Raw genomic sequence first — 72,089 nt, 5'->3', positions numbered from 1 at the left:
GGTTCCAGCAATAGTGCCTATGGTGTCGAGGTCGCCTATGCCAATGAGAGAGGCCCCTAAGCCAAAGAAGGATAAGAAAAAGAAGATGATGTCGGTGCATGAATCACCGAGGAAACATGCAGCTACACAGGCGCAGAGGAAAGAAAAGTTTAGCGTGAAGGAGAAGGGTAAGGTAGTAGATTTGGAGGTAGGGTAGGGCAGAGAGGATATTGACATTGAGGGAGTGGACCCTATTTCAAAACTGTTGGAGTATATCCCTCCGCAAAAGGGCAAGGTGAATGTCTCGAAGGACCCAAATGCCGAACAATTCTCCCTCAACACTCCCCTGTTGCCAAAGAATATTACCTTTGAAGGTCCGTGCTTGGCATGGGTCCCGCATTTGAAACTTGAGGACTAGGATTTGGTAGACCTTGAGCAATTCCCCCACCTTGCTACTGACACCTTCATGCAGAGAGTTTTCTACAATGAGTTTGGAATCACCACATTGGAGCTGGTGGAATGGATTCACGGAGTCAACAAGTCAGGGTTGTTGAAGTTGTTATGGGTGCCGCACTAGCATCGGTCAAACATAAACCTAATAGTCATTAGATAGTTGTTGTGCCTAGTACATGACGGGTACCTATGGATGAATGAGCCGATCCCCATAACTGACATGTTGATCCACAGGATCACATTATTATCGTACTCTGGGCTGAATATGGCCAAGGTGTTTGGTGGAAATACGAGCGAGCATGACCTCACTGAGAAGATGAAGGACAAGCTTAAGCTTGTCAAAAGGCCACGTGGGTATTCAATTACCAGCATTACGGACCTCGCGGTCAAGATTTCCATGCAAATTCTAGCTTGCAAAGTGATGAGAAAGTGTCACATGGACGAGTTGTCAGCACAAGTAGTTTCGTTGGTGGTTCAATGCACGGAAGGCGTACAACTCATCTGGGTGTGCTACCTATGTAGAAATTTCCTAGTGAATTGCAGAGAGGCACATAACAAGAGTAAGACTTTTCACTATTCATGGTTGTTGCTCTCACTAGTGCTTGTCATGTGGGACTTTCTAGAGGATCACCAATTTCCTCCTATGGAGAAGGATTTACCAGAAGTAGCAAAGTTCGTGTCTCTTTGGGCCACGAAAGATGCTATGCAGGTGACAGAAAGCAAAGTCTTCTGGGTGTTGATGGAGGTCAGTATTTGCATGGCTATCAACCAAAAGCTGCGGTTTTCACTAACTGTGTTCGAGAAGTTGTCGAGGTACGCAGAGTTTAAGGCGGACTTCCACCATGTTTACATCTGGGCATGTAAGGACCCCAACCAGAAATGGTTTGATTTACCCTTCTTGGCCACAGTTGACGTGATTACAGAAGTCATCAAGCGTTGGCCAACAAACTGTCATGTTCCATCCGATGAGGCTGACGGGCAATCAAGTCTACGAAGAAAAAGAAAAAGGAAGCAGACAGACAGAGGGTACAATTGTTGGTTGAAAAGAGGAATAAAGATGTCAAGGAGAAGTCCCGAGCAGAAGTGGAGCACGCCGCAAAAGAACAGGCAGAACAGGAGGAGCATGGCTCCGACAAAAGTTAGAAATCTCCTTCACCCCAAACAGAGGAAGAAGAGCGGTCAGATCAGGGCAGTGGAGATCAACAAGAAAGTCCTCCCTTTCGGGTCAAGCAGTATAGGGAGTAGGAGAAGGAAGGATTGTGCAAGAAGACAAAGGCCTCCAAGTCATCGCTAGATCCCATTACCTTGACAGAGGGCGACTTAGACAATATTGTTGATAAGGTAAGGGATACGACCACAGAACTGTTGTAGCAGTTTGAAGAGCAGTAGAAGCATGCACTGGTCATGATATAGATGGGTTTGTGCAAGCTGCAGATCCAAACAGCTAGACTCCATGCCAGTGTAGGGCAGAGCAACAAGGTATCAACTATTTTGGCACCGGGGACCACTCAAGCTGAAGAGTTGGTTCGAGCCTTGGACCTCTAGGTAGTTGTGCTACCTGATGGAGCTCTGAGCGTAGAGGCAGACACTGACAAGGATACTGACAGCACTTTGAGGAATATTGGTCTCAACTTGGCCACGATTGCAAGAAGGTGTGATTGCAGAGATTCAGGCCTGAGAGCAGCACGTGCTGAGCATGATCAATGAGTGCAATGTTAAGAATGAACAGATGTTCATTGAGAAGACAATAGTGCTAGAAGCATGGAAGAAGGTTTAGGAGAAGAACAAGTGAACTGCAACTGTGGTAGCTGAAGCATGAAGAACAATTCCAGAACAACATATACCAGAAGAATCATCATTGGAGGCCAAGATTAGGAAGTTGGATCCAGCAGTGCACGATGCAAAGATAGAATTGGCCAAGGTCCAGTTTGAACTGAACCTCCAAAATCACAAAGCTTGAGTTGAATTCACAACCTTCAACTCCACCGGAGGTTAGATAACAATGCGAGGCAACTGTAAAGGATGAAGTTGGAGCTGTAGATGTTGAGGTGGTGGATTGCACCACACTCTTTGAGCAGTCCATGGAGGTGGTAAAAAAACTCTAGGAGGATCCTAACCTACAAAGGTTGAATACGGAAGCAAATGAATTACAGTAGTAGTATGATGAAGCAAGAGCGACGACGCGCATCATCACTATATCACAATAATTGGCTATGATACATGAGGCAAACCATTTTCTTGAACAGGTGGAGGCAGCACAATGGAAAGAGGCGATCCTCAAGGCTAGATTGGGGCCTTGACTGGACGATGCCTATGTTATCTCTGCCACCACTGAAGGGAAGTTGGTGGCGTACAAAGGAAACAATAGAAGATAAAGGAAGATAATGCAGGACCAGCAATAAAGCAGTTGGTGGAGCAGATCAAGTAGTCTACCACGCAGAGCGCATATGGGGTAGCAGTGGCATAGGTTGAACTCAGAGGTCTTCGTAGTAAGATCTCCGCACCAACAGAGTGACTCGGGGGCAAGCCATGATATTTTTGTTGGGGGCCTGTGGGACAGGGTCCCCTGCGATCAACTTTGGGGCAAAAGCCCAAGTTTTGGGGCTAAAATCCCAAGTTTTATTGTAAAAAGTCTAAAGTCTCCCCGAGATGTAGTCGTGGAGTGCGTAGATAGTAAAGTGTCATAAAGGGTTTTACCCTTCTTTTATGCAAGTTGTGTCCGCTTGTATAAACCTACACATGGTCCGCAGACCATGGGATTGTGTAAAAAGGAGAGATTAGAGAGTCTAAGGCATATAGATAGAAATGAAGAATGAATGTAATGGGTCATTAGTAGTAAGAGAGAATAACTCTTAGAGTAGAAGAGAGGCTCTGCAGCTGTGTGTGTAGAGGCCTAGATTAGAGTCCACAATTGAGTGCGCACACCCCTGTAGCTGAGTGCGCAAGTAAGTCTTGAGTCTGTAAGAAGAACTGAAGTATCAATAAACAGATTATTCTAGAAATATATGTGTTTTGTCTATCTATTTCTGTTATGAATGAATGTGTTATTATCTTATGACGAATGATGGATTTATGAATGAATACTGTATTGATTTGCGATTTTACATGAATTACATTTTCATATAAATGCAAGTAATAATAACTATTTACGTGAAGAATATAAGGCTACATGTTAATGTTATCAAATACTTAAGCCAATCTGGGTAAATACAAAGCTAAGGGTAATTATAGAGGCAAGTAAGTGGTTGATTCACCTGTTTAGGGTTCGTGAAAGACAGTCATAGACCTTTGCAGAGGTATAAAATTTGATTAAGAGAAGTTATATCAATAATCCCTCGGGGTTTATCGATCTACATGAATACAAAGTTAGGGCATAAAACGACATTACACTAATCTCTAGGTGTGGAAACTTGGTTCCAACTGTTGGGTTGTGTCATATTCTTTCCGCTACTAGCACACATAGTTAACTGGGGGGTTAGACGGGGGATGGAGCCCCCCCTTTGTTGCATCGACTGCATAGCAGGGGGTTTGAGGGTGAAGGGTAGCCCCCCTCTACATGGTCTGGGGAAGCACCCCAGGGAAATGTTTTTTGGACCCTATATTAGGTTGGCCAGACCTACCTATGGTTTTGTGCATGTTTTTCACACATGGTTTTGGACGCAATGGTTTTCAGTCCTGTTGATGCCTTGAAAATCATTGCAACAACATGGGGGAAAACCACGTGGTCAGGGACATGAATACCGTCCCTTATCCATTTGGATTAATGGCTCCAACTGGTTTAACTAGGTCCAGTTACCTTCTCTTAATCTCCGATGACTTAAAATGACTTTCATTCATCAATGGAGAAGAGACATCAGATCAACCCTCTTGATGATTAGGCAAGAAAGTGATCCTTAAGCTGATCTGGGGTTCAACCAAGCCACGATTAAGTTATGACTTACAATTAGCCTAACTTATTCTAACCTAACTAGCTTTATGGCATTAAGTTAATATTAATTGTTAATCTTACATGACACTATGATAATGTTATCACTATGAAACTTGTTAGTTTAATACTATTTATTAATCCTAGAGTAATGCTATATTAATACTACACTATCATTAAAGCCATGTTAGGTACTAAAGTATTTCATATTTATCTCATATGTCAAATCTAAACTAATATATCCTACGATATTATACTAATTAACTAATTATACTATATAAAGAAATCTACCTTATACTATACTAATACTATTCTATAATAAAATCACTTATACTATAATATATTCCTAAATATCACTAATATAGTTCTAACAATAATACTAAATATTTAATCTAGTTTATTATAAGATTATAATATATCTATGATAAACTGTAAAATGAATGTTAATTAAACTAAATAATGTTATTATCATTCTAGGGAAACATTTAATTAAAATAACATCTAGTTAAATACACTACCTAATTAAAATTAAAATTATTCTAATTCCCTTTTAAGTTATTATTATTTATTGAAAGTTCATGTTAGAAAACTAATTAGTAATTAATATGCTAAAGCTAACTCTAAAAAAGAGATAAGAAAATTAATTTCAAATGTTAAGCATTATTGATTAAAAATAAATAAATTAATATACAATATATTACATTAATCCTCATGTTTGATTTTTTAGTGTTTTGAATAAATATTAAAATCAATCAAGAAGGTTGACTAATATAAGGACTCAATCTTGCCACTGAGAACCAAGATGTTTCCCTCTAACGAAAGAGGACTTTATGCAGAATTAATTTACAAATGCAAAACTAATTTAAAACCAAAATCGTATCTCGAACTAGAATGGGATAGCCCTCTCCTAATCCAAGAGAAAATGAAATAAAACAGGAGGAATGACTTGTTTATGAGAAAATTCACCATGTGATTTTCATTAACTAAAAGAAATAGTTCATATTAATTAATGGAATAAAAATCAAAATACGTTTGTGATTAAATGATAAATAGTTATCATTTATCTCATATATACTTCAATGAATTCATTATAGATTCGATCTCGTTCTTCCTCTTGGAGATAGCTCCTGTAAAGCTTCAATAACATATCAAAATTGAACCAACAATAGAGTTAGATATCAACATGAAATACTAGTTAAAGTAAAGATCGCAATGAACTACAAAACTTGGACAAAATTAAAAATTCAGTATTCCGGTAATAGTATACATGAATGGAAATTCATTTAAACAATGCCAAAGCATTTTAAAAAATACCCAGTCCTTGAAAATTTGCCAGCTGACCTATGATCTTACTGCATGCAATACTGCTAAGCAATAAAACAAGGCCAAAAACCCTCTTTCAATCTCTACAATCACTTTCTCTGTACAAAACAGAAGTGCATAAGCACAAATTGAATCATAGTAGAGAATCCCCTATGCTGGATCCCCCAATAGAATGCCTATCCTAGAATGGCTATCTTTCTGGTCCTGTAGAGTCTCCTTTCCTGCCTCCTCCTTAATGTTTATTCATCCTTCTTATATAGCTAGACAAATTAATTTGTTTTCTTCTCCTTGAGCTAAGGCTTCAAATCCTCCATTATTCCTCATCTTTAGATTCCAAGATTTTTTGTTTCCAGAACTTTATGTAAAATTTCAACCAAAAACTTATTAATAAAATTTATATAAATATGATTAAAAAAAAAAATAAATAAATAAATAAAATCTAAAAACTCAAATAAAATATTAAACCTAACTTAAAACCTATTATTCTAACGTATAAGACTTCCTTTTTTCCATATGTTTTTTACTATGGTAATTCTTGAAGTCGTTTTTTTTTTTTTAAACTAGGTAGTGAATTCATTTTCTTTTTATTGGCTCTCCGCATTTAGGAAATGTTTATTAATTCGCCATGAGGTTTTGGAATTCATTTGATCTTATTGTAAAAAATAAAATCTTATTGCAGCAGGGATGTGACTTCCACGTATTAATGGACTACCAGGGCATGGATTAATAGCATATTGATTGTAATGGAAACTAATATTTACTCTACTATTAACGAATATATGAACATATACAGCTCTTGCATATTAACAGGGTTATTAACGCATTAGTGAGCAGAGGATATCCAACAATAAACTTATACAACTGCCGCACGTTAATGGGTTAATAACATAACAGTGTGGAACCGAAAGATGGAGGCAATCCACATGTAATCTGCGCTGGTTTAATCCGCGTATAATCTGCTAATTGGGAGTGAACCGATGTACCATGCTTACATGTTAAGGCATCCAAGAAAAATGGCATAATATCTTATAACTCTTGGACTTCTTCGTGGTGCTGAAACGTGGCCATGACAGGCAGATGCATGAATTTGCATAAATAATTTCTTACTCAGAAATTAATAAATTAGGCACCTAACAAACAAACAAACTGTTTGCTATTTGCAATCTGTTGCCTGATCTGAGCACTTAGAGCATGCTGGAAGATAAGATAATGGAGATTCGAAGACAAACGGATGAGGAGGGTCGGGCAGTTTTCGATGAAAAAAAGGGCGGTGGACTGGCGGTGCCTTAAAAATGGTTATAGTTAGCCTGACATGACATTCCAGCCAACCAGTCCAGGCCGTAAAAAATGTGAGCTGATTTAAAATTTAATACGTCAAAGCCTTTACGAAATTGCTGATTTCCCTGCAAACATGGAAGAATCGATTATTAATAATTGATTTGGATCCCATGCTAAAAATAAATCTGAAATATATTTCAAATCTCCCATCCACTACATAAACAGTTGAGCAGATATTTGAGCCCTTCTTTTGTTTTAGAATTCAATATGTCAAAGCTTTTTACAAAATTGTTGATTTCTGATGTAAAAAATGTTTTTTGGGATTTTATTTTGTTTTTAAAAGAATTTAATATATTTACCGTTTTTATTTACAATATTCAAAATAAAATGTTTTATTTTTTGGATTTTGATGTTTTAAATAAAGAAAACAAATATAGTTTTAAATTAATCTAATGATTTTATAAATTATTAAAATAATGAAGTTATATTCATTTATGTACAAGGTATAAAAATGGATAATATGGTAAATTAATGATTCACTCTTTTATTAATGGATATGTCAAACCAAGTGAAAGAGATAAACAATCAATATACCTAAACGTGGAATGTGAAATGATGTGCCAAGTCATGTGGAGGAAATGCCAACCAATAAAATCAAATACCAAATGCGAGGTGATGTGCCAAGTCATGTGGAGGAAATGCCAACCAATAAAATCAAATACCAAATGCGAGGTGATGTGGCAATCGAAGGTGCCATTTTGTCTTCAATTGATTATTTATGAAAATATTTCTATGAATGCACAAGGCAACAAACAGGTGAAAAATATGATCAAAACCAACATGACCATACAATCATGAGGCAAGTGGTAAAGGTGAAAAATATGATCAAAACCAACATGACCATACAATCATGAGGCAAGTGGTAAAGATTCAAAAAGTCGAGACCTTTTTTTTTAAATGCCAATAAAGAAGGGAGTTGGAAAATGAAGGGTTTTTGTGATAAATATTCACAAAAATCTAAAATCAAACAAATGGGGTAATATACAAAATAAAAGACCAAAGTGGCTAAAACACATCCAATCTTCAAACAAGTGTGTTTCACAACAACTAATCCAAAATTAGGTCAAAACAAATTAATATAGAAAGATAAGGAGAAATCAAACTCATTTAGAACTTTCCTCTTTTTCAAATTCCAAAAATAGTACTATCAAGTGATTGGTTAAAAGGGTCACCATTTTTCATTTATAAGTGAAAAAAGGGGGGGTTGTGTTTCACCACAACATCGGCGACATACTCGAAGAGCCAGTTATCTCCGATTGAAGATAATGAACTTTGATTTACCCAATGGTTACAAATAATGGAGTTCATGAAACCATCTAACAGTAAAACATCTCCATAGGTCCCACATAAATAGATTAAGTAATATGAGTTTGTAAAGATAAGTACTCAAAACAGATTCGAGTAAAAGTCTTGAATCCAAATTTAGGAAAATTTGTTTTAAATCTACCTCATATTAAAAATAGAAAATGGTAGAGATAGGAGTTTTTGAGAAAGCATGTATCCATTTTATGATTGTCTCTAACATCGCTTCGCTACTAGCGAGCCTGAACAGTACCCTCGTGAAGTTGTCTTTTATGCCATACAAGCTTAGTCCTGTTGCGAGCGAGCGTCCATAGCCCCGATGGGTTTACCTGCTTTTCCCACACTTCCTATTTAATCACTCTTTTGATAAGCACATTTTCAAGCTTTTATTTTATGATGTATTTGAGTAAAAGAGGTGGGATGGTAATAGAGATTTATGTTTAATGGACATAATACTTTCATAATGTTCACTCCCAATTATTTCCCTAGAACTATCAATTTGAGGCTTTTATGAGGAGGGGTGGGAGGGATTCATTGTGTTAAACTCAAATCAATTTTTTCCTTCTAAAAAGAAACTCAATCATTTAGTAAGGATGTGTGTTCTCTCATGAAAAATATTTGAAGCAAGATAGTCTTATGGTTCCATAAGGATATGCCTTTAATGATAAATGAAATTCATTGGAATAGAAAGAGTTTAGAGATTTCCGATGTCTAAAACCAGAGTTGGATTGAAAAGTCCTTTAACTGAAAGTTAATAATATCATTGAAAGAATATGCACAATGATTTCCAAAGGGATCGAAAAAGATATATCATGAAATTAACTCCATGAAAAGGGGAAAAAATGACAATAAACCAAATGAGAATCAAAACAAACAAGTTGATAAAATCAAAAGCATGGAATCAAAATGACCCAAACACGATGATGATGACTTGACATAAAAGCATTAAAAATTGTGTTTATAAATATTTGTCAAGTTGAATTATTGTCTTGTTTAAATAGTTGTCGTGTTCCTGAGTTTATTAAAAATGAACTAATGACGAGTTGTGATTAACAATTGCTTTTGTGGGTTTTAACAAGGATAATTTTCCTTAATCATGACTTACTTTAAAAACATATCATAACAATGATAAGGGAAATATCAGATTAAGAAAAACTCTTTGAACAAGTCTCTAAATAATTGTCCTTTAAGAATTTTGTTTTCATCACAGCTGTCTTATTCACAAAAGTTTAACTAATACAAACCTGCAAAAAGGACACCAAATATAAGAAAGAAAAACAAAATGGGAACATAAACAAACTGAAATAAAAACAAACAGATGATAATAATGATACATACCTGAGATAATTCGAGAAATAATTTACCTCATAGGTGTTTATTCTCTTCCATGTACCTATTACGAATCATCTTTTATTCATGCTATAAAATAAAAAGAAATTTAAACTATTCCTAAAGTAATCGAAAAAAGAATTATGGCTATGTAAGATCAAACTTCCAATGTAACCAAGCGAACTCCTTACTATCTGCAAAAATATACATTATGTACATTAGTAACAAAAATTCAACAAATATTGAAATATTAAAAGAAGACATATGTGCATATATTGTTAATATATTTACAAAAAGAATTTTATTTGCAATCATCCTTTCTTGAAAAATGTCCTCCAACCAAATTTCTAATGGATTGTAAAAGTATGGATGAATATTCATTAGAGAGTGAAGGAGATTAAAAGGAAGAATGGATGAAAAACCATTAATGTTATGTACATAGGTGAAATTATGAACTGAGTTATCCAAATGACCTTGAAATGAATTTTTAAGGGGATCATTGGATGAGTGAGGTGATTGGCAGAATGATGAATTTATATTATCAAGTGTTTGAAAAAATAAGTGTTGATTAATTGGATTCTAAATTCTATGTGCTTTTAATGATACACTCGATAAGTATTTAATGTTCATTTCTTGAGACTCCCAACCATTAGTATTTTCCCTATGGTTAAATGAAAATTGAGACCGATTCACAAAAATTTCCTTCCCACGAGTTTCGATTTGAATGATATAATCATTAACAGTGTAAACATCAACTTGTGAAAATGATAAAGGTTGAAAATCAAGATCAAAGATAGGAAGTTTAGAATCGAAAATGGGATGCGAAAGGTCATTACAATTTGATGCAGTTTCAAAATGAAATTCTTCATTGGTGACATTGTTAAAAGGAAAATATTCATTTTGAAATGTACATGAGTTATGAGAGATATGAAAAATTGATTTAATTATTTCATCTTCTACATAACTATGACGAATAAATTGACTGACATTCTCCTTTGGAAAACATTTAGATCCATCAAAATGATTAAATTCAAATTTAAGAGAATTCTCAAAATCATGAAAATTGTAGTCTATTGATAATTCATTACCCCGATTAAATTTGTGTGACAGTTCATTACTAATGATTTCTAAAGTAATTCCTTTGTCTTCTTTAAAATCGTATGCATCAAAAGGAATCAATAATGATTTAGCAAAATAAATGTCTTTGCAAAATAAATCTGGGTAAGGTAGAAATAATTGTTTGAGGAGATGAACTTGAAATATTCTCTATCTGAACATGTTTCAAAACAACTTCGAGATTTATGTTTTTGTAAAACATTTTCATTTTTCTAAGAATGAATTTGTAATTGAGTCTAGTCAATAGCATGAAATAAATCAAAAGTATCATTTGTAAAATGCACATCATTTTCATTAATAATTTCCACTTGTTGATTTCCTCGATTAAGAGTAATAGTGGATTCATTTAAATCGTTAGCAATAATATCAAGAGGAATATTAAGATCAACAGTAGGATGTAGATCTATGCATTGCTGAGATTTATCGTTTATAGATTGTGCATTATTAATTTGATTTAATTCGGACATGATATTTAAAATGGATGGATCTTCAATTACCAATACCTTTTCCTCACAAGGAGAAGGAAGAGAAAGGGTTTCTTCTAACCATTCTATAAATTCGTCATTCGCAAGTTGATCCTCATAATCAAATTTTAAACATACCAATCTAAATCTAAGAATGAAATCAACTAAGTCTTGGTTTTCTAACTTTCTCAAATTTTCAATTTCTTCGCATACCTGATCATGATTACAATTTGCAAATGTATGAAGGAATATTGATGCGTACTCATCCCAACTATGGATCGAGGCAACTGAAAGCAATTCACACCAATGTTTAGCAACTCCTATAAGGCTCATGGTAAAAATCCTACATAAGACAAGTTCATCAAGATCAATATTTCAATCAGAGAAATCTAAAGAAAATTGAAGAATATGTTCAAATGCAAAGGTATTACCTTCACCGTCGAATTTTACCTTCATCAAGCACTTTGTGATTTCAATCGGAATGTTAGAATTCAAGGGTTGAGGGATACAAATCCAAACAAAATGCTTAGTATGAGTCATCTAGAAAAATTAGACTTTATTATTCAAGACTCAACAAATACACTTTTCAGAGGCCCTCCTTCTAGCGCCAAAAATGTTGATGCCTCGAAAATCACTGCAACAACATGGGGGAAAACCACCCAGTCAGGGACTTGAATACCGTCCCTTATCTGTTTGGATTAGTGGCTCTGACTGGTTTAACTAGGTCCAGTTACCTTCTCTCAATCTCCGATGACTTAAAATATGACTTTCATTCATCAATGGAGAAGAGACATCAGATCAACCCTCTTGTTGATTAGGCAAGAAAGTGATCCTTAAGCTGATCTGGGGCTCAACCAAGCCACGACTAAGTTATGACTTACAATTAGCCTAACTTATTCTAACCTAACTAACTTTATGGTATTAAGTTAATATTAATTGTTAATCTTATATGATACTATGATAATGTTATCACTATGAAACTTGTTAGTTTAATACTATTTATTAATCCTAGAGTAATGCTATATTAATACTACACTATCATTAAAGTCATGTTAGGTACTAAAGTATTTCATATTTATCTCATATGTCAAATCTAAACTAATATATCCTATGATATTATACTAATTAACTAATTATACTATATAAAGAAATATACCTTATACTATACTAATACTATTCTATAATAAAATCACTTATACTATAATATATTCTTAAATATCACTAATATAGTTCTAACAATAATACTAAATATTTAATCTAGTTTATTATAAGATTAATATATCTATGATAAACTCTAAAATGAATGTTAATTAAACTAAATAATGTTATTATCATTCTAAGGAAACATTTAATTAAAATAACATCTACTTAAATACACTACCTAATTAAAATTAAAATTATTCTAATCCCCTTAAGTTATTATTATTTATTGAAAGTTCATGTTAGAAAACTAATTAGTAATTAGTATGCTAAAGTTAACTCTAAAAAAGAGATAAGAAAAGTAATTTCAAATGTTAAGTGTTATTGATTAAGAATAAATAAATTAATATAAAATATATTACATTAATCCTCATGATTGATTTTTTAGTGTTTTGAATAAAGATTAAAATCAATCAAGAAGGTTGACTAATATAAAGACTCAATCTTGCCACTGAGAACCAAGATGTTTACCTCTAACAAAAGAGGACTTTACGCCAATTTAATTTACAAATGGAAAACTAATTTAAGACCAAAATCCTATCTCAAACTAGAATGGGATAGCCCTCTCCTAATCCAAGAGCAAATCAAATAAAACAAGAGGAACGACTGGTTTATGAGAAACTTCACCATATGATTTTCATTAACTGAAAGAAATAGTTCATATTAATTAATGGAATAAAAATCGAAATACATTTGCGATTAAATGATAAATAGCTATCATTTATCTCATATATACTTCAATGAATTCATTATAGATTCGATCTCGTTCTACCTCTTGGAGATAGCTCCTGTAAAGCTTCAATAACATATCAAAATTGAACCAACAATAGTGTTAGATATCGACAAGAAATACTATTTAGAATAAAGATCGTAATCAATTACAAAACTTGGACAAAAATAAAAATTTAGCATTCTGGTAATAATGCACATGAATTGAAATTCATTTAAACAATGCCAAAGCTTTTTACAAAATACCCAGTCCTTGAGAATTTGAGACCTATGATCTTAGATATCATTTTGGGATTCAACTGCGTTAAGTAAGTCATTCACGTATGACCATTTCCATGAGAGGTAGTCGTAACTCACTAATTTCTCATGATTTTTGAATAGTTCACTTAGCACTCATTGCATCGGGTGATGCTCACACGGGTGAAGAATTGGGATTGAAACTAGTGAAATGAATCACATAGCATCAATCATCACTTCCGGGGCTTGCACCCGGTAACCAGGACTTCCGAGGAGGTCACCCATCCCAGAACTCCTCTGGCTCAAGCGCGCTTAACTGTGGAGTTTTCCCCACAATCAAGCCCACTTAGCTTGCTACCCCATTTGCAAAAACTTAGCAAGTATTGTGCCTCATGAATAGTGCTCAGCAATAAAACAAGGCCAAAAACTATCTTTCAATCTCTGCAATCACTTTCTCTGTGCAAAATAGAAGCGCATAAGCACAAATTGAATCATAGTAGAGAATCCCCTATGCTAGATCGCCCCAATAGAATGCCTATCCTAGAATGGCTATCTTTTTGGTCCTGTAGAGCCTCCTTTCTTGCCTCCTTCTTAATGTTTATTCATCCTTCTTGTATAGCTAAAAAAAAATAATTTGTTTTCTTCTCCTTGAGCTAAGGCTTCAAATCCTCCATTATTCCTCATCTTTAGATTCCAAGATTTTTTGTTTCCATAACTTTCTGTAAAATTTTAACCAAAAACTTATTAATAAAATTTATATAAATATGATTAATAATAAAATGGAAATATAAAAAAACATAAAAGATTTTTTAAAATAAAATATAAAAACTCAAATAAAATATTAAACCTAACTTAAAACCTATTATTCTAATGTATAAGACTTCCTTTTTTCCGTAAGTTTTTTACTGTGGTAATTCTTGAATCGTTTTTTTTTTTTTTAACTCGACAGTGAATTCAGGAAATGTTTATTAGCTCGCCATGAGGTTTTGGAATTCGTTTGATCCTATGGTAAAAAATAAAATCTTATTGCACAATGAGCAGAGGATATCTAACAATAAACTTATACAGCTGCCGCACGTTAAGGGGTTAATAACATAACGGTGTGGAACCGAAAGATGGAGGAAATCCACATGTAATCTGCGTTGGTTTAATCCGCGTATAATATGCTAATTGTGAGTGAACCGATGTACCATGCTTACATGTTAACGCATCCAAGAAAAATGGCATAATATCTTATAGCTCTTGGACTTCTTCATGGTGCTGAAATGTGGCCATGACAGGCAGATGTATGAATTTGCATAAATAATTTCTTACTCAGAAATTAATAAATTAGGCACTTAACAAACAAACAAACTGTTTTCTATTTGCAATCTGTTTCCTAATCTGAGCACTTAGAGCATGTTGGAAGATAAGGTAATGGAGATTTGAAGACAAATGGATAAGGAGGCCAGGTAGTTTTCGATGAAAAAATGGGCATGCACTGGCGGTGCCTTAAAAATGGTTATAGTTAACCTGACGTGACATTCCAGCCCAACTAGTCCAGGCCGTCAAAAATGTGAGCTGATTTAAAATTTAATACGTCACAGCCTTTACGAAATTCTTGATTTCCCTACAAACATGGAAGAATCGATTATTAATAATTGATTTGGATCCCATGCTAAAAATAAATCTGAAATATATTTCAAATCTCCCATCCACTACATAAACAGTTGAGCGGATCTTTGAGCCTTTTTTCTTTTAGAATTCGATATGTGAAAGCTTTTTACAAAATTGTTGATTTCCGCTCTAAAAAATGTTTTTTGGGATTTTATTTTGTTTTTAAAAGAATTTAATATATTTACAGTTTATATTTACAATATTCAAAATAAAATGTTTTATTTTTTGGATTTTGATGTTTTAAATAAAGAAAACAAATATAGTTTTAAATTAATGTAATGATTTTATAAATTATTAAAATAATGAAGTTATATTCATTTATGTACAAGGTATAAAAATGGATAATATGATAAATTAATTTTTCACTCCTTTATTAATGGATATGTCAAACCAGGTGAAGGAGATAATCAATCAATATACCTAAATGTGTAATGCGAAATGATGTGCGAAGTGAGGTGAAGGAGATAATCAATCAATATACCTAAATGTGTAATGCGAAATGATGTGCGAAGTGATGTGGAGGAAATGCCAACCAGTAAAATCAAATACCAAATGCGAGGTGATGTGGCAACCAAAGGTGTCGGTGCCACTTTGTCTTCAATTGATCATTTATGAAAATATTTCTATGAATGCACAAGGCAACAAGGAGGTGCAAAATATGATCAAAACCAACATGATCATACAACCGTGAGGCAAGTGGTAAAGATTCAAAAAGTCGAGATTTTTTTTTTTAATGCCAATAAAGAAGGGAGTTGGAAAATGAAGGGTTCCTGTGATAAATATTCACAAAAATATAAAATCAAACAAATGGGGTAATATACAAAATAAAAGACCAAAGCAGCTAAAACACATCCAATCTTCAAACAAGTGTATTTCACAACAACTAATCCAAAATGAGGTCAAAACAAATTAATATAGACAAATAAGGAGAAATCAAACTCATTTAGGCCTTTCCTAATTTTCAAATTCCAAAAATAGTACTATTAAGTAATTGGTTGAAAGGGTCCCCATTTTTCATTTATAAGTGAAAAATGGGGGGTTGTGTTTCACCACAACAGGTCCATGGTTTTGGTCGCGATGGTTTTCAGTCTATGGTATTGGATGCTTTGGTATGTATAAATATGTATTGTAACATTGAAAGAAAATAATGAAAAATAAATCTGGTAGTCCCGGTTTTGGGATCCAAGGGAAAATCTTTGTGTATATGTGTTTTAGGTGTTATGCTCTCACATTGTTTATTTTCTGTGTTCTAGAATTCATGTTCAGGTAATTTCTATACAGGGTTAAAGCCTACATTTGTATCATAGTTGTTTTGGCTTCAAGGGGACGCCTTTATTGTTGAGGGATTTCGCTCAAGCTTATGGTAGACCCTGTTAAGTGGGAAGATAGAGATCGAGAAATTTAATGGTCAAAGTTTTGAGTTGTGGAAACTCAATATGGAGGATATGTTGGTGGATAAAGATTAGTGGATCACGGTAGATCCAGGCACTAAACCAACATGAGTGTCCGATGAAGAATGGAAGAAGTTGGATCGGAAGGCAAAGAGCACAATATGATTGTGTGTCTCAGATCCAGTATTGTTGAATGTATCAGTGGAAGCTACGGCTAAGGCTTTTTGGGACAAGTTAGGGACTTTGTACGAATCTAAGTCTCTGGGGAATAAACTGTTCTTACTGAAAAAGCTATATAACCTGATGATGAAAGATGGAGACTTGGTAACAGAGCATCTGAATGCATTTAATATTGTGGTAAGTCAGTTATTATCTGTTGATATTAAAATTTCAGATGAAGATAAGTGCATCAATTTGTTGTGTTCTCTACCATATTCATGGGATAGTCTAGTTATTGCAATAGGTAGCAATGCAATTGCCTTGCAATTTGATGAAATAGTCTCATCCTTGCTGACAGAGTACATGAAACAGAAAAATATGGAGAGCCAGAATGGTGATGCCTTGTTTGTATGACGACGGTCCCAGAACAGAAAAAGAAAATATGTCATCAAGTGGGAGATCTAAATCTCCAGGAAAAGCTATAAAGGTGGTGTGCTACAAATGCGAAAAGGAAGGGCACTACAAAAGGGATTGTAAATCTAAAGCTCCTAATAAAGGAAAGCGATCTGATGATGCTCCTTCTGCAGAGGTAAAAACCACCTCAGATGAAGGTGGGGATGTGTATTTGGCCTCTTCAAGTACACATGTAGATCATGAGGCATGGTTGATTGACTCAGGTGCATCCTTTCACTTCACTCCCATTAGAGAGTGGTTCTATGAGTATGAAAAATATGATGGTGGTGATGTCTTCTTGGGGGATGATAGGAAGGCTAGAATCATTGGTCGTGGAAAAGTAAAGTTGAAGTTGCAAGGTGGAAGGGTTAGGACACTTCCAAGTGTTCTACATATTCCTGCATTGGCCAAAAATCTGATTTCTGTAAGTACGCTAGATGATGCAGGTGTAAAATCATTGTTCAAGAAGGATACTTGCAAGATAGTTTAGGGAGTACTGGTATTGATGCGGGGAGGTCAGATCAGAGCTCTGTACAAGCTGCAAGGTAGCACTATTGTTGATGGGTGCAATAGTTCTATGGTTCCTGAAAGTGGAGCAGAAAATCTAGTGGTCTGTCGAGAGAAGACCATGTTGTGGCATCAAAAGCTTGGACATATTGGAGAGAAGGGCCTTCGAATACTTCATGGTAAAGGTATGGTAGAAGGTATGAGTAATAATAGCTCTCTGGATTTTGATTTCTGTGAAAATTGTGTATATGGTAAGTAGAATCGGGTGAGTTTCCCCTCTGGTGGTAAGAGGGTGAAACAGATATTAGAACTTGTGCACAGTGATGTGTTTGGACCTGTGAAGGTTCTACCATTGGGTAAGTCTATGTACTATGTATCATTTATAGATGACTTCTCAAGGAATACATGGATATATTTCCTTAAGAAGAAATCTGAAGTTTTTGATAGGTTTAAAGAATTTAAGGCTCTGGTGGAAAACTAGACGGAGAAGAAGATAAAGGTGTTGAGGACAGATAATAGTGGAGAGTTTTCCAGTAAGGAATTTGAAGAATTCTTTAAGAGGTGTGGTATAGCATGACAAAAGACTACTCCATACAAACTTGAGAAAAATGGAGTTGCAGAAAGAATGAATAAGACGTTGATGGAAAGGACAAGAAGCATGTTCAGTGGTGCTGGGTTAGGACAAGAATTCTGCACAGAGGTGGTGGAGATGCCATGTTACCTGGTCAATAGATCACCTTCATTAGGGTTGGAGGATAAGACTCCACAAGAGGTATGTACTGGTAAGAAACCCTCTCTTTCACATCTAAGGGTATTTATATGTGATGCATATATACATGTTCCAAAGCAAAAAACAACAAAGTTGGATAGTAAATCTAAAAAGTGCATCTTTATTGGGTATAAGGATGGTTTAAAGGGTTATAAGCTTTGGAACCCAGTAACAAGAAAGGTTGTGTACAGCTGAGATGTGGTGTTCACAGAGGTGAAAGATGTTATTAAACATGAAGTCCAACCAAAGAAACCTGAGAAGATAGAGTTTGAGCTTAAGGATGAAGAATCAAACTCTATAGCAGAAGAGGAATTAGAAGATGAAGAGCCACAAACTCTGGGTGTGAGAAGATCAGTTCGAGAAAGAAGGCAGTCAGAAAGGTATCGTCCACATGCTTTCTGTTCAAATTTTGCTTTATCTATTACTAATGATGATCCCAGAACTATGAAGGAAGTAGTAGATTCAGAGGAAGGAAAACTCTAGAAAGAGGCCATGGTTTATGAAATGACATCTTTGCAGAAAAATGAAGTTGGGGATCTGGTGGAGTTGTCGGCTGGAAGGAAACCCATTGGTAGCAAATGGGTGTTCAAGAAGAAGATAAATGTAGAAGGAAAGGTGGAGAAATACAAAGCTCGGTTGGTAGCAAAAGGTTATTCCCAAGCACCAAGAATTGATTTTGGTGATATTTTTTCTCTTGTTGCCAAGGTAGCTTCTATTAGATTACTTTTATCTGTTGTTGTTGCTTTTTATTTTGAGGTAGAAGAGACGGATGTGAAGACAACATTTCTTCATGGGGATCTTGTTATAGACATATTTGGGCACTGCAACCCCAATCACATATGTCCATAAACCAAGGGCTTCTAAGTCCCTAAAAGTGTTCTTTCGTACCCTAACGGAGCAAGGTCAGCTGATTACATCATCTCCCAAAAGTTTTCCATGAAAAACCACTCAGAACTAGTCGAAGCAGGACCATACAGACTACCCAGTTCAAAGGGTGCGATGCATCTCACCTGCCACATGCAAAAAGTGCGATGCATACTAGAAATCCCTTCTAGGTGGAGACCTTGAGAATCTTCTAGAAGCTGCTCATTTGACACTTGCCTCCCTGAATTCGTCCAAGGATGAGTAAGAGATCATGAAATCTCCAAGTGGAATCAAAAACTATCAGAGAGATGACACTAATCAAAATCCTAGAAGTTGACTCACCCCCCTGCAAATATATATATATATATATATAGATCCCTCATCCCGGAGATCCAGAGGTTGTAATTTGGTAATTTGCAAAGAAGTGTTGTTGGTTTCTCTTTGAAGACATTGTTGGGTGATCTTGCTTTGTATGAGGTGAGGAGGGCTTTCAAGCTGGGAGGATGGAGCTAGATCAGACCAAGTGGTTGTAATCCTGTCTTCTACTACTTTTATCAATAAAGATATTCGAGTTTTCCTCCATATTCTTGTGTATCTCTGAATATTGTGTTGATATATGCATGTGTATGGTCAATATATATCTGATCCTATATTGTTTACAGTGATAGATCTCTATGCTTTGATGGTATTATGCTGCTGTGATTCTACAGGTGCTCTTTGAAGCGGGACAAGTAAGGAAGCAGTGGCGAGATTTTATCGAAGGGGAAAGGAAACAAGCAAGGAGCCAAGCGCAAGACTGAGGTTGTTACTCTCTGCTTCTTTCTCATCTATTTCTCGTAAAGGAAAATACAGATAACTTTAGTTTGTTTGTTTCTAAGATAGCTACCCGTCTTAGTGGGACTAGCAATTCTGAATAGACACTAGTTTTCCCGATAAAAAAATGGCAACTCCACGCGGGACCGATTAGTTCGATTGTTTGTTACCATTTGTTTGATTCATAAACCACAGACGAAGCCTAAAGTCAAGCCAACTAACCTTCGAACTACATTTGCTATGCGAATGCAAAGTAGATCAACGTCGTTTCAGTCAATCTCCAGGTTTGTTTATGAATTGAAAAATTGACTTGCGAACATCCTAGGTGCCCTAGAGGTAGCTCAAGTAACCTCATTAGATCAGCCCCTATACTTTGTATTTACTGACTATCAATAGCTCGGCCTAAATCCCTGAACTAAGCTGCAAAATGTGACCAAAAACCAAGTTGAAGTCTCGTCCCTAGACCATCACACCTTCTCCTCTTGGCAACCTAGATGCATCGCACCTCCCATGTGTAGTAGGTGAGATGCATCCCTGTTTCCCTGTGTTACAGGTGCGATGATCCAATAAGACTAGTTCTGCCTCCAGATTTTGTTTTTTTCTTCACTTCTTCAGCTTTATTCAGGAGTTTTGTTGTCTGTGATCAGTAGACCATTGTTGAAACCCCCTTCCTTTGCATCGTCCAACCTCCATTGTGTAAAGATTCGTGAATGTTTTTATGTATTTTTCGCCATTCACAGTTCTTATTTACAAAATAGTAGCTTAATCAAACTATCGTCTTTTCATTTGAATGTGTCGCAAGTGTCATTTTCAATCAAGGAAAAGACTACTACTATTCTTGATGGTCGATTACACTATTACTCTTGTATTTTATTTGAATTAATAGTTTTTCAAGTGTCGAAAGCCGTTTTCAGTTCAAAATCGCAAAGTTTCGTCATTGTCTTCCTTTCGTCTTTTGAAGAGAAAATTGTTAGTACTGTCACTTTGAAAAGATAATTTAGATTTGTACTCAGCATTCTTTTTGTCATTCACACATTAAGAAAGCAGAAAACAAATACATGCATGTGCATTTGCATTTAGACTGCTTGTTGATTTTGGTTTAGGACAATGCATCTAGTGTGTGCTCTCTACTCTATGTTGAAAGAATCTCACTTCTCTTTCCTTAGTAGCTAGGATTTTCATTGCAAAAAGAAGATTAAACAATTGTTTATCATCTTATATTGCATTTTAGGAATTGTATATCTACATCATGGGGTGAACCTTAAAGGAAAACTTCTTAAGAAATATCAACTGTAAAATAAATTCAATGAACATAAAAATGCTTTGGAACCTAACGCACAACATTTAGAAGTCTAGGCTAGAGATGTATTCCGGCATTGTAAAGCCTGGTAACTATCGCTTTCATCGTAGGTTGAGTGATTCCTCCTCTTTGAGACGACAAGTGCCAGTACAAACTTGTGCTCCCATGTACCATCAAGTATATATTGGGAGACCACAATAGGCTATATCCTTTATCCTTAGGAAGTCGTGTCTACTGCCCTATCGATCGCAATGCACTGAACACAACATTCGGGAAGATTGACTACCGTACCGTAAAAAGTATTCTACAGTTTTGTGATTGGTTTGGTAATCCCTCTGTCTAGATTTCCAAAGTAGTCTCTTTTGTTCCTTTTCAGACTCCTTAAAGGAAAAGGTCCATCTGAGCACTTGTCACTTCAGGCTCATTAAAAATCGAAGGCGACTAGAGTCATCTTTAGCTTTTTTTGGACTCTTAAAAATTGAGAAAGCAAGTTGTGTCAAAGCATCTAAAATTTATTTTAATAGGAATCACGTCACTTTTCCCTCGTTGATCTTAGGTTGAGAAAATGGAGTCTAGTAACCAAGGATTTCCCCTTGGGGGAAATCTTGGGCCTTTCTCCTCTTGGGGGGATGTTGGTGCACCTCATATGGCCACATTGTCCCTTCCAGGACTGGCGATTGGCCTACCAGTATGGCTTTTCTCGACCTCTGTCGTTCAAAGCACTGCGATTCATGAGCAATCAAATCAGCAACTAGATGATACTAGAGTTCCCCCCCAACCTTCCACTTTTTTTGTTTCTCCCTCTCCTTCTTCATCTTCTCTTGGTGAAGATAGTAAAACTAAAAACCAAGTAACTGAGAAGAAGAAGAAAGGGAAGGAGAAGAAGAAGAAGGAGCCAACGACGAAAATGGGCAACCGTACATCATCTAGTGAAAATCCACACACTGCACCATCCAAACCTAAATATCCATGTGTCATCTGCAAAGGGGACCACTATCATCGAGATTGTCCTTGCATCCCACGGATCTTAAGGGACTCGTGTCCCTGCTTGCACAATATGGTGTCATCAACCTCTGACGATCATGTTGAGAGTACACCGTGAACTAGTGAAAACGAAGTCACCAGACAGAAAGGAAAATCTAAATTTCCTTGCAGACTGTGTGAAGGCGATCATGCCCTCCACCATTGTCCCTTCCTAGACGAAGCTAAAAGAGTCTTGGATAACTGTCCTGCATCTCCGCAGCGACTCCCTTCTGGATACAAGAAACTCTTGCCAAGTCCATTGCTAGTTGAAAATCCAACTGACGTGCCTTTGTTGTCGGTTGAAGCACCTATCGTTGAAGATAAACCCTCTGAGTCCACATCGGACCAAAGTCAACAGGTCGAGATGGCAGTCGACCCCATCTTATCTTCAGAAGATTTACCTTCAGATGATACAGTCACCGAAGAGAATGAGAATGACACCATTCAAATTCTTTTCATAAACATAGACTTCGATGAACATGGGGGCAATTTACCCATTCCTTTACCACAGGAAGGAAGTTCGTCAGAGTTGTACCCAGCCGTTTATTCGGTCCCACCTCCAGTCAACCTAGTCGTTCCTTCGATTGGAATCTACTAGGCAGACCCCATCTACCATCTAATGTACCATTCCAAATGATAGTGCAAACTTATAGAATGGTCATGGTTGGTACCATCATAGATGAGGGGGCTTCTATGAGTATTCTTTCCTCAACTGCTTGGAAAGCGCTTGGCTCACCAACACTTTTGCCTGAGATGTGAAATCTGACAGGCTTCGACAAAGGAACCAGTCGACCATTAGGGATCCTTCCAACTTTGCCTATAACTTTGAGAAGGAAAATCGTTTATCTAAACGTAATGGTAGTCCAAGGACCTTTTTATTACAATCTACTCCTTGGGCATGACTACATTTATAGCGTGGGAGCTATTGTTTCCTCACTCTTTCGAGTGATGTGTTTTCTGCATGAAGGGAGAGTGGTCCAGCTCGTAGACTAGCTTTCATTCCCCGATTCACATGTAGCTAATAGTCAAATGCCATCCCTAATAGGTCTTTTTGCACAAGGAATGTCTCATCAATCTCCAGTCTGTCCACCTGATGAACGCGAGTGATTCGATGGTAGTGATTGAAACCTAGGGGGCATGCACCCTGGTCTACTTCGGCAGAAAAGCTTCAGGTATAGGGTAGGCTTCTGCGGAGGATATATGACTAGTCTTACACACTCGTCCATTTAGGAAAATGGGATTAGACCAAAATAAGATACCTCTGTCAAAAGGTATGCCTTTCCCGATAGAACAAATGTTTTGTCTGCAAATTGAAGGGTAACCTTGGAAACTCTACTTCGCTATAACTGGGGGCATGCAAACCTTTTTCTGTGAAAGTGAAATTTGACCATTTATTTTCTTAGTTTGTAGGTTCTTAACCCTTTAAGCTCGTAGGATTGGTCGTTCCTAGCTTACATAATAAAAGGAGTTGGAGCATAATTTCGAATGGTGCGAGCTCCCTAAAAAATGAACCTGTCGATGAGACATCCTTATTATACGACTAGCACGAGCAGTTTTACGCAAAGTTCAAGCTCGTTAAAAATTAAACCTAGCAATGAGCATATGTTCCACTAGAGTTTAAGCTCATTAAAAAATTAACCCACCTCCAGTAAATAACCATTGCGAACACATTATCATCAGCTTTTGATCCTTGGTCGTGTTCTTACCCTCACCTCCACTTTGATTTAGCCGATCATTCGCCTCAATTTGGTTGTTTACCCCTTTTGAGGAACAACTACGATGAGTGATTCTATTAGGCATCTTTTAACACTGCCATGATTGGAAAGTTCCAACCCTCATCTGGAACCAGCTGCTACTCGAAATATCACTCATTCCTCAAAAACGAATCTCCTTTAAGCTCTTTTCATTTGATTCGTAAAATATGAAAAAATTTCCGAGCAATTGGCCTCTCCAGCTCATTAAAGTGATTGGAAGTGCCATCCCTCCTCTAGATTTTAATATTTTTGGACCTGAGGGATTATTACACAAAAAGATAGAGCGTTTGTCTTGTTTATCTCATTAAAACTATCGAAAAGTCATCCCTTTCGCATTGTTTTATACTTTTTCATACTTAAGGGATTATACTATGAAAAAGGAATATTGGAGTCTCCTTTCCATCTCATTTCAGACTCTCTAAAATTGAAAAGAACCGAGTTATCCTTGTCGTTAAACTCGTTAAAACAATAGCGACAAACTTGTCCATTCAGACAGGAGTGAGTTTCACTGTCGCTAGGCTCGTTAAAACATAGTGACAGGTTTGCCCGAAGGGAAAATTATAGAACAAGCATATGTTATCCTCCTTAAGCTTGACAAAAATAAAGAGGTACTAGTCAGAAATGACTGGGGAAAATTGGGAAGAAAACTTGAACTTTATTGGTAGCAGGTCGCTCTTGAACATGACACTTTCACTCCATCACCATGATTGAGTCAGGTTGGGTTATTCCATTCACCAGTCATATCACCATTGGTCCACCGTACCATCCACTTTTTGGGTTAATGCTACCAATCCATTTTAGTGTCGCCGATATGTTCAAGAGAAGTCGCTCAGAAAGTTCACCTACCCAGCTTATGTCCCATCCGCTGCAATACCTTCACGCTTCATTCATTCATGACCGCCACACTGAACCTTGTATCATCAGATCGTTTTCACCTCTACAAAATCATTTGCTCCATTGTGTGTCGTAGATGTGGAATCCATCAATTTTCCTTCCTACGACGGGTCACTTCTTGTCGACGTCAACTCATTATCCAAGAATTCGACCTAGGAACAACCCTTTCAGTACATTGAAGCTTGCATGCCTCAATGGCGAGTTTCTCACTTCCAGCGACAGGTTTACATTAATGGCCTTCGACCGAAAGATTTTGCGTGGTGTTCGACATAGAATCATGTATTCAAACCATGTAAATTGTACTGCAGTACCTTGAGGGCCATCATCATCATTGGTGGTTCCTCTCATGCCTGTTACTAGCTTACATCATTAGCTGCTAATCAGGCGATGTCCTTCCATGTTCGACATCAGAACATATTTTCACATGGATCGAATTGTACTTTCGGGCGAAGATTGAACAAGTTTTGAAGACCCTGAATCTAGTTTCATCCATCCAGGCTGCGATATATTCAGGAAAATAAAGACATCAAATGTACATCATTGCTGCACAGATAATCATCCAAACTAAGGGATGATGGCTCTACCAGAATCATTAGTCTGCACACAGACAATTGTCTGTCCTATGTACATGAAAATGAATTTATCAAAGCCGAGCATGGGAATGCCCGCCTCAGCTAGATCATGAAAATATTATGAAGATAATGTATTGTATTGTATCTTATTACAGGTCACCGTCCAGTTCAAAAAACTTCGGATCCTCATTAGAAAGAATTTCACCCGACATTAAAAGATTTACGACCTCATGCTTTAGGGGAAACTGTTATAAGCGTATTTGGGCACTGCAACCCCAATGACATATGTCCATAAACCAAGGGCTTCTAAGTCCCTAAAAGTGTTGTTTCATACCCTCAAGGAGCAAGCTCAGCTCATTACATCATCTCCCAGAAGTTTTCCATGAAAAACCACTCAGAGCTGGTCGAAGCAGGACCATACAGACTGCCCAGTGCAAAGGGTGCGATGCATCTCACCTGCCACATGTAAAAAGTGCAATGCATACTGGAAATCCCTTCTGTAGGGTGCGATGAGCGAGAACAGACAAATGGCACAAGCAGTTTGCTAGGTGGAGACCTTGAGAATCTTCTAGAAGCTGCTCATTTGACACTTGCCTCCCTGAATTCGCCCAAGGATGAGTAAGAGATCATGAAATCTCCAAGTGGAACCAAGAACTATCAGAGAGATGACACTAATCAAAATCCTAGAAGCTGACTCACCCCCTGCAAATATCTATATATGGATCCCTCATCCCAGAGATGTAGAGGTTGGAATTTGGTAATTTGCAAAGAAGTGTTGTTGGTTTCTCTTTGAAGACATTTTTGGGTGATCTTGCTTTGTATGAGGTGAAGAGGGCTTTAAAGCTGGGAGGATGGCGCTGGATTAGACCAAGTGGCTGTAATCCTCTATTCTACTACTTTTATCAATAAAGCTATTCAAGTTTCCATCCATATTCTTGTTTATCTCTGAATATTGTGTTGATATATGCGTGTGTATGGTCAATATATATATGATCCTATATTGTTTACAGTGATAGATCTCTATGCTTTGATGGTATTATGATGTTGTGATTCTACAAGTGCTCTTTGAAGCGGGACAAGTAAGGAAGCAGTGGCGAGATTCTATCGGAGGGGAAAGGAAACAAGCAAGGAGCCAAGCGCAAGACTGAGGTTGGTACTCTTTGCTTCTTTCTCATCTATTTCTCGTAAAGGAAAATACAAATAACTTTAGTTTGTTTGTTTCTAGGATAGCTACCCATCTTAGTGGGACTAGCAGTTCTAAATAGACACTAGCTTTCCCGGTAACAGATCTGGAAGAGGAGATCTACATGAAGCAACCTGAAGGCTTTGAAGTGAAGGGTAAGAAGGAACTGGTATGCAAGTTAAATAATTTTCTGTATGGGTTAAAAGAGTCACCAAGGATGTGCTATCATAAATTTGATACATTTATACGGGTACTTGGCTTCACCAAAAGCAAAGCAGATCACTGTGTGTATTTTAAATTAATTGGTGACTATGTTATTTATCTAGTCTTGTACATGGATGATATGTTGCTGGTTGGAAATGACAAAGAAAATTTTCAGGATTTGAGGACCCAATTGTCCTCCAAATTTGACATGAAAGATCTTGGTGCTGCAAACTATATTTTGGGCATGGAAATTAAAAGAGATAGGGCAAAGACGAAGCTCTGGTTAAACCAGAGGAAGTATGTTGAGACAATACTGCAAAGGTTTAATATGCAGGAAAGTAAATCGGTGAAGGTTCCTATTCCTATAGGTGTGACGTTATCTATTGAACAGTGTCCCAAGACACAAGAAGAGGAAGAGGACATGTCTCGTGTTCCATATGCAAGTGCAGTCAGTAGCCTGATGTATGAAATGGTGTATACTAGACTAAACATTGCACATGCAATGGGAGTATTGAGCAGGTTTATGTCAAAACTAGGGAACGAGCACTGGACAACAGTGAAGCAAGTTTTTAGGTATTTGTGTGGCACTAGTGATTATGGTTTGTGCTACCAAGGAAGACCAGGATTGGACAGAGTGTTGGATATTCATGGCTTTGTTGATGCAGACTGCGCTGGACATTTGGATCAGAGAAGATCTACAAGTGGGTATGTGTTTAACCTATTTGGAGGTGTATTCATTTGGATGAATAAGAAACAATCTGTAGTGGCACTATCAACTACAAAGGCAGAATACACGGCAGCCACTCATGCAAGCAAGGAAGCAGTTTTGTTGTAGAGATTGTGTTAAAGTATGGGGTTAGTACAAGGAGCTATAAGGATAGGCTGTGATATCCAAAGTGAAATTTTATTGGCAAAGAACCCAGCTTATCATTCAAAGATGAAACACATTTATGTTCAGTATCACTTTGTGAGGGATATTATAGAAGACAAAAAGGTGTTGCTGGTAAGGGTGGACACTTTGAAGAATACTAAAGATGCATTGACAAAATCTGTGAGCTCTGAGAAGTTCTCTTGGTGTAGAGAAACAATGGGTGTTGTAGGGATGCATAAATGACTAAGCTTTCCTATGGCCCCCTGTGGAAAGAAAACAACAAGTGGGAGAATCTTGGGCTGTGTTATATTCTTTCCACGACTCGCTGATGTACTTAATTGGGGGGTTAGAAGGGGGGTGGATCCCCCATTTCACTACACTGATTGCGTAGTGGGGGGGTCACAGGGGGGTGGTAGCTCCCCCTGTCCAGGGGGTTTGAGGGGGGCAGGTAGCCCCCCTCTATGGGGTTCAGGCAGCACCTTGGGGAAAATTTTTTTGGACCCTATATTAGGTTGGGCGGACCTACCTATGGTTTTGTGCATGGTTTTTGCACATGATTTTGGACGCAATGGTTTTCGGTCTACGGTTTTGGACGCTATGATTTTTGGTCCATGGTATTTGATGCTTCGGCATGTATAAATATGTATTGTAACATTGAAAGAAAATAATGAAAAATCAATCTAGTAGTCCTGGTTTTGGGATCCAGGTTTATTTTCTGTGTTTTAGAATTCATATGCAGGTAATTTTTCAGTGATCGACCGAAATAAAGCATTTATGCGCCTGCTGAATAGAGGAGGTCGAGCGAGGTAGATAGCAAGCATTCACTCTCTCTCCCAACCAACAAAGAATTCATAGTTTCTCTAGGAATGGCCATTCAGTCAGTGTGTGTAGGGTGTACCCCTTGCATGCGTAATGGTGCCTAACCTATCAAGAATGACGAAAAGACAAAACCTTAATTGGGGTTTGATAAATATCTAACAAGCTTACCGGGGGTGAGATGGCCTAAGCCAAACACCCTAAACCACTCTAAGTTTCTGTATAGGGTTAAAACCTACACCAGAATCCCTCCATATTGCTTCGGGTGATACTTCAGTACGCACTCCGCAGGTTGATGCCAAAAGGGCTAGTAGTGCTGGGATTTGTTTGGTAAACTTAACTCTGAACCTGGGTCATGACCCACTAAACCAACAAACTATTTTTCATGGCACAATAAACGCAACAGTAAATCAACTAGTTCATAAAAGACAACATTTTATAATTTCAACCCAACTTAATTATACTAATCATTATTTAATACTACAATGTAGGGCTCTCATAACAGGGAGCATGGCCCTCATACAATCACTAATACAAGAATACAACTAAGGTTTTATGTCAATCCTTTGACAGTAAATCTACCCTAAATAAGATACCAACTAACCTACTCATTGATATAGTTAACTTTAACTCCTTTTTGTCCATGTACCCTGAACACAACTACTAATCCTTTTTCTTCCAACATGAAACTTTTCCAATCTTCCTCTATTAGTCAAAACATATCCTTCATGTCACTGAACATGACTCCAAATACTTCTACCCTCTAGCTTATCCGTAGTCCCTCAAGTGATCATCACATAGGGTCTTCTTCTAGCTATTCACACCTCCTTTTCTGAATAGTTTCTTGGCTTCCCACATCTGCCTTCCTCTACTTCTATATGAAAATAAGTAAAGGGCATGGAGGTTTCCCACGTTCACTATAGAATATCCTCTTCAATAGTAGACTAGGGCTTTCTCACTAGCCCTCTTCTGCAATCACTTCTTCCTTCAAAGGATCAACCACTAGGCCAATATCACTACCTCTTCTAGAAAACTTATATTCCCTCACATGTTTTCACTTAGGGCTGTCTTTGGACACCCACTTGTTTCCATCCAAATAATCCACAATATACCCACCAAATTGTCCTCACTAGGACCCCCACTCCTACACTTTTCTCTCCTAAAAGACGTCTTGCACTTCCCTCTTCAACTTCATATCTGAACTCGCACCATTTGACCCTTTTTAGGGAATCCTTGTACTTGGAATACACCATAGAAACCCTCACTAGTAGACCTTCTTCATACGTAGTTTCCACAGAGAGATGCAACCTTGTTTTGGAAGGCCTACTAAGCTACTCGGCCTCCAAAACAAGTCTCTCCTTCAACATGCACTTAGCCAGAAAGTATTTCCCCTTCTTGACAGTGATAATCCTCCTTATTATGCTCAAAATTAGTCCTCTAGACCTTAACCTAATCTCCTTCTATACAAGCACAGAATCTGCATCCTCTTTATTTCCTATTCTTGCTCAAAATCGACCCAACCAGACTCAAGACAACATACCAAAACCAATCTTATCTGTCATTCGCTAGGTCTCTTAGATTTGTGGCTACTTCAAATAAACTCATGCTTCTTGCTATGTATTTCACTTGAGAAAAGAGTGTGATGGTGGATGAGAAAATTAACCTCAACATACTTCTTATTTATACTCTAACTTGGGGTGCAATGAACTACCCATTTGGGGCATCTTTTGAAGCCATCCGACCTGAAATTTTAGTTACAAGCCCGAACATAGATAAATAAATTTATTTCTCTCATTTTCTTGATTCTTCCATGGGTGCCTTAGTACCCCCTTGCTCCACTATGGGTTCTACACTTTTTCCATGGGCTACATCAACAAAATCATGCTTGGTAACACACCCATAAACTTTGGTTCAAAACCCATCTCTTGGGTACTTAGCCCATAAAGCTATTTTGTGACACAAAATCTTTCACAATCCTATACCTTAGGGTTTGGAGCACCTCCCAAGCTACCAATCTCAACATAATTCAAAACTCCCATCACTTTAGTCATAATCTAGTTAATGTTCTTTGCCTCCTTCAAATTCAAGGTTTTAAAGTCTCTCCTTAGGGTTTGAAGTTTTATTGCCTTGATTTTTTCATTACTATGATATCGTATCTCTAGGATATCCTAGGTTTGCCTTGTACTAGATGCTTTTGTTATCTTGGGAAAAACTGAGTTATCTATAAAGTCTAGATCCAATTACTGACATGTTCTCATTTTTCCTTAGTTGTGCATGTTTATTTCTTCTGGCATTAGTTGTGGCCAATAGAGATGTTTGATAAGGATTTGAGAATCCATTTTCCATTGGTTCTTAACTTTCCTAGACCTACAAGAAGGTTTCCATTCTGAGATACTAGGAATCATAATTCTTGCCATCAAAAAACCAATCCCCTTTTTTTCCCTAAATTACTTATAGAATCCATTAGAAAAAAAAGTGTGCTCGCCATAGAAATTTTGGCCAAAAGATTAATTTAAAACAAATTGCTTCATTTCCATAACCAATAGTATCCTTGATATTTTCATAAAATAACACACCCATCTTACCCCTCTCGGGAAATCAATTTATTTTACCAATTGTTACTCCTCTTTTACCCTGTATCTACATTGGGTACAAAAACTAGTTATTGGTCTATTACTAAGAATCTGATTCTACTAATGGTAAAGATTCAACTATACCTACATGTATGCCCTATCTTCTCCAAATGATGAGGTATATGGTTCAATGTCTATGGATTTTTGGCTTTGGCCTAAAATATATTTATGAAACTTTTAGAGATAAGTTTGATGAAGAATTTTCCACATCAAAGCAAGTACTTCAAAAGAACGAAAAAATTTACCCCTGTTCAACTAATGAAAAATGTTTTTAATTATGTCTGATGAAATTGTATAAGGAAATCATGTTTCATCTAGTGGGTTTCAGTCCAGGAGGTAACTCCTCAAAATGAATTTCGTTCCTTCATTAAGATTTCCCATGGATATATACAATGTGCGAGAGAATCTTGGGCTTCACTTCCCACTTTATCCTCATTTTCCTATTCTCCATTATTTACTATTTATATTATTTACAAATATTCACCCAATCCCAATGATTAGGTGTCAACATTCCCCCCTAATCTGAAGGGATGTTGGTGAGTCCAAGAGTTGTTTTGAATATTTCGAACTTTTCTCTTCTAATCGCTTTGGTGAAGATGTCTACAATCTGCTCATTAGTGGAACAATGGCATAAATGGATTATCTTGGCCTCAACATGATGTCGAATCAGATGGTATTTTGTATTGATGTTCTTCGTTCGATCATGGAACTTTAGGTTCTTGGCCAAATTTATTGTAGAGGTGTTGTCAATCATGAGTGAAGTTGAATTCACTTGTTTCACCTGTACATCTTCCAGAATTTTCCTAAGCCACATAATTTCTTCTGTTGCCTCAGCTGCTGCTACATATTCTGCCTCTGCTGTGGAATCTACTGGAACTGGTTGTTTGTGTGATCTCCACGAGACATCTCCTAATTCAAGACTCATAGCATAACCTGAAGTAGATACCATAGTTTCTTTGTCTCCATTGAAGTCTGAATCAAAGTATCCAATCAAGCTGAAGTCGCCCACCTGTGTATACTTGAGTCCAAAGTCTTGAGTTCCCTTCAAGCATTCTAGAACTATTTTTGCGGTAGACAAATGTCCCTCACAAAGCTTTTGCATAAACTTGTAGAGGATTCCAACAACAAATGAAATGTCTAGTCTGGTAGCAGTCAAGTAGTTGAGACTTCCTACTAGTTGTCTATACTTTATTGCATCCTCAAATTTGTTTCCTTCAATGGATGTGAGCTTCAAGTTATATTCGATTAGAGTAGTCAAAGGATTGCACTCAGCCATGCCAAACCTATTCAATAGATCTCAAATGTACATCTTTTGTGAGAGGAATATAGACTTTATATGTTGAGTTACTTCACTACTAAGATAGTAGTGAACATAGCCTAACTCTGTCATTTCAAAAGATTTCCTCAATTCCTTCTTTATGGATGTAATGTAGCTCTCACTATTCCTTGTCATCAAAATATCATCTACATATACTGATGAGCCCCAAATTTGGTAACTTGTTGGGCTCATTTGGCCTAATTATCCTTGTTCAATCCTTCATTTTTCATAGCTTATGCATTATTTTTCAGTATGTTTATTTCATTTGTACGAATAAGGGTAGTCACTCTTCCTAGGTGGCTAACACGTGCTCATTTCAGGTTTTTTGACACATGTTGGAGCAAAACCGAGCAATCATGGGCTAGAAGACAACCAAGCTTGGGGTGAGGATTCGTAGGGGGGTTGTCTATGGCATTAAATAGCCTTCCTCGGGATCTTCACCCCCAACTCCGAGCTCCAAAGGCCACCAAAACCGGATCTAGAAGGCAGCCAAGCAGATTTTGGAAGGAGTTGTCTACTCACAGTTTGGGTAGCCAGGTCCCATAGATTTAGGAGGCCAGCTAGGGTCCTCGTGGTGTATAAATGTTAATGCCTCAACCTTCATGAGGGACTTTTGGAAACCATTGCATATTTTTCACTACAGTGTTGTTAGCTCTACTTTGTTCTCTTATAGCCATCTTGGGCATAACTCTTGACTTATGACTATTTTTTGATAATGAGAAGCAGTCTGATTTTATATCAACTCTGAGTTTTCTATAGGAGCCATAGCTCTCAGGGTTGGGCCCAACCTGAGAGCTGAGGGATTCCTTTTTGTACTGTTACCTTCCCTTTATGTTAGGATATTCGGACACATAGGAAATAGTTAAGTACAACTTGGTCTAGTATAGAGTTAGGTATAGAGTTAGGTAAAGTGTGTTTCTTTACCATTGTACATTTTGTAACTTACAATCCGACGGTCACGATATGTAGTGATCCGACGGTTCATTCTCTCCTCGGTATTACCAACACTTGATCCGTGGCTTGACAGCCGATTGGTCCATGATTTCTATTTAAAGCGCATGGAGGGTCATTTGTAGGGTAATCCGTGCATGAGAGAAGCATATGTAAATTTCCATTCTTTTATTAATAAATTGCCTGAAGTGGCCGCATTGGCTCAGGTCGTGGACTGTTTCCCTCTTTGAGGGTTTTAACCACGTCAAAAATACTGGTGTATTGATCTGCGATCTGGTTGTGAGTGGTGTCCTTTGGTGTTCTGTCTGAGGAACTTACCCTGTAAATTCCTACATGGTATCAGAGCTATTTGAGAGTCGCGTCTGTTGGTGATCCAAATCTGAAGTCGGTAGAACTGCATCCGACTGTCATTTCCTAGATCTACTGTTTCTGACTACTTTCGAGCCGAGAGGACTGTTCTGTTGTGTTGGGAGCATCTGTTCCAGTGAGGAGCCCCTTTCGTTTCACACGAAAAGGTTTTCGGTAGCCCTAGCTGCGTCATTTTTAAGATTTGGAGGTATACAGTGTTTATTTGCAGTTTACAGTTATTTTCTCTCTGTTTATTTCGGTTTCGGTTTATTTAGCCTTTTTTATTACCGGATCTATACCTTTCATTTCTACGTATGCTCTTTGCCCTGCGACTCTGTGTGATCTGGGCAAATCAGAAACAGAAAGGAATGATTTTTCTCATGCGTATGCTCTTTTCCCTGCGCCTTAGTGTGATCTCAGAAAATCAGAAACATTGAGAAAAATATTTAGTTTCCAGCTAAAGCTAACTTTGAGCCGCAAGGTTCATTTTTTAAAATATTTAGTTTTTCGGCTAAAGCTAACTTCGAGCCATAAGGTTCATTTTCTTTGCATGTCTGTGTTGGGTTTTGTGTTTTTGTTTTGTAGGGAAAAAGAGCTTTCTCAAAGCAAGCACGCAACCCAAAGAACCCCCCCTCTCTCTCTCTCTCTCTCAAATTTTTTGTATAGCTTAGTTGGTTCAAAGATATTTTAGGAGAGTAGAGGTCTTGGGTTCAAGTCTCCATTTTGTGGGGGCGGACTTTTTCATTTCCGCACATTCCCGCACTTCGTCGGCAACTTCATCACCTTTTTTTCAAAAAGCCATAACTTCTTCATCCGAAAGCCGTTTTCAGAGCCTTTTTTTTTTAAACCAGCCTAATTTTTCGAGATCTATCCATTGGAACACTTATTTCCAGCATCTTTAGCTTCAGTTTCCATTGAAATGGAAATTCAATACCAAGTTACCCTTGACAGCACCAACTACTTCCAATGGTTTTCCTACATTGAGGATTTACTTAGAAGTAAAGGTCTCTACAGAATAGCCTCAGGCCAAGAAAAGAAACCAAAGGATGAAGATAAAGCTGCTAAATGGGAAAATAGGCAAGATCAAGCACGTGGATTGATAGGGATGTCTATTTCTCCAGATCTTAGATTCCATATTGCAGAACTTGATACTCCTGATGAAGAAATGAAACAAATCAATAAAGTTTTTGGGATTAAAAATGAACTTAGAGCCCATCAACTTGAAAATGAGTTGCTTACATTGGACCCTAATAATTTTTCTTGCATTGAAGATTTCTTGTCCAAGTTCAAGACCCTTAGATATCTCTTGGAAGGTGTTAAAGTTAAGAAAGAAGATAATAACCTTATCTATTCCATTCTTACAAAGTTGGGACCAGCCTACTCCGTGTTTGTTTCCACCTTCCATTCTACAAGAGAAGCCTTCATTTCTCAAGGAACAGACTACAAGTCCCTTTCCTTTGACTCTTTTTGTGATTCTTTAATAAGAGAACAAGAAAAACTCTTACACCTTGGTCTTCTTAATCTTGGAAACTCTTCCAAGAAAGCGTTAGCCACCCAGCAGCAACCAAATTCAAAGAATCCTAAGAAGTCATATCCTAAAAAGAATGGTCCTAAACCAAACAAGGGTCCTAAGTAATCTCAGCCTCAAAATGAAAAATCATTTCAACAAAATGATAAGACAAATAAAAACAAATGGAAGAATACTGATAGACATTGCAACTTTTGTAATCTAGATGGCCACTTAGAATCCAAATGCTTTAAGAAGATGGAAGCCTTGGAAGCAGCGATGAAGAAACATAACATCCATGTGGAGCATTCTTCAACTTCAACTTCATCTTCAGGAATGGCACTTTCTGCATGTGGTTGTCAATCATCTCGGTCTGGTTATGCATTAAATGTATCTTCTTCTTCTCATTCTCATGAATGGCTCATTGATTCTGGAGCTTCTTATCACATGGCCAAAAACAAAGCCATGTTTTCTTCTTTAAGTGATTGTAACACCAAAAATATATATGTTGGTGATGATAGATCTCTTAGTGTTGTGGGGACTGGAATTGTTCATCTAGACAATGGTCAATTTAATGATGTATTATGTGTTCCAACCTTATCCTGCAACCTTCTATCTGTATATCAGATAACTCATTCAGGTGAAGGTAAAATCGTTGAATTTTCACCTCATGATGTTGTAATCAAGGACCTAAGAGATCCTAAAAATATTTTAGCTACTGGCATTGCTGATGATTCTACAAGGTTGTATAAGTTTCACAACTTTGGGTCATCAAATCTTCCCTCAGTATTTGTTCCTCATAACGATGAAGTGAGCAAACTTTGGCATGAGCGATTTGGTCACTTAAACTATCGCTCCCTTCAGCACCTATGTAAAGAAAATATGGTGACAGGTCTTCCTATGGTATCTTGCAGAGATGGTGTTTGTTGCGGATGTGTACTCAGAAAACATCATCAGGACAATTTTGAAAAACGTGCCTCTTGGCACGCCTCAGCCCCTTTACAGCTTGTGCATAGTGATTTATGTGGTCCACTTCCAGTTGTGTCATTCTCTGGCTACAAGTATTTCTTAACTTTCATTTATGATTTCTCCAGACGCACTTGGGTATACTTCTTAAAACTCAAGTGTGAAGTATTAAACACATTTTTTGCCTTCAAGGCCTTTGTTGAAAAACAATCTGGACATCAAATTCTTAAGCTAAGATCTGATAGTGGCAGAGAATATGTTAAAAACACATTCATAGACTTTTGCATTAAGAATGGAATTCAAATGCAACATACTGTTCCATATACTCCACAAAAAAATGGTGTAGCTGAAAGGAAGAATCGCACCTTAAAGGAAATGGCTAATTGTATGCTACAATCTAAAGGACTTGGTCTTAGTTTTTGGGCAGAAGCAATTAACTGTGAAAATTACATAATAAATCGCACTCCTACTAAGGCTTTAAAGAATATCACTCCAGAAGAAGCATGGAGCTCAATCAAACCAGATGTAAGTCACTTTCGTGTTTTTGGAAGTGAAGCGTGGGCCCATATTCCAGATGAAAAGCATAAAGCTTTAGAACCTAAGAGTGAAAAATGTACTTTTGTTGGATATTCTAAATATGTCAAAGGCTATAGACTTATTCCATTTAAGTCCAAAAATGTTATCATTAGAAGAGATGTAAAATTTGATGAAAATATATCGGCCTGCGAGCCTAGTCCAGCAGATGTGCCAGCTCTTCCTATCTCTTCTACTTTTGAAAACATTTCTTCTTTAGATGATGAAAGTGAGGATGACAATCCTCCCCCACCATCTCAGGATCCTCCTTCAGCTCCTCAGCTTCCAAAATGGGTTTGTGCTACTTGAGATGCAGCAGGTGATCTTGTCGGTGATCCTACAGATCAGCGACGCACACGTTCTCAGTTTGACAGAGCCTCTTCTTTACTGGCTCAAGCTCCAGTAAATTATGATCCTGACACCTTTGCAGAAGCTTCAGGCCATCCAGATTGGGAAGCAGCTATGAATGAAGAATATCATTCATTATTGGCAAATGATACATGGGATATTTTTCCTCGACCAAAGGGACGAAAACTTGTTAGATGCAAATGGGTTTACAGAACCAAGTATGGACCAGATGGGAAAGTTGATAAACATAAAGCTCATCTTGTTGCTAAAGGTTTTTCACAGGTTGAAGGCATTGACTACACTAAAACCTTCTCCCATGTTGCCAAAATGAACTCTATCCATCTTGTTCTTTCCCTTGCTGCCTTGTTCAAATGGGAAGTCCATCAGATGGATGTTAAATCTGCCTTCTTCCATGGGGACTTGCATGAAGAAATCTACATGGAACAACCCATTGGCTTCATAAAAACAGACTCCAGCCTTGTATGTTGGCTTAAGAAATCCCTTTATGGTCTCAAGCAAGCTCCTCGAGCTTGGTATGCCAAAATGGATAGCTTTCTTTTAGAATCTGGCTTTTCTAGGTGTCCTTCTGACAATATTGTCTACACCAAGCAAGTGGGCAAGTCTCTTATCATTCTTGTTCTTTATGTTGATGATCTTATCCTTACCAGTAGTGATCCCAACCTTATAAACCATGTGAAGTCTAGCCTTAAAAGGAAGTTTGAAATGACAGACTTAGGACACTTACATTATTTTCTCGGTCTTCAAGTCTTGCAATCCAAGGAAGGTATTTCCCTTTCTCAGTCCAAGTATGCCTGTGATATTCTACGCCACATTCACATGGAAGACTGTAAGCCAGCCCCTTCTCCCTTTCATTCTGGAGTCAAACTTTCAGTCACTTGTACTTCTCCTGAAGTTGATGCTACCTTATACCGTCAACTTGTAGGAAAACTTTTGTATCTAACACATACTCGTCCTGACATTTCCTTTGTTGTTGGCCTTATTTCTCGGTTTATGCAAAACCCACGTGAAAGTCATTGGAAAGCAGCTGAAAGAATACTTCATTATGTTCGAGGTACAGTTCAATTTGGGATTCATTACAGTGCCGAAGCAGCTCCTCTATTGGTTGGTTTCACTGATTCTGATTGGGCTGGTGACCCTGATGATCGGAAGTCTACTGCCAGTTATGTGTTCACTCTTGGTTCGGGACCTATTACATGGGCTTGCAAGAAACAAGCTGTCATTTCTCTTTCATCAGCAGAAGCAGAGTATCGTGGTGCCGTAGAAGCTAGTAAGGAAGCCTTATGGCTTCGTCAGATCCTGTCAGAGTTTGGCTTTCAGCAGCAGCATCCGACTACACTTTGGTGTGATAATCAAAGTGCCATTCAGCTATGCAAATATCTAGTCCAACATCAGCGCGGCAAACACATTGAACTGCACATGCACTTCATCAGAAAGCTCATTCATGACCATGTTCTTGAAGTGCAATATTGTTCAACAGATGATCAAGTTGCAGACATCTTTACAAAGGCTCTCACAGAGGCTTAGTTCACTAAACTTCGATTTATGGTTGGAGTTCAGGAAGTTGTCACTAAGGGGGGATAGGATCTAGTGCTTCCTTCCTTCTCCTATTGTGTCATATTTGTAAATCCTTCAATCCTATCCCAAGTTGTTCTTAAGGGGGGATGTTAGGATATTCCGACACATAGGGAATAGTTAAGTACAACTTGGTCTAGTATAGAGTTAGGTATAGAGTTAGGTAAAGTGTGTTTCTTTACCGTTGTACATTTTGTAACTTACAATCTGACGATCACGATATGTAGTGATCCGACGGTTCATTCTCTCCTCGGTATTACCGACACTTGATCCGTGGCTTGACACCCGATTGGTCCATGATTTCTATTTAAAGCGCATGGAGGGTCATTTGTAGGGTAATCCGTGCATGAGAGAAGCATATGTAAATTTCCATTCTTTTATTAATAAATTGCCTAAAGTGGCCGTGTTGGCTCAGGCCATGGACTATTTCCCTCTTTGAGGGTTTTAGCCACGTCAAAAATACTGGTGTATTGATCTGCGATATGGTTGTGAGCGGTGTCCTTTGGTGTTCTGTCTGAAGAACTTACCCTGTAAATTCCTACACTTTATGCATCATTGTTCTCCTTTTATGCATTTCAAAAGTATTTCTGTTGGGCAGATTTAGTTGTGTTAGTTAAATAGGTCATTGTTTATGAATAGAATTGCTTCAGATGTTTAAAATGGATTCGTAGGATAATAACAGGAAGAAGCTCCAAAAAAAGGGTCAACAACACTCTCTGTTTTGCCTCATCCTTATTGGATCAGGGGCTGGAACTGAAGAAACAGTGTTGCCCCAACAAAAACACTAGTTTGCTTGACCATGCAATCCGTAGTGTACTTTTTTCATTTGCAGAAGTTAGTTATGGGTTCAGATCTCTGGAATGTTTCTTTGCATGATTGATGTACATGGTTTTCTTTCCAAATGAACCTGTTGTTCATTCATTTTATTTTAGTTAGGTTAGATTAGTTAGGACTTTGATTATTTGTAAGACATTGTTGATTCGGTTAAAGGTACATTGTGCAGGGCATCTCTACCACTCTCTCATCCACCTAAGCTTCATCAGAGCCAGTTGTTCCATCTCCTAGCTAGGTTCCTCATCTCACATCTGTCCTCTTGCCCATGTAACCCTACCTTTTTGTGCAACCATTGTTTCAACCTTCTTTGAGCCAATTTAGCCATCTACACCTTCTAACCACTCCATCCACCAGTCCCTGGGCCACTACAGACCCATATCCTACCTCCATATCCATTCATGCATCTTCCCTCACTCACCCATCCTCCAAGATCCAATTTTTAAACATCCTATAGAAATTTCTGAACATCCTGTAGAAATTCCTGAACATCTTGTAGAACCCCTGCAGACATCCTGTAGAAGCTTACAAATGAGGTTTCTTGATAGCCAAACTTTGTGAAACTCTCTGGAAGGGTGTTAGGGACTCCTTAGGCCCTCTCTGAACCTTCCCGACCTCTTCCAAGCATTTCTCCTCCTTGATCCACCCTTTCACAGTCGAAGAACAGTGAAAGCATATGCATGATGAAACTGACGACTTAATCAAAAATACAAAAAGATATTTTCTTCAAATAGAGGTAGTCTAGACACATGTATTTTACCTTCATAGAAGTAATGGCATCTCTTCCAGTAGTTTGCATTCACTCCTTTACATCAGTAGGACTAGCTGGTAGAATTAGGGTTTGCTAGGGTTTGCATTACTTTTTGGCTTTCAGTTCTTTTCGCAAGTAGATTAGCTTCCTTTGAGTTAGCTTTCGTCCATCAGTTAAAAAACTTCTTCTAAGAGCTCATAGAAGTTGGCTTAAGCCCCTAGCGGACTTGTGCCAGCTGACCAAGTGACAGCTGCAGCAAGAGCTTGTAATTGTGTATACAGCACCGTCGCTTCCAAGTTTGTTACGAACTACCGGGTTGATAAAAGTAAAGAAGGGAGTCCCAGGAGTTGTAGCATTATTGCTGCAATACTGGAGCCCACCATCTTTTTGGCGCCGTTACCGGTGAAGCATCAGAGTATTTGTGATTGCTGCTTTTCTTCTATTTTCCTGCTCTCGCCTTCTGCTAAATAGTTTATTTCATTTCCGTTCTGCAATTTCATTTCTGCAAAAGTAAAGTAGACACTTCCTGCTTTCATAGATTAGACTTTAAATTCTGCAAGCGTAACATAGAATTTCAATTCTGCAAGCGTAAAATAGAATTTCAATTTTGCAAACGTAGTCTAGTATCTCTTTCTCGCAATTTGATTTCAGCAGAGTAGATTAGTCCTTTCTTGCTTCCATTTCAATTCCGCATTTTCATTCCCGCAAGATAGATTCTAGTTAGTTGTAATTCCATCTATTTCAGTTTTGCAGGTACAAGTAGAGAAAAAGCAAAAACAACCAAAAATCCTTTCATGCCTCGTAGGAACAGAGATAATACCACAAAATTCCTACCCAACACCCCCACCACTTCACTGAGTCACCCTTCTCTCTTCTTTGGTGGCAGTGATCCAGAAGAACCTATAGGTGAACCTCCTGAGATATACGAAGATCCTATAACAGAAGAAGAGCAAGAAAAATTCCTATTGAAACCATGGCTGAGAACAAAAATGGTGGAAACGATGACGAGAGAATAGAAGGTACCTTCCCCATCCGAGAGACTAATGGGGACATGAAAATGAAGAACATAAGTCCCTCGGCCTTACCTCATTTCCATGGATTGACCACTGAAGACCCTGATACCTTCCTGTTTTAGTTTGTTGTCCTTTGTTGAACCTATGATTATACAGAAGATGAGCAAAAATTGAAACTCTTTCCCTCTACCCTCAAGGATGTAGCATTACGCTGGTTCATGGGGTTACCTGGAAATAGTATCACCACTTGGGCTCAGATGCAACAAGCTTTCAATACCAAATACCGGGACTACTGTAGGTCCAAGGAAACCAAGGGAGAAATCTTTAGGATGACCATGGGACGCGATGAGTCTTTAGAAGATTACGAGGAAAGGTTCCAACTTAGCTATAAACGGGCCAGGTGCACACTTGACCCTGAATCCCTAAAGCTGGTTCTGCTCGGAGGAGTCCTTGAAGACCTTCTAGATACCCTTCACATGCTAGCTGGGGGAGACATCTACAAACTGCCTTATGAGGACATAAAGAATGTGTTTAGAAACCACTCTAGGGTAGCCCAGAAAAGAGGTAGGGAAACCCACTTTCAGCTAGTACCACCTTCTCCAAGCATGAGTTTGCTAACGAGATGGAATACCTCAAGAGTGAGATGAGATAGACTATTGCCATGCAACTTGATACCTTCCGAATTCAGCAAAAGAAAGAGGAAGCTGAGAGGGCTTTGGCCATATTCTGTCCCAGGTGTACGAGGAAGCACCCGAAGAACGAGTGTCCATTGCACTCAGTAGAGGTATGTTTCGTTTGTGAGGAGGACCACCCCACAAACCAATGCCCGACCTTACCAGGATTTAAAGCCATATACCAAGGGACTGAGGCACCCACTGAACCTCTCTACTTCCTCAACCAAAGGAGGCTGCATGGACCTAGACCTTACCAACAAGGGATGCAAGGGATATCCCAAGCTTATTATAACCCCAACCAGTCTGCTCACATGCCTTCATGGGGTCACCCTGCTCATCCTGCCTGGTCTGCACCTCCTCCGTGGTCTTATCCCCCTCAATACCATGCCCAACCCACTGCTCATTCGTTTCACTCACATGTCTAGCCACAGCCTCAGTGGAATGCACCTCAACCGGGGTGGAGGCCCCAGTACAACACTCCTCCTGCCATTTTTCCTCCACCACTGGCTCAACCACAACCATTACCTTCTGCTCCTCCAAGACAACACCAAATGCCTGCTCAACCGAACCCGAACCCCAACAACCAACAGGCCCAGCAGGTATATACTAGGGAGACAACATGTGCTACCTATGCTGTGGAGATCCAGGAGATCAACCTGCGATCCAGGAAGACTATTCCAGATCGCCAACCTCCTCCCACCGAGGACGAGGAAGACAAATAGGAAAGTGAACCCAAAGCCATTCCACCCTTTCTTGAGAGACTAACAGTAACCACACAACCAAACCTCGAAGAGACTGAACTTCTAGGGGAACTGAAACAGTTGTGTGTGAAAATACCACTTCTCCAGGCCATCAAAGATGTACCGATATACAACAAATTGGTTAAGGAAAAGTGTTTCAGGCACCCAGGCAGGTGAAAGAGAGATGCCTCAACTATCAATGTCATAGGACAACTGTCCAATCTTATGTTGGGGCAAGTAATCTGTCCAAAGTATTTGGATCCTGGGAGTTCTGTAGTTGATGTCCACATCAATGGCACCATTATCCCCCATACCTTGATTGATCTAGGGGCTGCCATTAATGTGATGACCAGGGACACCATGCTTAAACTCAACCTTCAGAGTTCCTTAAGGAAGACCTCGATAGTCCTGCAGTTGGCAGATCGCTCCACCGTGACTCCCGAAGGGATTGTGGAGGATGTCTTGGTCTCTGTTGACTCTTGGGAGTATCCTGCGGACTTCTTGGTCCTTCAGCCCAAGGCAAAGCTTACTGGATACCCCCTTATTTTGGGAAGGCCTTGGTTAGCCACTGCGGTTGCTTACATAAGCTGCCGAGTGGGAAACATGACCATCAAAGATGGTCCTATGTCCAAGCAGCTACTCCTATACCCTCCTACCCAACCTCTGTTAGAGCATGACTTACCACTTTGGTTGGAAGAAGGAGACAAGGATGAGGTCTACTCTGCACCCTTGTGCACGATAGAAACCACTAGGGGAGGTCCTCAAACCGAGGATGATTTGATTGAGATGTTGATTCAAAATCCACCTCCCAGTGCTCTCGCCTTAGAAGAATTGGTGGAAGATACCGAAGCCAACACCTTAGTGGACCTCTGTGTGACTGATCTAACCTCTCCCAGAGTTAAGAATGTGGAGTTTGGTCCCAAAATAACTCTAAAGATCAGCTCCTCCCTATCTCCTTCCCACGAGAAGGAGTTGTGTAGCTTACTAAACAATCACTTAGATGCTTTCGCTTGGAGCTATAAGGGGATGAAAGGAGTCCATCCTTTGGTTTGTACCCATTACATCTACATCAAAGATGATTGTAAACCAGTCAGGCAGCCCCAGAGGAGAATGAATCCAGCCCTTAAAGACATTGTCAAAGAAGAGTTGCAAAAATTATTGGATGCAGGATTCATCTACCCTATCTCCGATAGTGAGTGGGTTTCACCTCTAGTGCTTGTGCCCAAGAAGAACGGGAAGTGGAGAATCCATGTAGATTACCAAGAACTTAAAAAAGCCACCAAGAAAGACCATTTCCCTTTGCCTTTCATAGATCAAGTGTTGGATGGACTGGCAGGAAAGAAGTTTTTCTCTTTCCTAGATGGGTTCAGCGGGTATAATCAGATCCAAATCAGCCCGGAGGACCAGGATAAGACCACCTTCACTTGTCCATGGGGTACCTTTGCCTACCAAGTCCTTCCCTTTGGGCTATGCAATGCCCCTGCCACTTTCCAGAGACCTGTATTGAGCATCTTTGCCAAGTTGGTTCATGATTCGGTGGAAATCTATATGGATGACTTTACTCCTTATGGGTCCAACTTCCAAGAAGCATTGACTAATCTGGGAAAAGTTTTAAGCAAATGCATCGAGATGAACCTGTCCCTCAGCCCTGAAAAATGTGAATTCCTGATGACTGAAGGGACTGTGTTAGGTCATACCATTTCTCGCCAAGGATTACAGGTGGATCCTAACAAAATTGCCCTCATAAAAAAGGTTCCACCTCCTCAAAAGGTAAGAGATGTTTGGAGTTTCTTAGGCTTAGCGAGATATTATAGAAGATTCATTAAAGACTTCAGTAAGCTAGACTCACCATTGTTTTGCCTCTTAGCAAAATATGTTGAGTTTAAATGGACTGACGACTATGAGAGAGCTCTAAATGAATTAAAGGATAAGTTGGTGTCTGCCCAGATCTTAAGAGGTCCAAATTGGGCCCTACCTTTCCACATCCACACTGATGCCTCGAACAAAGCCATAGGGGCAGCCTTAGGACAAGTCGAGGAAAAACTTCCATATGCCATATACTTTGTCAGCAAAAACTTATCCAAGGCAGAATTGAATTATACTGTAACTGAGAAGGAGTTCCTGGCCGTGGTCCATTCCCTGAACAAGTTCCGACACTACATCATTGGCTATCAAACATTTGTACATACTGATCATGTTGCAATTAGATATTTAATGAATAAACCTGATGTGAATGCTCGTATTATTAGATGGTTACTTTTGTTGCAACAATTTGATTTGACTATCGTTGACAAACGAGGTAAAGAAAATGTTGTTGCTGACTTCTTGTCTAGATTGGATTTACCTGCAGGTGAAGAAGGAACAGTGGATGACCAGATGCCAGATGAACATCTATTTGCTATCTCAGTACTCTCTCGCTGGTTTTCTAATATAGCAAACTACCTGGTCTCAGCACAGTTCCCTCTGCATCTATCCTCAAAGGAGAAGAGCATAATCGTGAGGAAGAGTACCTCATTCACTTGGATCGGGGGCAACCTATTCAAACTTGGCCCCGATCAGACCTTAAGGCATTGTATAAGGGAGGAAGAAGTCTTTGACATCCTCCTAACCTGTCACGATGGGCCGTGTGGAGGACATTTTGCAGCCAAGAGGACTGCCTTCAAAATTCTACAGGCAGGCTACTATTGGCCCACTCTTCATCAAGATGTCAGAAGATATATCAGCCAATGTGACCGATGCCAAAGGATGGGGAAACCAACTCCAAGGGACGAAATGCCTCTCCAACCTCAAGTGACTCTTGAGACATTTGAGAAGTGGGGTATGGATTTTTGTGGGTCCTATCAACCCTCCTTCAAGGCAAAGGTCTTACATCATTGTGTGCACAGACTATCTGACAAAGTGGGCGGAAACCAAGGCAATCAAAGCAGCAAGAGAAGAAAAGGTGGCAGAATTCTTAAGAGAAAACATCTTCTACAAATTTGGCTACCCAAGAGAGTTAGTCACCGATCAAGGAAGCCAGTTCACCTCCAACTTAATTGAAGACTTGCTCGCTCATCACAAGATCAAGCATCGGAATTCCACCCCATATCATCCTCAAGCAAATGGGTAGGTGGAAGTCACCAATAGAGCATTAGAAGGGATTTTGACTAAGGTGGTGACCAGCAGCAGAAAGGATTGGTCAAATCACCTGGTTGAGGCCACTTGGGCCTTCAACACCACTTGGAATACCACAACCAGTTTCACACCTTATGAGCTGGTCTACGGGAAGAGAGCTTTGCTATCAATCGAGTTTGAGTACAATACATTAAGGATGGAAGCTCAGCTGGACCTAGATCTCAGCCATGCTCAACAAGAAAGGTTATTGCAGCTGAATGGGTTTGATGAACACCGAATGCAGGCCCTCCTCCACTCAGAAGTGGTTCAGCTTCAGAGGAAGATATGGCATGACCGGCACCTAAATGACAAACAATTCCAGCCAAGAGATTGGGCGCTGCTGTATGATTCCAGACATAAGGATTTCAAGGGGAAGCTGAGGACAAGATGGTTAGGACAATATGTAGTGGAGAAGCGTAATGACAATGGTTCTGTCCTTATCTGGACCATTGATGAAGAAGCCCTCCCCATGCTCGTCAATGGGCATCGACTAAAGTTCTACAGGAAACTTCTTTCGAGGCAAGAGTTCATCAAAACTGTGGAAAAATCAGTGCTAGTCATAGAGAAGGGTTCTGCCTTTGTTTTGGGCACACCGTGAGCATCATTATACATAAAAAAAAAAAAAAAAAAAAAAAAATGCAATAAAAAAGATCCTTGGGTGAAAACCTTTCTGAGGCACCCAAGGCAGATGGTAGGGGTGAAAACCTCATTGAGGCACCCCTGCTGTCTCTCTGAAAAAGAATTGGAATAAAAAGATCTTTGGGTGAAAACCTCTCTGAGGCGCCCAAGGCAGATAGTAGGGGTGAAAACCTCATTGAGGCACCCTTGCTGTCTCTTAAAAAAAAAAAAAAAACAAACAAAAAAAAGGAAAAGAACAAAGAAGAAGAAAGAAACAGAGAAAAAAAAAACAAGTTTAATCTCTGGAAATTGTTGCAGGTTGCAGGAACACAATGCAAAAAGTAGGCCTCTCAACTCAAGGACAAGGGTCCCTACCAAGCTACAAGGCAACCTCACACACACCCCCTCCATGAACACTCATTTTTTCCAAGGTTTGGACGCAATCTGGTCATGTTTTAGCCTTCTAAAGGAAGCTACAGGACTTTCTACAGGAAGCTACAGGACTTTCTACATGAAGTTCTGTATTTCTATAGGAAACATCCTGTAGAGCCTTTCGGCGGGCCAGGACCGATTATGAAGAATAATTTTAAGCTTGAAGCCCGTTGAGGAGGCATGCAACCACTCTTTTCTTCTATCCTCCACTTGTTTCACCTCCTTTCACCACCTTTGCTGCCATATGGTCGAATATACCTGCACAGTCATACCAGAACTTTGTTTTCTCAGATAAAAAAAAATTGTTTTAAAGTAAGAAATAAAGCATGCAGAGGCTTGCACACTTTACCTGTCAAGGTGATCTCAGGACCCTGCACCTGTGAACGCGACTCAATGATCTTGTCATGCACCCCAGGAGGAGAAACAGCTACATGATGTCCTACAGGAATCCTGTAGCAGCTAATCCGGCTGGAGCACATACAATGGAGACACCAGCAACTCATGAAGCCACTGCATGCAACATACACCACCAGGAAATCGGGTCTCAAGGTCTTATAACCAGTAGCATCCAATGAAGAGGAGCTCCAGCACCCTTACGCAAAGCAGCAACAAGCAAATCCAGCATTCTTCATCCTGAAGCCTGAAAAAACCCACGTCCACAGCCGCACAGGTAAGTGCCTAACCTTATTTCATCAAATTACATAAGCTATACTCTAAATTTGCATGGCTGTGAGAATGAATGGATTGAACAAGTCGGGTAGCCATTCAATTGGCCACCACAACCAGTCCGACGGTCTCGTAGGATATGAATGGGCCTGGTTATGTCGAAAAGACGGGAAATTGACACGTGGGAAGCATGCAATCGGAGAGAAGCGGTAGTATAACAGGAATGGCGGCGGTGAATGCAGAGGGAAGAATTCGGTGGTCAGGGACATGCCGCGGAATGATGGCTGTGACGTCGGCCAACGGATCGACTGGGACATCTCACCCCCGCGCCATGAATTCTGCAGCAATTCAAAATTTGCCAGCTGAATCACTTATGATACACTGCAGTCATTTACTCACAACCGTTTTGCAGCCGAGTACGCGTCCTCAACCCTCTGCCAGTTGTTAGCTCGAGTTCTCGGCCTGTTCCAACGTCCTGTTGCTGCTCAGAAAGTCCATAACCACTGTAACATTCTCCAAAAGCCGTGCACGATTTCTATAGGAAGTTGCGCTACAGGGAGCTCGGCATTATGGAGAAGCTTCGACTGTTCAAGTCGAGGGTGGCAATTCTTAGTGAGGTAGGCCTAAACATAACTTTCCCATGCAAATAATTCAAAAGGTGGTGAATTCGACGTGTTGATAGGGTAGGGAAAATGTGAATAAAGTCTATCTATGAATTCAAAAGCCGTTTTCTTACCACTACATGAAATTGTCTTCGTAGTTTGCATGCGAGATTTTCTCCAGGGTTATGTGTCACACGGAATGAGTCGATCTTGTGGACAAGATAGACCTTCCTCGAATCTAAAGAGACCTAGTGACAAGCAAGCCAATCAAAAACTATCTTTCTCTAAATATGCATTTATAAACAAAGGCAAAGAAGTGTTTTAGGCCTACCTTGGGTCCAATGCAAGTTTGTGGAAGCCTCGCTCCTTTGATCCAAGTGAGCTCCCTTGTCGTGAATCTGCAAACACAAACAAGAAAACAAATTAAATAGCACCTGAAAAGCCAATATTATTAAAGATATTTAACATGAAGGTTGAGGAATTCATGAAAAAAATGACATAAGACAATTTGTTGAGAAAAATGAATCTGATTGTATTAATTCAAATCAAAGAAGAACTTTACAATCTGTGCCTTGACGTTGTAGAAGCTCCTCCCAGGGTCCAGCAAGAAGTCTCCTCTACTTTGACAAGTTTCACTCTCTTCCCAATGAAGCCAAAAGGTATGTGATCTCTCCTCTCAAGCTTAACTAGGAAGTCTCAATTCCACCAGCATTTACCCTCAAAATTGTTCAGCTTCTAACCTCCCTAGCAACCAGCCTAATGCCTTAATTTATAGTGCAATGGAGGGAAGTTACTAGGTCCTCCTTCAAAGGGATAAAGCCCTCCTTCAAAGGGGTAGCTCCTCTCATCAAGGGATTAGCTCCTTCTCTTTTGGGATGCATGAACCACCTAAGAGTGGCCAATCCACGTCAAAATTCCTTCTAGAATCATCTAGAATTAACCCAAAGTGAGTTTTTTAGAATAAACTTGTGCCTTTTTTACTTTCACAGGGGTCCACACCCACTCCTTTAGGGACAAAGCGGGCAAGTCCGCAGTTTTTGTAAACAGGAGGTGCGGGACTGCAGGCAACAGTGAGAGAAAGTGCGGAACCAGAGCTTTGTTGATTTTCAATGTCTTTCTCTCATTTTCAAAGCTTGACTTGAAGTGTTGAGGTCTGAGACTTGCTTAGGAGGACAGTACAAGTGATGATAGACCCATACTGACTGCAAATAATCATGGTGATGATATTTTTGTGTAACAGTTGGCCTCCTAAAGTGCGAAGTCTGTAGTAGATGAGGATTTCATTTATCATTTAGGAAGAGTGAAGTACTTTATCATTTCGAGGATCATCTTGTGGAGAGCCCGATTGGAACCTGTAAAAACATTCAATGCAAGATATATATATGAGATCATATCATCGCTGAGGTAGGCATTCCCATACTCAGATCAAAACTGACTTAGAAAACTAACTACTGCTCTGATACAGGAATGATCTTGTAATACATCACAAGTATAGACTCATGTGGACACAGTATGGATGCAGCCATCTGTTTATTAATAGTCCATCATATAATGAATACAAAATTCCTCGCAGCCTGGATTGCAGAAACTAGATCTATAGTCTTCATTTCTACTTCTCGAAACAGTACGATTCTATCCATGCGAATGAACGTGTTGATGTCGAACATGGTAGAAACAACTTGATTACCAGTCAATGACGTAAAGTGTTAACAAGCGTGAGAGAAACCACCAGAGATGTCAATGGCTCTCAAAGTACCGAGTACAATCCATGAGATGTGAATAGAGGTGTTGATGTCGAACATGTCACGAAATCCTTTGATCGAAGGTCAGTGATGCAACCTATCGTCAAACGCGAGAAACCTGCCATTGAGGCATGCAGATCCCAAGGTACTGACGATTTCTAGATCATCTTTCTAGATAATGAGCTGAAGTCGATAGAAAGCGATCCGTCGCTGGCAAGCCTACAACACGAAATCATAGATAAAGTTGAAGAAATTTAGTTGGAAGAACTGACTCAAGGATGGTCAAGATGGATGACAGATATTTTGCAGATGAATAGCTTATTGGCAGTGACCTCTTGAACACATAACGACACAACAGATGGTTTGGTGACAATTGACCCAAAGTTAATACCCAGAAACTGGCTGAAGACTTTCAATGTGGTTTGATCAACTGTTAGGCAAAGGATTTCCCAACCCAGGTGAATAAAAGTGTCGTGTTCAAGAGTGGTTACAAAGTATGACAAACAGTCTCATTTTTCTCTCTTTTCCCCCACCATTTCTGGCAAGTACCTCTTTATTTTTTGACAAGCTTGAGGAGGATAACATTTTCTTGATTAGAAGCTCATCCTTCGAATGAGTCCAACTTAGTTTAAATTCGAACCCTAAGAAGGAGTGGTTCGTTCCTATTTGTAATTGAAAAGTTCCTTTACTATGAAATTTTAACGAGTCCAGTCTAGGAGAAACTCAACGTTTTTCAATTTTAGAGAGTCTGAAAAAACTTAAGAAGACTCCAGGGTTGACCTTTTTCGTAAATTTGTGTCTCCCAAGCCCGAAAAAGTATAAAATAATACTTGAGAGAACCGCTTGATCTTTGCGACCAAGGAGTACTTTTCGTAATTAGTGCCCCTGATCCAAAAAAGTAAAAAAGCGATCAACGACACGTCATTTTATAACCAATATCGAATTTGAAACGACAAAAATCTGGCAATCTTTTCATGTTTTTACGGTCAGAAAAGAGTTGTAAGTGGACTGTCTTTTTAGTTCCGTTTCAATGAGTTTAGAAAGAAAAACTCAGCGATCTTTTCATGTTTTAGGAGTTAGAAAAGAGCTTAAAGATGACTCTAAATGTTTTTTCGTTGAAAATGATAGATTTCTCCTGAATAATCCGTTATCCTGAACAAAATTGCAAACATTACTCATACCTGTTTGAAATGGATAAAAATGCTGCAAAAATTACCTTTCCAAAGTGAAACATAAACAAATTTTCAATTTATTTACTCAAAAAACTTATAAAAAGGGCTTTCGTCAATTCATTTTTACCGTTTGAGATTTGGGTGAGAAAATAGTGCTTTTCTTCAGAAACTTTCCATGAAGATTGTGGAAAATCCAACCGTCGGAATCGAATGTCATCTTCTTCAGGTAATCCACAACATCCTACTCTTCATTTTTAACCATTTCATTTTTTGTTTTAGGCTTTTATTTCATTTTTTGGAGGGTTTTTAGGCTAAAAAACTGCGCACGGGCGCCCGCAAGTGTAACACTGGTAGCCCGCGGACCCCGACTTTTTCTCAATGGGGAAAAAGTCAGGGGTTCACACCTTCCATGTAGGCAAGATGCGGACCCACAGACTGTCTCTAACACAGAGGGTGCGGTCCCCGCAGCAAGTGTTTTTAACCCAAAAATTCTCAAATTTGACCCAAACAAATTAATTTCTAGCATTCTAATTTGTATTTTTATTGGATGTACAGAGTACATCATGCTAGATTGGCGTGAACGAGAGCATGAGGATGTGGATCTTGCCGTGTTAAATCACCAACCTTCGATTGATGCATTAAAGGCATGCGGCTTGTACAAATTCTGGGCCATACCTGGCATGAGGGCCCAGGTGGATTTCTTACAGTGGTTGGTTGACAGATGGAGCATAAAGGACCAGTGCTCCTTCATTGGTGGCCAGCAGCTCGAAATCGAGCCGGAAAATATATACTTCTTGATCGGTTTGCCTAAGAGAGGTGAAGACTTGAATCTATTCGGGACTAGGCCAGGTGGCCAGTCTGTCGATAGCCTCCTGCTAGAGTTCTGCAACAGCCAGGCTAGAGACAAATGGATAGACATTAAAACCATATCCCTTCCTGAACTCATGGTGATTGCATTTACTGTCACCAGACTTTGCAGGAGTGACGCATTACATATTGCCACCGGATCCCAGATGCGGATGGCAGTTCACTGCTTTCTAAGCACCATATTCAACTGGTGCGATGCTGTGTTGGCCAATGTAAAGGGCCAACTGACCAGAGCCAAGAACGGAAAACGGAAGACCTTTGGTTATGGGGTCTGGAGAGGGTTCCGATGTTGATCCTGCAGCACCTTACTGTCGGAGCTGGGCTTCCTCAAGAGCCCAAATTGATGTGATGGGTTGCAGTTATGGCCCGTCATCCGTACGAGGGGACAGAGGTTGTTTGATTCAAACCTGAGTATTTCCAATGGTTGGAAAACCATGTTTTTTCTATTCAGGACTTCCCTTATGCTGGGGTAGATTTTCGTGGTGACCCAGACATGGCTCTTCCACCAGGAGAGCAATGGGATGACTCAGGTAAAATCATTTTCAACATTTTCCTATTTTATTTTTTTTTATTTTTCTATCATCCCAAACCTGATAGTAAAAGTTTCAAATGCAGATGTGGGTCCACAGTGACCAGCCATTTTTCGGCCTTACGAGAGGAAACAACCAGTTGCAGCCGCGTCAGCCCCACAGGACGAAACAACACAGACTTTGGCCGAGTTGGAGAGTCATCTAGAGCGCTTGATAGGAGATATTCCAGAGACTAGCATAGATGACATTCCTTGTCAACTTTAGCACTATGTGATTGGAGTCCCAGGACCTTTTAGGAGGTTCCTTTGCAAGGTGGCCCGTGCAGTGGTTTCTTATCGAGATCATCACCAGTGATAGGATGATCGCCTATTGTAGGTACATATGACATTTTTGCTTTTTGTACTTATCATTTTTGCCGATCATAAGGTATTTTTCAACCTATGATCGAGGACGATGTATTTTTTGACACACTCCTATATATATATCACTATTACTAGCTTATCTTCTAAATCATGTTATGGAATGGTTTTAAATTTACATGTATGATTATTGCAAATGTCTACTTAACATTTGAGAAGTAATTGCATCTGCTAATGTATTTAAAGATCTTGGAATATGTTGATATTCAATATAATCAAATTCACGTTCCAAGAGACGCACTCTCAAAAATAATCTAAATAATACTGGATTTCTAATGGCATACACTCTATTAAGTTGTAATACAACGAGTTTAGAATCTAACCTCACTATCAAACTCCGAATCCCAAATGAAATAGATTCAGATAATAACTCAATCACTGCACTATACTCGGCAATGTTGTTCGTTGTTTGACCGAGGCTTACCCCATGCATAGATACCAACTCGTCAGAGGGCGAATAGATAACCCAAGCTGCGGAAGAAATGTTCCATGTATTACGACAAGCACCATCAGCGAAACCATTGTATGTTTGGAGAGGCATCGACATCTGCAATACCAAGAGTAAAACCAAGATAAGCAGGAATGATGACGAAAAACACTCTCTAAGCTAAGCACACTTTTTAAACTAAAACACACCAGCTAGAAAGAAAAACTATCCTAACTAAAAATCTCCATACCCATTTTTTAAGCATAATACCTCTTCAGGTAAAGACCATTTCTGGGTTTACCTAAAGAGTCCCCGTCAAAGTCTACCAATTCATAGGCCCCTTTTGCTAGCTTTCACTTGACAACATAGGGACCATGCCACATAGGAACGAATTTTCCAATGCCTAATTTATCATTAGCTTGATCGTACACTAAGACTAGATCTCCTTCCGAAAAATTTCGAGGGGTCACATTTCGATCATACTGAGCTTTCATACGTTTTGTGTGAGTTTCGATCGCCAATGCAGCATCACGTCGATTCTCATCTAATTGAGCCAAGTATAACAAACGTTTTTCCTCTTCGGAAGTAGCTGGAAGTAACTCGATGGCCATTTGCAATGATGGGATTTCGCATTCAATGGGTAACACAGCTTCCAGACCATAAACTAGTTGGAAAGGAGTGAACCCTGTTGATGTTTTTACTGAGGTTCAATATGCCCAAAGTGCTAAAAATAGCATGTTATGCCAATTCGACCGATGAATCCCAATGATTCGTCAGATCATGATGACTAAAACTTTGTTGAGAGATTCAACCAGACCATTAGCTTGTGGATAATAAGGAGTTGAACTATCGTGACGCAAACCAAGCTGGCCTGTAAGTTCGGTCATCATAACGTTTCGAAAATGACGCCCATGATCAGTGATAATCACTTGTGGGACACCAAACTTATCAATTATATGATTGAACATGAAAATTGTAGTTGTCTTTCCATCTGCCTCAAATGTAGGCATCGCCTCGCCCACTTGGTAAAATAATCTACAACAAGGATGATATATGCATGCCCCCCGGCCGAGTGAGGGTTACATGTAATAAAATCGATATCCCATTTGGAAAAAGGACCAACAACAATTATAGGGTGGAGAGGAGCAAGTGGAGCATGCATCTTTCGATCAAAAATTTGGCAGTTGTGGCATTTTCAGACCGCGTTAATACAATCTTTAAACAAAGACGGCCATAAGTAGCCAGCACGCAAAATCTTTTGGGCTGTGGCATACCCAGACATATGACCGCCACAGGCTCTAGAGTGACAGTCATTTAGAACCCTTTCAGCTTCCTTGTGAGTTAAACAACGTCGAAAAACAGAGTCCGCCCCACGGCGATAAAGAGTATCTCCAATAATCCTGAATTGTTGGGACTGGAATCATATTTTTTGATGTTCTGACCTTGAAATTTCTAGCCGAAAGGATTGGGTCTGGAGATAAATGATGATATACCCATACCATGGATCTAAAGTGCTGATGAGAAACAAGGATTCGTCCGCAATGGGCTCCTCCGCCACAGTTTCCGTGTCAACACGCGGGAAGTCACACATTAACTCCGCAAAAACTAAAGATTTCTTAGACTTAGATTTTTCAAATTCCAAGTCGAACTCCTGCAGGATAACAATCCATTTAGAGTACTTTCCCCCTAGCAATTTCTTGGTCAAAATGTAGATCATAGGGTTGCAATCAGAAATTACTGTAGTTTTACGTAGTAAAATGTAGTGACGAAAACGTTGGACAGCTTGAACAGCTGCCAATGCCAATTTCTCCACATGTGAGTATTTTAGCTCAGTTGGATTTAAAGTTTGACTAAGGTAATATATCACATGTTCTGTATCGAATTCATCTTCCTGAACTAAGACCATTCCAATGGTGGAATGAGAGGCGGCGAGATACAAGAAGTAGTCTTGGTTGTAGTTGGGAGGATGCAATAACGGTGCATGGGTCAACGCGTGTTTTAGTGCATCAAAAGATTTCTGAGCTATCTCATCCCAATAGAATGGAGTATTATGTTTCAACAACCAGGTAAAACCCTTTGTAACCTCGGCGTAGTTAGGAATGAATCGTCGTAAAAAGTTTGCTTTCCCTTGCAAACTTTGGAGTTGGCGAAGACTCGAAGGAGGAGGCAATTTGACAATAGCTTCAACCTTCGAGGGATCACATGAATGCCGGCTTTCGAAACAACAAACCCCAGCAATCGACCCGTTTCTATACAGAAAACACACTTTTGTGGATTCAACCGAATCCGATAATGCCTACACCTCATAAAGATTGCTCGTAAATGGATGAGATGATCAGCTCGATGTAATGAATGAGCAGGCAAATCATCGAGATAGGGTTGCACAATGTGCTTGATGTCATGAAATGCATAAGACATGGCCCTTTGAAAATTTGCTCTGGCATTCTTGAGCCCAAAAGGTAATTTGCAATAAGCAAATGTCCCCCATGGACAAATGAAAGCCGTTTTTGGTTGATCGGCAGGTAGAATATTGATTTGATTGTATCCGGAAAAACCATCCATGAAGGAGAATATTTCGCTGCCGGCACAATCATCAATGATTTGATCGATATAGGGAGTTGGGTAATTGTCCTTTGGACAGGCTCGATTAATGTCCCTATAATCGATACATATTCTTATTGTCCCTTGCTTTTTGTTAACCGGAACAATATTCGATACCCAATCCGTTAACAGGATCGGATAAATGAAACCTGCTTTGAGTAATTTTTCAACTTCTGCTTTAATAGCAGCAGCTTTTCTTGGGTGAATCTGACGCAAACGTTGCCGGACGGGTTTAGCGTCCAGGTAAGTCTTGATTTCATGAACAACAATCGCGGGATCAATTCCTGGCATTTCCTCATAGGACCAGGCAAACACGTCGCGAAATTCTTGAAATAGGGCCTTATATATTTGAATTTTGTCTTCTGTACACGAGGCACCTATATGAATGTTCTCAACAATTCCAGGCTTAACCGAAATGTCAATAGGAATAGTTCGAGAGATGTTTCCCAAATTTAACTCTGAATCAGGATTTTTCATTGGATTCTGAGGTTCCTTGACATATTCAGTCGTAAAAATTGATGAAAAATCATTTTCAAAACGATCATTCTCGAGTAAGAACGAAGATCTGTGATGGAGATCTTCCCATGGTAAATCATCTACACATAGGATTTCACGAATTTTCTCATCAGAGTGAACAAGTTCAAAAAACGTGATTGAATCCGAGCTTGATGTGAAAAGTGATTCCTCACGGACCACATTCATTAAGTCAATTTTGGTTGAAGATGGGTCGGTAAACGATTGCACGACCTCATACGCAATTTCATATGGACTCAAAGGCATAACATCACCAAATGAGTCTATCTCAGATTCAGAAGGAACGATCCAAGGATCATCATAAACAATGGTGTCTGACGAAATCATATGAATGGTTGCAAATGAAGACGATGCGTTGATCGAAGGAAAAGGAAAAGTTCCCAGTAAACCAGCATCTTTAACTAGTCCTACTCCAACATCCTTATACGGGATAGTCGTTTTACCGACATGCTGAATACTTTCAGAAGAGGCTGGGTCAGATGAAAAGTAAGCCAGCTGGTCTATTGTTACGATCTTTCCATTATGAGGAAACTTTATAACCCGAAAGACCGATGAAACGACAGCTGTCATAGCGTAAGACCAACTACGACCCAAGAGAAGGTTGTAATCTAGAGGGGCATCAACCACCTCCACATCTAGATTAATGGTTTTTCCTTCAACCCCTATAGGTAAATCCTGTAGAATGCCAAAAGGATGAAACCCACGGCCATCAAAGGCCTTTAGAATCGTCGGGGATTGATTTAGTGAAGGAGAACCAAGCGATCTCCAACACTGTATCGACATAATACACGTTGAGGCTCCCTCATCAATCACAGTCCTATGAATAGGCCTGTTTTTTACTATCACTGGAATCTGGAAAGCCATTTGATGAGGTAAGCGTGGTGTACTATTTTCTAGATCGAAAATTATTAGGTTCGAGTCCTGAACGTCAACAGCTCCTATAGCCGACAAAAGTAATTTATGTGTGCTGGACATGATTGCAGCACTTCCAAAGCTGACATTGCTGAGGGTGAAACAGCTAAATCCTCAACAATGTTATAGTTCTGAGCCGCTCTCGCATGTGGATTGAAAGCTGACTTTCGAAGTATACCCTTGGCGGGCGGTTTGATTACCAAGTCTGGATTAGGTTTCTCGATCTGTAGTGGATCGGAACCGGGAGCTGAGGTTGATGGGTTAGAATGAGAAGATTCTGCTTCTTTACCATCAACAGGACTTTTACTACCATAATCATGCGATCGAGTCGCAATCCTAACATGGGACATCATCAGTATGGGTTCTTCATTGGCACTCGAGGAAGAACCTATCATCTTACTGTCTTGACTTGGAAAAGGATCCTTCAAAACAGCAGGCGTTTGGGAACCTTTGACAATCTTCGCAACCTCTGCACGATGAGGGCAGTCTCTTGTAAAATGTTCTTCGTCACAAATGAGACAAGGATAACGAGGTTTGCGTTTTTCATCATTGGATTCCGATTTTTCAGGTTTCTCTTTTGAATTTTTGTCCGTTTTATTCTTCTTCTTCCCTTTCTTCTTGCCACCGGATTTTGATTTGGCTGTAGATGACTCTACAACGTGAATATCGGCAGAAATCTCCGTGGAAGAATCTCCTGTCAGGGAATCAAGCAAGGTTATGATAGGAGAAGAATTCTTGGAAGACTTCTTCTTACTTTTAGTGTTAACCGTACCAATCATACCATCAGCGGCATGAGACCCTGAAGGAGCTGCAGCGATTTGATTTTGCTTGGGAAGATCGGGGATTTTCTCGTGTAACGTACCTGACTGAGTATAGACCAAGTCAAGGTACTGTGCTTGAGCAATTACTTGCTCCTCAGTAACGACTCCGGCCTTAGCTACATCTTCAGTGATCTTTGGCAACAAAGATTTTACAAACCATTCAGCCAAGATCTGATCCGGAATAAAAACCTTCACTAAACGCCGTCGACGTCTCCATTCATGAATGTGATCTGAAATGTAAGTGGACGTCGATTGCTTTAATGAAGTTAGTAATTCCGTGCCATTGTCATATCTGACTGGCAACTGAAAATGAGTTAAAAACGAGGTAGCTAACTGACTAAAATTATAAAAAGTGCCTCGCGGTAACTCAATGTACCACTTGGCCGCGAGACCAATTAGAGTGCACTGGAAAAGCCTTAGACGGATTGAATCATCTGAAATGGAGTTAGACGCACACCAGAGGTGATAAGTCATCACATGGTTCGACGGGTCCTCTCCTGATTTGCCTTCAAACTTAGGAATATCACTAGGCAACTTATTCGGCATTGGCGGCCAAAACGGAAGATAATTAATGGGATCGTTCGTTAGGCGCGACAAGTCAGGCAAGTCCAAAGTTGCGATAAATGGTAACTGACGATTAGGGTCCCTAAAACTCTGGGTCATGAGACCAGCCCCAGGAGGAGGATATCCAGGATAACTAGGAATAGGAATTGCATTTGGGATATTGTATCCTCCCAGAAAACCAGGATTAACCGGACCGTACTGGGGTTGTTGATATGTGTACCCAGGGTACGGTTGATACTGATAGACTGGCTGCTGCACAGCAGGACCGAATTGGTACTGTCCCTGGTACGGTTGATAAGTAAATTGTGGTTGACTTGTGACAACCGTACTTGAACCAGGTTGTCCTACAGGCATCTGAACCGAAGTTTGAATCGTGGATCCAGACGGAGGTAAAGATGTCTGAGGAGTAGATACAGGAACAGTAGAAACCGGAGCTGTCGATACTCCAGAAGTAGGTGGGGTAGATTGAACAGATGTTGCGGCAGTTGCAGCAGTCGTTTGAGGTGGAGTACGAGGCGTACTAGGCCCAGGCTGAGAAACTACCGAAGGTACAGAAGTTTGAATAGTAGACTGGACAGGTTGCTGGGGTGTACCAGAAACTAAGGGTTGTCCAGTTTGAGATGACAACTGTACATTTGGTTGCAAGACCTGTTGAGTTTGCGATGGATCCCACACTAAATTCATTCTGGGGTACGGACCCATAACAGGTTGAGAATATTGAGGACCATAACCGGGTTGAGGGTAGGATTGATAATTCAAAGGTACATTTCCCATTCCTTGAACATATGATTGACCAAAGGATGGTTGGAAACCTTGGTTCGAGTACTGACCTTGGGGTTGATACCCTTGAGGCACGTACTGATACTGGGGTTGACCTTGAGGTACATATTGATACTGGGGTTGACCTTGGGGTACATATTGAGTCTGGGGTTGACCTTGAGGAACGTACTGTCCCGTAGGTATGTACTGTCCTTGAGGTTGCCCCCCAGGCGCAAATTGGGTACCTTGAGGTTGCCCCCCAGGCGATAATTGAGGATTTTGAGGCTGCCCCCCAAGCGGTAACTGGCCACCTTGAGGTTGAGGATTAGGAATAGTACCTGACATCATGAGAATATCTTCTACGCTCAACGGCTTAGTACCATTGCTTCCAGTTAATAACCCTTGTTCAATGGGTTGAGGAGATGCTCCCGAAAAAGTACCAGAAAGTGACTGATACCCAGAGGGAACAGAAGGACCGCCGTACAAAAAGGATTCTGGCGATTGAGTAAACATGGACGACTGTCTTGACATATTTAACGGAGGATAATAACCTCTAGGTGTTGGGTGATAAGGAACACGAGGTGGTGAAAAACTTAACCCTGGGTTTTCTAAGAAATTAGTCAAAGAAAGATACCAAGCACTGCTCCTAGGTGGACTGTAAAAAATTGATTCACGCTCCCTTAGTTCAATAGCAGGTTGATTTTCAGGGATAGGGATGCCTACTTCTTCTTCCGAAGTAGCAAGTTCTTCGATAGCTATAAGTCCAGAAGGAAGATTTTGGGTAATTATTCTTTCTACCCTAGGTGAACCAGGACCACTAGAAGCTGGAGAAGCAAACCCCGATGTTGGAGTAGCAGCAAATTCACTTTCAGGTTCGGATATTTCAGGTTCCTCACCTATATCACTAGTAGATGAAAAGCTACCAGTAACTTCGGAAACAGACACTGATTGTGGATTATAATCTGCTACTAAAGCTTGAAAATCAGGATGTACCACCAAAGAAGACTCTCCTTCTTCAGGTGACCCAACTCTACTGTCTCTAGGAGTTACGAGGGCTCTTAACCCTTCAAGCTGGCTCGGTGAAAACTCAGGAGGTTGGCCCCGAAGTCTACGGGACTTCCTCGGTAATTCAGCCACGATTAAAAAAATTTAACTACTTCACACGCAAACAAAGTAAAATCTCAATGAAAACCACCTAAAGCCTCTAAAGAACCAAACAAATTTGAATCACACGCCTAAAGAATCTAGGAGATCAAACACACACAAACAGTAACTTTCCGTACTGAAAACACTAGTTGGTGATGAAGCCCAACGTCGCAGAGTTCAATACAGAAATGGCGGTTGGAACAGTTACCCCGGCAACCTGCTTAATGAATAGACTGGCACAAGTTCCTCCACTTAACCGTCTCGAGTGAAGAGAACCCCCCAGAAAATCCAAGTGAGTCTAGCCGACGTCTGCTCCAGGTACAGTGGGATCTTCCCACCACTGTCACCTTAGGAAGAATCCTAAAGAATATGGTCACTAAGGTTACCAACCGAAACAAATATACTTGGGGGAACAGTCTACGATCCGATACGCACGCAAGGGCAGAGTAGCAAGCTCAATCCCCTTGAAGGCTCCTTGACATAATCCAAGGTTTACCAACAAGTGACCCCAGGCTCCTCGACAATGGTTAATCCGAGGTTTACCATTTTTAATACGTGAATATCTGGCGTCGTTCCCAATGAGGAAGGATTGATTCCCACACTGGTTCGGACACGATCTCGTGCTTCTCCTTTAAGAGGAGCTTTCCCAGAGCATAAATGCAACAATTGGATTTCTTCCCTACCACAAGATACAGCTACTTGTTTGTTTTACTGTCTTGGAGAGTTAATTACTCTCCTACTCCAAGACACTAGCCTAAGCTATGTTGGTGTATCAGAGCCCTAGAAATAAAAATATTACTAGATGAATTTTACTTTAAGCGTTATTTTTATTGGTTTTTGTTTAAGTCAAAAGGTGCGGAGATGAAACTCGTGGTATGAAGACTCGACTCAAAATCACTAAAAATGCACTTAAGATGATTAAACAATCTTTTCCCTTCAATGAACTTCTAGCTAGGAAAGAGTTTGAGAATGCAAATACTTGTAAACACAAATCTTTCTTAACAAACAAATTAAAAGAAGAGCTTTTTGTCCTTTCCAATGCACTCAAAACGAGACAACTAGTTATTTTCACAAAAATTTCCCTTTTCTTTCAAAACACTCAATCACTACAAAAACAAACATTTTCCAAAAGAGTTTTTTTATTATTTTTTATAAAACACTCAAAACTATGGAAATGACTAACTTTGAGATCTATAAATTATAAAAACCTATTTGAAGTCAAAGCTTACAAGATGTCTTTTTAAGGATGTTTTACTTAGCTAGATGTAAACTAAGGACCAATTTATGCAGAATCACAAATCATTCAAAAAGCAACCAATTTTGTTTTCTTTATTAAAAATGAAATCCAAACTTTTAAACACAAGCTTTTCGAAGTTTTGTAAAGAGAAAACACAAAGGCGGATTCCTCAACAAAGGTAGATTTCACAAATGGTTAGACTCATAAGAAGACTGGTAAAAACCAAGGTGATCTGAGGTTCCTACAGCTTCTAAGCTCAGAGCTACTACAAGACCAAAATGAAAACCAAACCCAACAAGCAAAACTTTTAGGAATTTCACCTAAAACCCTAGCACCAATGAAATCAACCTAAGGAAAGCTTCTGATAGGTTATATGCAAGTCTGGGCAGGGGATAATAACTTCTAAACAAAAACTCAGCTGACTAATAGAGAAAATCTTAGGTTTTCCAAAATTTTGACAGGGTCCTTAGGCCCACAGTTAACACAGGTGCGATACCGCTCTGTGCTAAAAGCAAAAGCGAGGATAGGTACGCACTGTGTCAAAAGCCTAGGGTGCAATCCTCTCCCAAAGTTATGAAGAACAAAAAATAACCCTGGATCTACTAATTCTACCTAATTCCACACACAACAAGCCAAAAATAGAAACAAAAACACAGTTTCTCAGGTCAAAGTAAAAACAAGGAAAAAATCAAGTCCCCAGTGGAGTCGCCATTTTGTCACACGGAATGAGTCGATCTTGCAGACAAGATAGACCTTCCTAGAATCTAAAGAGACCTAGTGACAAGCAAGCCAATCAAAAACTATATTTCTCTAAATATGCATGTATAAACAAAGGCAAACAAGTGTTTTAGGCCTACCTTGGGTCCAATGCAAGTTTGTGGAAGCCTCGCTCCTTTGATCCAAGTGAGCTCCCTTGTCGTGAATCTGCAAACACAAACAAGCAAACAAATTAAATAGAACGTGAAAAGCCAATATTATAAAACATATTTAACATGAAGGTCAAGGAATTCATGAAACAAATGACATAAGACAATTTGTTGAGAAAAATGAATCTGATTGTATTAATTCAAATCAAATAAGAACTTTACAACCTGTGCCTTGACGCTGTACAAGCTCCTCCCAGGGTCCAACAAGAAGTCTCCTCTACTTTGACAAGTTTCACTCTCTTCCCAGTGAAGCCAAAAAGGTATGTGATCTCTCCTCTCAAGCTTAACTAGGAAGTCTCAATTCCACCAGCATTTACCCTCAAAAATGTTCAGCTTCTAACCTCCCTAGCAACCAGCCCAATGCCTTAATTTATAGTGCAATGGAGGGAAGTTACTAGGTCCTCCTTCAAAGGGATAAATCCCTCCTTCAAAGGGGTAGCTCCTCTCATCAAGGGATTAGCTCCTTCTTTTTTGGGATGCATGAACCACCTAAGAGCGGCCAATCCACGTCAAAATTCCTTCTAGAATCATCTAGAATTAACCCAAAGTGAGTTTTTTAGAATAAACTTGCACCTTTTTGACTTTCACAGGGGTCCATACCCACTCCTTTAGGGACAGAGCGGGCAGCTACACATTTTTTGTAAACAGGAGGTGTGGGACCGCAGGCAACAGGGAGAGAAAGTGCGGAACCAGAGCTTTGTTGATTTTTAATGTCTTTCTCTCATTTTCAAAGCTTGACTTGAAGAGCTGAGGTCTGAGACTTGCTTAGGAGGACAGTACAAGTGATGACAGACCCATACTGACTGCAAATAACCATGTTGACGATATTTTTGTGTAACATTATGAACTAAAATTGAGCCACTATCAAGGCTCACCAGTGGAAAATTGTGAATTTTATATGACTGTGTGCATAACGGAGACGTAGCTCTGCGCTCTATGTAGAAAAATCTCGAAGCTCTCCTTCTGTACACGAGCAGGGAAGTTCAAAACAACAAAAATAGGTTTTTTACCATGCCAAGAGGGTTCATTAGAAAAGAGCCTTCGGACTCCAAGAAATTACAGGAAACCCCTGAGGTGGTGGACTTGTTTTTCCATGCACACTAGATGTCATTCTGTGACAAGCTTCAAGGTCACGATGACGAAATTACAGAAGAATTCTTAAGGTCCTTGAAGCCGAAGTCAAAGACATTAGTCGTTGTCAACTTCAGAGGATTGACCCTCAGACTCACCCCACAGCTCATTAACAGAGTAACTGATCTACCGATGGGGGTACCCTGGGATAAGGAGGAGAGAAAATTGAGTCAGAAAGCTAAAAGAGAGATCTTCTTGCTAGAGGAACAATTTTCAGAGGACAAGAATGGAGTTCGAAGAACTAGCCTACAACCGTTCTAGAGTGAAGTCAGCCTTCAAATTATGAAGTATATTATGTGTGAGGGGCGATTTAGCATCATGTATGGCTATCATTTCCAGTTGCTCACAGAACTCAGGCACCAAATGGACCTACCCTCCGAACAAAAATTGAGCATTCCTTACTTCCTCCTGCAATCCATGATTGAGTGTGCCACCAAAATGAGAGAGGGGACACCAGACTAGCTAGCCCATCATGGGCTTATCAAGCTCCTCGTGGAAGATGCACTCCACACTTACACTGTCCCTCTCTCCTGGGAAATTTTTCGGAATATGTCTAAAGATGATGACATCCGAATTTTGGCCGAGGAGCTCACTTCCTCCAGCAGCGAGGAGAAGGAGCACACTCAGGTAGAGAAGAAAACTAAAGGACAAGAAACCCCGGGCAAAACACCAAAGAAAGAACAGAGAGGAACGCAAGAAAAAGGCCAAACTGCCAAGACAGGGGGTGGTAAAATTACACCAACACCCAGGGAGAAGAGACTATAGAGCAGGGTAGAAAGGATTGAGAAAGTCCAAGCCAGTGAGGGCATCCCTAAGGCAGCCTCAACCAAGCTAAAGGAAAAAGCACCCTCAGCCAAGCAGGCTAAAACGGTGCCATCCGCTTCTACAGGAAACCAGAAGGCTATTTCTACAGGAAGTTTAAAAACGGCTTCTACAGGAAGCTAGAAACCGGCCACTACAAGACTTTCTACAGGAAGTTCGAAAAAAAGATAGCAGAAGGAGAAATCGGCCGAAATTTTAGCTAGGGATGCAGCAGCTGTGCTGGCCACCCTAGGTACCTCTCCCAAGCCAAAGGAAAAATGAAAGAGGGAGACTCCTCTGTATTTTAAAGCAAGAAGGAGTGTGAGAATTAAGACTGGCATACCCCAGCCTCCATAAAAGGAGCCAATCACAATTGTGGATACCCCTACCACACCAAGGGATAGGTCCCCCTCCAAGACATCCATTACTTATGAGTGGGGGAGCCCGAAAACATCCTCATGGAGGGAAAGGATGGAGAAATTGAACCCGGAAGCCTCTCTACAGGATGCCGAGGCAGTTCTACAAGAAACTTTGGCTAGGCTGAAGGAAACTAAGTAGATGGAGGAAAGAGCAGCTAAGTCACCACAGGAGGAGGAGAAGACCGAGGTCATCATGGAACCAAGCCCCCAGCCCAGCCTGGGCTCTTATTATAATTTCTTGGAGGTCGGCAAAATTATTCCTCAAAAATTCATAGTGCCACTGTTTCTAGCACTAGAGGAAGAAGAGTACGAACCCACACTTGGATGAGGATCGCTAAATCCAAGGGGATAGTAGATATAGGGCCTCTAGAGGAAAGGCTAAAGGAAACACAAAGGGAGTTGGCAAGAGTACGGCATGTTGAAAGCTCCCAACAGGCCAAGTTAAGAGAAGAGAATGAGCTGCTTAGACAACAGCTATAGCTACAGGGACAGAGGAGAGAAGAGGACACAACAGCCAAGGACACCACAGCAGAACCTCAAGAAAAAGAAGGAATGAAAGCCGATCTTGAGGAACTAAACCAGCAACTACAGGAAAGGGAATTGCAGGCAGGCATAGAGATATAATCTCTAAAACAGCAGATGCAAGAAAAGGAGGCACAACTGGCCCGCATGGCCAGTTGGGTAATGGACGCTCTGCAATGTAGGTAGCCGGCCAAATCCTATGGGCTATACCTAAGGGATCAGTGGTTGCAATTCGAAATTAACACATTGGCACAGAGGGGTATCTCCCAAATCCAAAACCCCCAGCAGTTCATGGATTTATGTAACGGCAGTTCATTAGAAGAAAAGGCCAAGCTATCAGAGTTCTACCTTCATAATTGGGCTCTTCCAAATGTAACCTCATGGGACCCCAACACAGCAGTAGGGGATATGCAGCTGATGGCAATGACCTCATGGTTAAACCATGAAGAAAAGAGAGCAACAGAGGTCAGAAATGTCATGAACCGAGAACTACATGAACCACTGTTGATTATAGCAGAGTCAGGGGACACCACAGCATTGATATCAGCCCACTATCACCTAGCAACCAACTCTCAGGCTTTATTAGAGTACATGGATCGGCAGGCTCAGGCCATAGCACACTTCGAGGATATGGAGCGATTATTAGGGGACAATTGTGTTCATGCTTGCACCCGTAGGTGGAACACATTGTCCCACAACCTCAAAATCAGGGAATATCACACTCCAACTAGAATGAGGGAGGCCTTGGCACGAGTGCCTCTCTACAAGAAGTCTATGCAGAACCTCCAGGCCAACTGGATCGGCCTCAAGCTAAGTCCACCTTTGCTTTTGGGATTGTTAGAAGGAAGCATAGAAGAAGAAGAGCATAAGTAGTGGGAAGAGGTGGAAAGGAAGGCTAGATTCCATGACAGTGAGGAGGATACTACTTCAGAAGCCTGGGATGTGAGGGTGGCAATTAAAGCAATGAAAGACGCGGATCTGGACTAGTTGCTCAGAGGACGAGCAACCCTCTTAGCAGTGGGGTGATGATGAGCCCCAAAGTTGGTAACTTGTTGGGCTCATTTGGCCTAATTATCCTTGTTCAATCCTTCATTTTTCATATCTTATGCATTGTTTTTCAGTATGTTTATGTCATTTGTACGAATAAGGGTAGTCACTCTTCCTAGGTGGCTAACACGTGCTCATTTTAGGTTTTTTGACACATGTTGGAGCAAAACCGAGCAATCATGGGCTAGAAGATAGCCAAGCTTGGGGTGGGGATTCATAAAGGGGTTGTCTATGGCATTAAATAGCATTCCTCAGGATCTTCACCCCCAACTTCGAGCTCCAAAGGCCACCAAAACCGGATCTAGAAGGCAGCCAAGCAGATTTTGGAAGGAGCTGTCTACTCACAGTTTGGGCAGCCAAGTCCCATAGATTTAGGAGGCTAGCTAGGGCCCTCGTGGTGTATAAATGTTAAGGCCTCAGCCTTCGTGAGGGACTTTTGGAAACCATTGCATATTTTGCACTACAGTGCTGTTAACTCTACTTTGTTCTCTTGTAGCCATTTTGGGCATAACTCTTGACTTATGACTATTTTTTGATAATGAGAAGCAGTCTTATTTTATATAAACTCTGAGTTTTCTATAGGAGCCATAGCTCTCAAGGTTGGGCCCAACCTGAGAGTTGAGGGCTTCCTTTTTGTACTGTTAACTTTCCTTTATGCATCATTGTTCTCCTTTTATGCATTTGAAACGTATTTCTGTTGGGCAGCTTTAGTTGTGTTGGTTTATAAGTCACTGTTTATGAATAGAATTGCTTCAGATGTTTAAAATGGATTGATAGGATAATAACAGGAAGAAGCTCCAAAAAAAGGGTCAAAAACACTCTCTGTTTCGCCTCATCCTTATTAGATCAGGGGCTGGAATCGAAGAAACAGTGCTGCCCCAACAAAAACACTAGTTTGCTTGACCATGCAATCCGTAGTGTACTGTTTTCATTTGCAGAAGTTAGTTATGGGTTCATATCTCTGAAATGTTTCTTTGCATGATTGATGTACATGGTTTTCTTTCCAAATAAAGCTGTTGTTCATTTGTTTTATTGGCAGTTAGATTAGATTAGCTAGGACTTTGATTATTTGTAAGACGTTGTTGATTCGGTTAAAGGTATATTGTGCAGGGCATCTCTACCACTCTCTCATCTGCCTAAGCTTCATCAGAGCTAGCTATTCCATCTCCTAGCTAGGTTCCTTGTCTCACATCTGTCCTCTTGCCCACGTACCCCTACCTTTTTGTGCATTCATTGTTTCAGCCTTCTTTGAGCCAATTTAGCCATCTACACCTTCTAACCACTCCATCCACCAGTCCCTAGGCCACTTCAGAGCCCTATCCTACCTCCATATCCATTCATGCATCTTCCCTCACTCACCCATCCTCCAAGATCAAATTTTTAAACATCCTGTAGAAATTTCTGAACGTCCTGTAGAAATTCCTGAACAACCTGTAGAACCCCTACAGACTTCCTGTAGAAGCTTACAAATGAGATTTCATGATAGCCAAACTTTATGAAACTCTCTGGAAGGGTGTTAGGGACTCCTTAGACCCTCTCTGAACCTTCCCGACCTCTTCCAAGCATTTCTCCTCCTTGATCCACCCCTGCACAGTCAGAGAACAGTGAAAGCATATGCATGATGAAACTGACGACTTAATCAAAAATACAAAAAGATGTTTTCTTCAAATAGAGGTAGTCTAGACACTTTTATTTTACCTTCATAGAAGTAATGGCATCTCTTCTAGTAGTTTTCATTCTCTCCTTTGCATCAGTAGGACTAGCTGGTAGAATTAGGGTTTTCTAGGGTTTGCGTTACTTTTTGGCTTTCAGTTCTTTCCGCAAGTATATTAGCTTCCTTTGAGTTAGCTTTCATCCATCAGTTAAAAAACTTCTTCTAAGAGCTCATAGAAGTTGGCTTAAGCCCCTAGTGGACTTGTGCCAGCTGACCAAGTGATAGATGCGGCAAAAGCTAGTACTTGTGCATACAACACCGTCGCTTCCAAGTTTGTTACGAACTACCGAGTTGATAAAAGTAAAGAAAGGAGTCCCAGGAGTTGCAGCATTATTGCTGCAATAATGGAGCCCACCATATACCACAAGATATACAATCTATTTTCCAACTTTATTGACAAACAAAGTTTCATCATCAATATTATAATGTTTGAAGTTGATTTTCAAAAGATGCTTTTGCTAACTTTTCATACCAGGCTCACAGTGCTTGCTTGAGGCCACACAAGGATTTCACAAGTTTTCATACTTTGTGTTCTTGGCCCTTCACAACAAATCCTTTTGGCTGGGACATAAAAACATTCGCTTTCAGATCTCCATTCAAGAAAGTAGTTTTTACATCCATTTGATGGACTTTCCAATCGTTATGATCTTCCAAGGTAAAGAGTGTCCGGATGGTAGCCCATTTTGCTGTGGGGGAAAAATTCTCCTCATAATCAACCCCTTCCTTCTGTGCAAAAAATTTTGCCACAAGCATGACATTGTGCTTGTTAAGTGAGCCATCAAATTTATACTTGTTCTTGTAGACCCACTTCCAGCCAATTCATTTGGTTCCCAATAGAGGATCAACCAGCTTCCAAGTGCCATTATTTATCAAGGAATCATATTCCTTTTGCATCACTTCTTTCCATTCATCATGTGAAGAAGCTTCTTTGAAGGAAGTTGCTTCAAAATCCGTAGAAAAATTTAGTTTACAATCATAAGAAACATCTATATCAACACGTGAATCAGAATCATATACATCATCTCCATTTTTCCTGGTTCAATTTCTTGTTCCTGTCTTTCCAACCTCATCAGGATGAGCACTTTCAAGTGTCTTTGTCAACCATTTTGGAGGACCTTTTTGAGATGGCCCAGGCTGCTCAGTTGACTGAGTTGGGACTGAATGAAGATTGAGTCTCCCAATTCTATCAATCACATCACTCAAAGTATCATCAGCGGATGGAACTTCATGTGGGGGAGAGCGTGCTTCTCAATAAGATTCCACAAATTGATCTAATATAGGAATCCCCCATTCAAGATGTGGTATCTTATTATCAAATTCTTGAAACGATTTTTCATTTCTGAATTTATCCAAGCAATCAAGCTGTCGCTCAACAACATTGTCAGCTTTGGAAGATTCAAGAAAGATTACATCCCTAGATACAACAAACTTCTTATTAACTGCATGATAGAGATGGTATGCTTTGGAGGTATTTGAATACCCCAAGAAGATACACTTGCAACTCCTTGCACCAAGTGTGTTTCTTTGTTCCTTTGGTATCAAGGCATAATAAGTGGAACCAAAGGCCCTGAGATGCTTTACTGAAGGAATGTGACCATACAACATTTCATAAGGACTCTTGTTTCTAATAGAATTAGATTGAAATCTATTCTTTCCATACACATCACATAGAACTGCATCAGCCCAGAAAATCAATTTTACATTCTTGGAAAACATCATGGAACATACCATATTTAAGATTGTCATGTTCATTCTTTCAACTACTCCATTCTATTGGGGATTATAAGGCACAATTGATTGGTGTTTGATCCCATGTTGGGAAAGATAGTTTTTAAATTTATTTGAAGTGTATTATTTTCCATTATTAGTGCGAATAGAGCCAATATGAGATTCTGCTTCATTTTCAGTCCATGTATGAAAGTTCTTTAATGTTTGAAAAGCATCATATTTTTTCATCAATAAATAAACCCAACACGTTCTGGTTAGTCATCAATAAATTTCATCATATATTTATTTCCATTTGCAGAAGGAGTAGACAATGGACTACATAAATCTGAATGAATGAGTTGAATTTTTCTATGTGCTTTGGAATGTGAATCATGAAAATACTGTTTGCTATGCTTTCCTAGAATACAAGCATTGCATTGCTTAAGTTTCCTAGCAACTGTAGGCAACACCTAGCAACACCATTTTTCTTCAACAAGCGAAGGCTGTCATAGTTCAATTGTTCAAATACAGCATGCCATAAATGACTTGATGGAAATGTACCTTCATTGTAATGAGAACTGTATGAGAAATTTTGTGCATGATCAGAGGTGCCTTACAGCTTCAGAAGTCTTTCTTATTCTATCCCCGTCATGACAAGGGAGTAATCTGATGCTTTTTTGACCTCAACCTTGCCATAAAAAATAGAAATAGAGTGTCCTTGCTGGTGGATGTAGACCAAGAACAACAAGTTTCTCCTCAACTATGGGATATATAAAACATCATGCAGAAGAAATTCTCGAAGACCAGGCAATTTGAGAATGATTGTGCCAAGCCCTAATGGCCTGATTTTTGATTTGTCTACAAATATACTGCTCCATCAACATTGTTAGTAGATTATTCAAAAAAATATCCTCTAAAAGTCATGTGGCAAGTTGCTGCTAAATCAAGCAACCAATCATTTTTCCAGAAGCAAGTGAAGCATTAAAAAAGCCTTCAGTGACTCCACTATTACAATGTGCCACAACATAGTGATCAGATTCAGGTGCTTTACCTTTCTCTTTGTCATTGGTTTTACCTTTGGCTTGATTTCTTTATTGCTCAATTCTATCCCAAGGAAACTTACATGTAGATGCGTCATGTCCATATTGCAATGCATGCAATGAAGATTATACTTTTCTCCTTGAGGGTGTCTGCCCACCTACCTCTGAAATGTATTCTTCCTCTTCGACCACCTCTTCCTCTATAAGAATCTTGGGCATGATTATTCTCTCTATGTGCAAGACACACATATTCTTCAAAAGACTGAGGAGTTGTCTTCTTCTCAAAATATTTCTCTCTCTCAGCAACTTTCTTCACAAGGGATTCAAAGGTAATATCTTTGAGGTTTCCATTTGCTTGTAATGACTCAAGATAATTTGAATTAGTGGGATAAAGTGCCTTGAAAAAATCTATATGAGGAATGTCTAGTTGAACATCAGTGGCTTTGATATCATGCATAATACATCTTACTTCTAATGCTAAAGAAAGAGGATCATTATTTTCTAATTAAATACCGAACATTTTAATCATCAATTGGACAACTACAAGTTCAGAGTGTGACTTGTAGAGTTCCTTCAACTTCTGTAAGGATTTAAAAGAATTTAAAAATGGTGAAATATGATGACTCTCCTCTTCATTTACAGATGTTGCAATCAAGGCATAGGCCTTGGTGTTCTTGTTTTACCAAATGGAGAACTCCTTGTTTGAAGTG

This window comes from Pinus tabuliformis, chromosome 7, assembly GCF_031772625.1.
Source record: "Pinus tabuliformis cultivar Carrire ecotype Pingquan chromosome 7, CPIR1, whole genome shotgun sequence".
Taxonomy (NCBI): Eukaryota; Viridiplantae; Streptophyta; class Pinopsida; order Pinales; family Pinaceae; genus Pinus; species Pinus tabuliformis.
Note: the sequence above shows the minus strand (reverse complement) of the source record.